The following is a 72,089-nucleotide window of genomic DNA, read 5'->3' on the forward strand; positions in this document are numbered from 1 at the left end:
TTCACACACACTTATCTCTCAGAACTGAGCATGTGGAGAGACGTTCGTTCATCTAGCACAAAGGGAACGGTTTCAGGAGAAACTTTTACTCTTGTTTCTCAGTCTGTTTCCTAGTGCCGGTTTGAATTTCCAGCAGTTGTCACTGTAAAACCGAGTTGGAGCTAGTACCTCCCCAAATATATGTATGGAGTGGAGTTTGCAAGTGAAAAGAAACTTTGTGTTCCCAATAAGCTAGGTGAAGGACGGCTTCACACACACATATCTCTCAGAACTGAGCATGTGGAGAGACGTTTGTTCATCTAGCACAAAAGTAACGGGTGGCAGGAAAAATTTTACTCTGGTTTCTCAGTCTGTTTCCTAGTGACGGTTTGAAATTCCTGCAGTTTTCACTGTAAAATCGAGTTGTAGCTAGTACCTCCCCATATATATGTATGGAGTGGAGTTTGCAACTGAAAAATAACTTTGTGTTCCCAACAAGCTAGGTGAGGTACGGCTTTCACACCCACTTATCTCTCAGAACTGAGCATGTGGTGAGACGTTCATTCATCTAGCACAAAGGGAACGGGTTGCAGGAGAATCTTTATTCTGGTTTCTCAGTCTGTTTCGTAGTGCCGGTTTGCTGTTCCTGCAGTTTTCAATGTAAAACCGAGTTGGAGCTAGTACCTCCCCATATATATGTATGGAGTGGAGTTTGCAAGTGCAAAGAAACTTTGTGTTCCCTCTAAGCTAGGTGCGGTACGGCTCTCACACCCACTTATCTCTCAGAACTTAGCATGTGGTGAGACGTTCGTTCATCTAGCACAATTGGAACGGGTTGCAGGAGAAACTTTTACTCTGGTTTCTCAGTCTGTTTCCTCTTGCCGGTTTGAAGTTCCTGCAGTTTTCACTGTAAAACCGAGTTGGAGCTAGTACCTCCCCATATATATGTAAGGAGTGGAGTTTGCAAGTGAAAAGAAACTTTGTGTTCCCAACAAGCTATTTGAAGGACGGATTTCACACACACTTATCTCTCAGAACTGAGCATGTGGAGAGACGTTCGTTCATCTAGCACAAAGGGAACGGGTTGCAGGAGAAACTTTTACTCTGGTTTCTCAGTCTGTTTCCTAGTGCCGGTTTGCAATTCCTGCAGTTTTCACTGTAAAACCGATTTGGAGCTAGTGCCTCCCCATAAATATGTATGGAGAGGAGTTTGCAAGTGAAAAGAAACTTTGTGTTCCCAACAAGCTAGGTGAAAGACAGCTTTCACACACACTTACCTCTCAGAACTGAGCATGTGGAGAGACGTTCGTTCATCTAGCACAAAGGAACAGGTTGCAGGAGAAACTTTTACTCTGGTTTCTCAGTCTGTTTCCTAGCGCCGGTTTGAATTTCCTGCAGTTTTCACTGTAAAACCGAGTTGGAGCTTGTACCTCGCCATATATATGTATGGAGTGGATTTTGTAAGTGAAAAGAAACTTTGTGATACCAATAAGCTAGGTGAAGAACGGCTTTCACACACAGTTATCTCTCAGAACTGAGCATGTGGAGAGAAGTTCGTTCATCTAGCACAAAGGGAACGGGTTGCAGGAGATACTTTTACTCTGGTTTCTCAGTCTGTTTCCTAGTGCCGGTTTGAATTTCCTGCAGTTTTCACTGTAAAACCGAGTTGGAGCTAGTACCTTCCCATATATATGTATGGAGTGGAGTTTGCAGCTGAAAAGAAAATTTGTGTTCCCAACAAGCTAGGTGAAGTAGGGCTTTCACAATCACTTATCTCTCAGAACTGAGCATGTGGAGAGACGTTCGTTCATCTAGCACAAAAGGAACGGGTGGCAGGGGATACTTTTACTCTGGTTTCTCAGTCAGTTTCCTAGTGCCGGTTTTAATTTCCTGCATTTTTCACTGTAACACCGAGTTGGAGCTAGTACATCCCCATATATATGTATGGAGTGGAGTTTGCAACTGAAAAGAAACTTTGTGTTCCCAACAAGCTATGGGAAGACGGTTTTCACACACACTTATCTCTCAGAACTGAGCATGTGGAGAGACGTTCGTTCATCTAGCACAAAGGGAACGGTTTCAGGAGAAACTTTTACTCTGATTTCTCAGTCTGTTTCCTAGTGCCGGTTTGAATTTCCAGCAGTAGTCACTGTAAAACCGAGTTGGAGCTACTACCTCCCCATATATATGTATGGAGTGGAGTTTGCAAGTGAATAGAAACTTTGTGTTCCCAATAAGCTAGGTGAAGGACGGCTTCACACACACATATCTCTCAGAACTGAGCATGTGGAGAGACGTTTGTTCATCTAGCACAAAAGTAACGGGTTGCAGGAAAAATTTTACTCTGGTTTCTCAGTCTGTTTCCTAGGGACGGTTTGAAATTCCTGCAGTTTTCACTGTAAAATCGAGTTGTAGCTAGTACCTCCCCATATATATGTATGGAGTGGAGTTTGCAACTGAAAAGGAACTTTGTGTTCCCAACAAGCTATGTGGAGGACGGCTTTCACACCCACTTATCTCTCAGAACTGAGCATGTGTTGAGACGTTCGTTCATCTAGCACAAATGGAACGGGTTGCAGGAGAAATTTTACTCTGGATTCTCAGTCTGTTTCATAGTGCCGGTTTGCAGTTCCTGAAGTATTCACTGTAAAACCGCGTTGGAGCTAGTACCTCCCCATATATTTGTATGGATTGGAGTTTGCAATTGAAAAGAAACTTTGTGTTCCCAAAAGCTAGGTGAGGTACGGCTTTCACACCCACTTATCTCTCAGAACTGAGCATGTGGTGAGACGTTCATTCATCTAGCACAAAGGGAACGGGTTGCAGGAGAATCTTTATTCTGGTTTCTCAGTCTGTTTCGTAGTGCCGGTTTGCTGTTCCTGCAGTTTTCAATGTAAAACCGAGTTGGAGCTAGTACCTCCCCATATATATGTATGGAGTGGAGTTTGCAAGTGCAAAGAAACTTTGTGTTCCCTCTAAGCTATGTGCGGTACGGCTCTCACACCCACTTATCTCTCAGAAGTTAGCATGTGGTGAGACGTTCGTTCATCTAGCACAAAGGGAACGGGTTGCAGGAGAAACTTTTACTCTGGTTTCTCAGTCTGTTTCCTCTTGCCGGTTTGAAGTTCCTGCAGTTTTCACTGTAAAACCGAGTTGGAGCTATTACCTCCCCATATTGTAATGAGTGGAGTTTGCAAGTGAAAAGAAACTTTGTGTTCCCAACAAGCTAGTTGAAGGACGGATTTCACACACACTTATCTCTCAGAACTGAGCATGTGGAGAGACGTTCGTTCATCTAGCACAAAGGGAACGGGTTGCAGGAGAAACTTTTACTCTGGTTTCTCAGTCTGTTTCCTAGTGCTGGTTTGCAGTTCCTGCAGTTTTCACTGTAAAACCGATTTGGAGCTAGTGCCTCCCCATATATATGTATGGAGCGGAGTTTGCAAGTGAAAAGAAACTTTGTGTTCCCAACAAGCTATGTGAAAGACAGCTTTCACACACACTTACCTCTCAGAACTGAGCATGTGGAGAGACGTTCGTTCATCTAGAACAAAGGAACAGGTTGCAGGAGAAACTTTTACTCTGGTTTCTCAGTCTGTTTCCTTGCGCCGGTTTGAATTTCCTGCAGTTTTCACTGTAAAACCGAGTTGGAGCTTGTACCTCGCCATATATATATATGGAGTGGATTTTGTAAGTGAAAAGAAACTTTGTGATACCAATAAGCTAGGTGAAGAACGGCTATCACACACAGTTATCTCTCAGAACTGAGCATTTGGAGAGAAGTTCGTTCATCTAGCACAAAGGGAACGGGTTGCAGGAGATACTTTTACTCTGGTTTCTCAGTCTGTTTCCTAGTGCCGGTTTGAATTTCCTGCAGTTTGCACTGTAAAACCGAGTTGGAGCTAGTACCTTCCCATATATATGTATGGAGTGGAGTTTGCAGCTGAAAAGAAAATTTGTGTTCCCAACAAGCTAGGTGAAGTAGGGCTTTCACAATCACTTATCTCTCAGAAATGAGCATGTGGAGAGACGTTCGTTCATCTAGCACAAAAGGAACGGGGGGCAGGGGATACTTTTACTCTGGTTTCTCAGTCAGTTTCCTAGTGCCGGTTTTAATTTCCTGCATTTTTCACTGTAAAACCGAGTTGGAGCTAGTACCTCCCCATATATATGTATGGAGTGGAGTTTGCAACTGAAAAGAAATTTTGTGTTCCCAACAAGCTATGTGAAGACGGTTTTCACACACACTTATCTCTCAGAACTGAGCATGTGGAGAGACGTTCGTTCATCTAGCACAAAGGGAACGGTTTCAGGAGAAACTTTTACTCTTGTTTCTCAGTCTGTTTCCTAGTGCCGGTTTGAATTTCCAGCAGTTGTCACTGTAAAACCGAGTTGGAGCTAGTACCTCCCCAAATATATGTATGGAGTGGAGTTTGCAAGTGAAAAGAAACTTTGTGTTCCCAATAAGCTAGGTGAAGGACGGCTTCACACACACATATCTCTCAGAACTGAGCATGTGGAGAGACGTTTGTTCATCTAGCACAAAAGTAACGGGTGGCAGGAAAAATTTTACTCTGGTTTCTCAGTCTGTTTCCTAGTGACGGTTTGAAATTCCTGCAGTTTTCACTGTAAAATCGAGTTGTAGCTAGTACCTCCCCATATATATGTATGGAGTGGAGTTTGCAACTGAAAAGTAACTTTGTGTTCCCAACAAGCTATGTGGAGGACGGCTTTCACACCCACTTATCTCTCAGAACTGAACATGTGTTGAGACGTTCGTTCATCTAGCACAAATGGAACGGGTTGCAGGAGAAATTTTACTCTGGATTCTCAGTCTGTTTCCTAGTGCCGGTTTGCAGTTCCTGAAGTTTTCACTGTAAAACCGAGTTGGAGCTAGTACCTTCCCATATATATGTATGGATTGGAGTTTGCAATTGAAAAGAAACTTTGTGTTCAAACCAAGCTAGGTGAGGTACGGCTTTCACACCCACTTATCTCTCAGAACTGAGCATGTGGTGAGACGTTCATTCATCTAGCACAAAGGGAACGGGTTACAGGTGAATCTTTATTCTGGTTTCTCAGTCTGTTTCGTAGTGCCGGTTTGCTGTTCCTGCAGTTTTCAATGTAAAACCGAGTAGGAGCTTGTACCTCCCCATATATATGTATGGAGTGGAGTTTGCAAGTGAAAAGAAACTTTTTGTTCCCAACAAGCTAGTTGAATGGCGGCTTTCACACCCACTTATCTCTCAGAACTGAGCATGTTGAGAGACGTTCGTTCATCTAGCACAAATGGAACGGGTTGCAGGAGAAACTTTTACTCTGGTTTCTCAGTCTGTTTCCTAGTGCCGGATTGAAGTTCCTGCAGTTTCCACTGTAAAACCGAGTTGGAACTAGTACCTCCCATATATATGTAAGGAGTGGAGTTTGCATGGGAAAAGAAACTTTGGGTTCCAAACAAGCTAAGTGAAGGACGGCTTTCACACACACTTTTCTCTCAGAACTTAGTATGTGGAGAGACGTTCGTTCATCTAGCACAAAGGGAACGGTTTGCAGGAGAAAGTTTTACTCTGATTTCTCAGTCTGTTTCCCAGCGCCTGTTTGAATTTCCTGCAGTTTTCACTGTAAAACCGAGTTGGAGCTAGTACCTCCCCATATATATGTATGGAGTGGAGTTTGCAAGTGAAAAGAAACTTTGTGTTCCCACTAAGCTAGATGCGGTACGGATCTCACACCCACTTATCTCTCAGAACTGAGCATGTGGTTAGACGTTCGTTCATGAAGCACTAATGGATCCGGTTGCAAGAGAAACTATTTCTCTGGTTTCTCATTCTGTTTCCTAGTGCAGGTTTGAAGTTCCTGCAGTTTTCACTGTAAAACCATGTTGGAGTTAGGACCTCCCCATATAAATGTATGGATTGGGGTTTGCAACTGAAAAGAAACTTGGTGTTCCAAACAAGCTAGCTGAAGGACGCCTTTCACACACACATATCTCTCAGAACTGAGCATGTGGAGAGACGTTCGTTCATCCAGCACAAATGGAACGCTTTGCAGGGGAAACTGTTACTCTGGTTTCTAAGTCTGTTTCGTAGTGCCGGTTTGAATTTCCTGCAGTTTTCACTGTAAAACCGAGTTGGAGCTATTACCTCCCCATATATATTTATGGATTGGAGATTGCAACTGAAAAGAAACTTTGTGTTCCCAACAAGCTAGGTGAAGGACGGCTTTCACACACATTTATCTCTCAGAACTGAGCATGTGGAGAGACGTTCGTTCATCTAGCACAAAGGGAACGGGTTGCAGGGGAAACTTTTACTCTGGTTTCTCAGTCTGCTTCCTAGTGCCGATATGAATTTAATGCAGTTTGCACTGTAAAACCGAGTTGGAGCTAGTACCTCTCCTTATATATGTATGGAGTGGAGTATGCACCTGAAAAGAAACTTTGTGTTCCCAACAAGCTAGGGGAAGGACGGCTTTCACACACACATATCTCTCAGAACTGGGCATGTGGAGAGACGTTCGTTCATCTAGCACAAAGGGAACGGTTTGAAGGGGAAACTTTTACTCTGGTTTCTAAGTCTGTTTCGTAGTGCCGGTTTGAATTTCCTGCAGTTTTCACTGTAAAACCGAGTTGGAGCTCGTACCTCCCCATATATATGTATGGAGTGGAGATTGCACCTGAAAAGAAACTTTGTGTTCCCAACAAGCTAGGTGAGGTACGGCTTTCACACCCACTTATCTCTCAGAACTGAGCATGTGTTGAGACGTTCGTTCATCTAGCACAAATGGAACGGGTTGCAGGAGAAATTTTACTCTGGATTCTCAGTCTGTTTCCTAGTGCCGGTTTGCAGTTCCTGAAGTTTTCACTGTAACACCGAGTTGGAGCTAGTACCTCCCCATATATATGTATGGATTGGAATTTGCAATTGAAAAGAAACTTTGTGTTCCCACCAAGCTAGGTGAGGTACGGCTTTCACACCCACTTATCTCTCAGAACTGAGCATGTGGTGAGACGTTCATTCATCTAGCACAAAGGGTACGGGTTGCAGGAGAATCTTTATTCTGGTTTCTCAGTCTGTTTCGTAGTGCTGGTTTGCAGTTCCTGCAATTTTCAATGTAAAACCGAGTTGGAGATAGTACCTCCCCATATATATGAATGGAGTGGAGTTTGCAAGTGCAAAGTAACTTTGTGTTCCCTCTAAGCTAGGTGCGGTACGGCTCTCACACCCACTTATCTCTCAGAACTTAGCATGTGTTGAGACGTTCGTTCATCTAGCACAAAGGGAACGGGTTGCAGGGGAAACTTTTACTCTGGTTTCTCAGTCTGTTTCCTCTTGCCGGTTTGAAGTTCCTGCAGTTTTCACTGTAAAACCGATTTGGAGCTAGTGCCTCCCCATATATATGTATGGAGTGGAGTTTGCAAGTTAAAAGAATCTTTGTGTTCCCAACAAGCTATGTGAAGGGCGGCTTTCACACCCACTAATCTCTCAGAACTGAGCATGTGGAGAGACGTTCGTTCATCTAGCACAAATGGAACGGTTTGCAGGAGAAACTTTTACTCTGGATTCTCAGTCTGTTTCCTAGTGCCGGTTTGACGTTCCTGCAGTTTTCACTGTAAAACCGAGTTGGAGCTAGAACCTCCCCATATATATGTATGGTTTGGTGTTTGCAAGTGAAAAGAAACTTTGTGTTCCAAACAAGCTAGGTGAAGGTCGGCTTTCACACACACTTATCTCTCAGAACTGAGCATGTGGAGAGACGTTCGTTCATCTAGCACAAAGGGAACGTGTTGCAGGGGAAACTTTTACTCTGGTTTCTCAGTCTGCTTCCTAGTGCCGGTATGAAGTTAATGCAGTTTGCACTGTAAAACCGAGTTGGAGCTAGTACCTCCACTTATATATGTATGGAGTGGAGTTTGCACCTGAAAAGAAACTTTGTATTCCCAACAAGCTAGGGGAAGGACGGCTTTCACACACACTTATCTCTCAGAACTGAGCATGTGGAGAGACGTTCGTTCATCTAGCACAAGGGAACGGGTTGCAGGAGAAACTATTACTCTGGTTTTTCAGTCTGTTTCCTAGCGCCGTTTTGAAGTTCCTGCAGTTTTCACTGTAAAACCGAGTTGGAGCTAGTACCAACCCATATATATGTATGGATTGGAGTTTGCAATTGAAAAGAAACTTTGTGTTCCCAACAAGCGAGGTGAGGTACGGCTTTCACACCCACTTATCTCTCAGAACTGAGCATGTGTTGAGACGTTCGTTCATCTAGCACAAATGGAACGGGTTGCAGGAGAAATTTTACTCTGGATTCTCAGTCTGTTTCCTAGTGCCGGTTTGCAGTTCCTGAATTTTTCACTGTAAAATCGAGTTGGAGCTAGTACCTCCCCATATATATGTATGGATTGGAGTTTGCAATTGAAAAGAAACTTTGTGTTCCCACCAAGCTAGGTGAGGTACGGCTTTCACACCCACTTATTTCTCAGAACTGAGCATGAGGTGAGACGTTCATTCATCTAGCACAAAGGGAACGGGTTGCAGGAGAATCTTTATTCTGGTTTCTCAGTCTGTTTCGTAGTGCCGGTTTGCAGTTCCTGCAGTTTTCAATGTAAAACCGAGTTGGAAATATTACCTCCCCATATATATGTATGGAGTGGAGTTTGTAAGTGTAAAGAAACTTTGTGTTCCCTCTAAGCTAGTTGCGGTACGGGTCTCACACCCACTTATCTCTCAGAAGTTAGCATGTGTTGAGACGTTCGTTCATCTAGCACAAATGGAACGGGTTGCAGGAGAAACATTTACTCTGGTTTCTCAGTCTGTTTCCTCTTGCCGGTTTGAAGTTCCTGCAGTTTTCACCGTAAAACCGAGTTGGAGCTAGTACCTCCCCATATATATGTAAGGAGTGGAGTTTGCAAGTGAAAAGAAACTTTGTGTTCCCAACAAGCTAGTTGAAGGACGGATTTCACACACACTTATCTCTCAGAACTGAGCATGTGGAGAGACGTTCGTTCATCTAGCACAAAGGGAAAGGGTTGCAGGAGAAATTTTTACTCTGGTTTCTCAGTCTGTTTCCTAGTGCCGGTTTGCAGTTCCTGCAGTTTTCAGTGTAAAACAGATTTGGAGCTAGTGCCTCCCCATATATATGTATGGTGTGGAGTTTGCAAGTTAAAAGAAACTTTGTGTTCCCAACAAGCTAGGTGAAGGACGGCTTTCACACCCACTAATCTCTCAGAACTGAGCATGTGGAGAGACGTTCGTTCATCTAGCACAAATGGAACGGTTTGCAGGAGAAACTTTTACTCTGGATTCTCAGTCTATTTCCTAGTGCCGGTTTGACGTTCCTGCAATTTTCACTGTAAAACCGAGGTGGAGCTAGAACCTCCCCATAAATATGTATGGATTGGAGTTTGCAAGTGAAAAAAAACTTTGTGTTCCAAACAAGCTATGTGAAGGACTCCTTTCACACACACTTATCTCTCAGAACTGAGCATGTGGAGAGACGTTCGTTCATCTAGCTCAAAGGGAACGTGTTGCGAGAGAAACTTTTTCTCTGGTTTCTCAGTCTGTTTCATAGTGCCGGTTTGAAGTTCCTGCAGTTTGCACTGTAAAACCGAATTGGAGCTAGTACCTCCATATATATATGTATGGAGTGGAGTTTGTAAGTGAAAAGGAACTTAGTGTTCCCAACAAGCTAGTTGAATGGCGGCTTTCACACCCACTTATCTCTCAGAACTGAGCATGTTGAGAGACGTTCGTTCATCTAGCACAAATGGAACGGGTTGCAGGAGAAACTTTTACTCTGGTTTCTCAGTCTGTTTCCTAGTGCCGGATTGAAGTTCCTGCAGTTTCCACTGTAAAACCGAGTTGGAACTAGTACCTCCCATATATATGTAAGGAGTGGAGTTTGCATGGGAAAAGAAACTTTGGGTTCCAAACAAGCTAAGTGAAGGACGGCTTTCACACACACTTTTCTCTCAGAACTTAGTATGTGGAGAGACGTTCGTTCATCTAGCACAAAGGGAACGGTTTGCAGGAGAAAGTTTTACTCTGATTTCTCAGTCTGTTTCCCAGCGCCTGTTTGAATTTCCTGCAGTTTTCACTGTAAAACCGAGTTGGAGCTAGTACCTCCCCATATATATGTATGGAGTGGAGTTTGCAAGTGAAAAGAAACTTTGTGTTCCCACTAAGCTAGATGCGGTACGGATCTCACACCCACTTATCTCTCAGAACTGAGCATGTGGTTAGACGTTCGTTCATGAAGCACTAATGGATCCGGTTGCAAGAGAAACTATTTCTCTGGTTTCTCATTCTGTTTCCTAGTGCAGGTTTGAAGTTCCTGCAGTTTTCACTGTAAAACCATGTTGGAGTTAGGACCTCCCCATATAAATGTATGGATTGGGGTTTGCAACTGAAAAGAAACTTGGTGTTCCAAACAAGCTAGCTGAAGGACGCCTTTCACACACACATATCTCTCAGAACTGAGCATGTGGAGAGACGTTCGTTCATCCAGCACAAATGGAACGCTTTGCAGGGGAAACTGTTACTCTGGTTTCTAAGTCTGTTTCGTAGTGCCGGTTTGAATTTCCTGCAGTTTTCACTGTAAAACCGAGTTGGAGCTATTACCTCCCCATATATATTTATGGATTGGAGATTGCAACTGAAAAGAAACTTTGTGTTCCCAACAAGCTAGGTGAAGGACGGCTTTCACACACATTTATCTCTCAGAACTGAGCATGTGGAGAGACGTTCGTTCATCTAGCACAAAGGGAACGGGTTGCAGGGGAAACTTTTACTCTGGTTTCTCAGTCTGCTTCCTAGTGCCGATATGAATTTAATGCAGTTTGCACTGTAAAACCGAGTTGGAGCTAGTACCTCTCCTTATATATGTATGGAGTGGAGTATGCACCTGAAAAGAAACTTTGTGTTCCCAACAAGCTAGGGGAAGGACGGCTTTCACACACACATATCTCTCAGAACTGGGCATGTGGAGAGACGTTCGTTCATCTAGCACAAAGGGAACGGTTTGAAGGGGAAACTTTTACTCTGGTTTCTAAGTCTGTTTCGTAGTGCCGGTTTGAATTTCCTGCAGTTTTCACTGTAAAACCGAGTTGGAGCTCGTACCTCCCCATATATATGTATGGAGTGGAGATTGCACCTGAAAAGAAACTTTGTGTTCCCAACAAGCTAGGTGAGGTACGGCTTTCACACCCACTTATCTCTCAGAACTGAGCATGTGTTGAGACGTTCGTTCATCTAGCACAAATGGAACGGGTTGCAGGAGAAATTTTACTCTGGATTCTCAGTCTGTTTCCTAGTGCCGGTTTGCAGTTCCTGAAGTTTTCACTGTAACACCGAGTTGGAGCTAGTACCTCCCCATATATATGTATGGATTGGAATTTGCAATTGAAAAGAAACTTTGTGTTCCCACCAAGCTAGGTGAGGTACGGCTTTCACACCCACTTATCTCTCAGAACTGAGCATGTGGTGAGACGTTCATTCATCTAGCACAAAGGGTACGGGTTGCAGGAGAATCTTTATTCTGGTTTCTCAGTCTGTTTCGTAGTGCTGGTTTGCAGTTCCTGCAATTTTCAATGTAAAACCGAGTTGGAGATAGTACCTCCCCATATATATGAATGGAGTGGAGTTTGCAAGTGCAAAGTAACTTTGTGTTCCCTCTAAGCTAGGTGCGGTACGGCTCTCACACCCACTTATCTCTCAGAACTTAGCATGTGTTGAGACGTTCGTTCATCTAGCACAAAGGGAACGGGTTGCAGGGGAAACTTTTACTCTGGTTTCTCAGTCTGTTTCCTCTTGCCGGTTTGAAGTTCCTGCAGTTTTCACTGTAAAACCGATTTGGAGCTAGTGCCTCCCCATATATATGTATGGAGTGGAGTTTGCAAGTTAAAAGAATCTTTGTGTTCCCAACAAGCTATGTGAAGGGCGGCTTTCACACCCACTAATCTCTCAGAACTGAGCATGTGGAGAGACGTTCGTTCATCTAGCACAAATGGAACGGTTTGCAGGAGAAACTTTTACTCTGGATTCTCAGTCTGTTTCCTAGTGCCGGTTTGACGTTCCTGCAGTTTTCACTGTAAAACCGAGTTGGAGCTAGAACCTCCCCATATATATGTATGGTTTGGTGTTTGCAAGTGAAAAGAAACTTTGTGTTCCAAACAAGCTAGGTGAAGGTCGGCTTTCACACACACTTATCTCTCAGAACTGAGCATGTGGAGAGACGTTCGTTCATCTAGCACAAAGGGAACGTGTTGCAGGGGAAACTTTTACTCTGGTTTCTCAGTCTGCTTCCTAGTGCCGGTATGAAGTTAATGCAGTTTGCACTGTAAAACCGAGTTGGAGCTAGTACCTCCACTTATATATGTATGGAGTGGAGTTTGCACCTGAAAAGAAACTTTGTGTTCCCAACAAGCTAGGGGAAGGACGGCTTTCACACACACATATCTCTCAGAACTGAGCATGTTGAGATACGTTCGTTCATCTAGCACAAATGGAACTGGTTGCAGGAGAAACTTTTACTCTGGTTTCTCAGTCTGTTTCCTAGTGCCGGATTGAAGTTCCTGCAGTTTCCACTGTAAAACCGAGTTGGAACTAGTACCTCCCATATATATGTAAGGAGTGGAGATTGCATGTGAAAAGAAACTTTGGGTTCCAAACAAGCTAAGTGAAGGACGGCTTTCACACACACTTTTCTCTCAGAACTGAGTATGTGGAGAGACGTTCGTTCATCTAGCACAAAGGGAACGGTTTGCAGGAGAAAGTTTTACTCTGGTTTCTCAGTCTGTTTCCCAGCGCCTGTTTGAAGTTCCTGCAGTTTTCACTGTAAAACCGAGTTGGAGCTAGTACCTCCCCATATATATGTATGGAGTGGAGTTTGCAAGTGAAAAGAAACTTTGAGTTCCCACTAAGCTAGGTGCGGTCCGGATCCCACACCCACTTATCTCTCAGAACTGAGCATGTGGTTAGACGTTCGTTCATCTAGCACAAAGGGAACGGGTTGCAGGAAAAACTTTTACTCTGGTTTCTCAGTCTGTTTCCTTTTGCCGGTTTGAAGTTCCTGCAGTTTTTACTGTAAAACCGAGTTGGAGCTAGTACCTCCCCATACATGTGTATGGAGTGGAGTTTGCAATTGAAAAGGAACTTTGTGTTCCCAACAAGCTAGGTGAAAGACGGCTTTCACACACACTTATCTCTCAGAATTGAGCATGTGGAGAGACGTTCGTTCATGAAGCACAAATGGATCTGGTTGCAAGAGAAACTATTTCACTGGTTTCTCATTCTGTTTCCTAGTGCAGGTTTGAAGTTCCTGCAGTTTTCACTGTAAAACCATGTTGGAGCTAGTACCTCCCCATATATATGTATGGATTGGGGTTTGCAACTGAAAAGAAACTTTGTGTTCCCAACAAGCTAGCTGAAGGACGCCTTTCACACACACATTTCTCTCAGAACTGAGCATGTGGAGAGACGTTCGTTCATCCAGCACAAATGGAACGGTTTGCAGGGGAAACTGTTACTCTCGTTTCTAAGTCTGTTTCGTAGTACCGGTTTGAATTTCCTGCAGTTTTCACTGTAAAACCGTGTTGGAGCTATTACCTCCCCATATATATGTATGGAGTGGAGATTGCAACTGAAAAGAAACTTTGTGTTCCCAACAAGCTAGGTGAAGGTCGACTTTCACACACACTTATCTCTCAGAACTGAGCATGTGGAGAGACGTTCGTTCATCTAGCACAAAGGGAACGTGTTGCAGGGGAAACTTTTACTCTGGTTTCTCAGTCTGCTTCCTAGTGTCGGTATGAAGTTAATGCAGTTTGCACTGTAAAACCGAGTTGGAGCTAGTACCTCCACTTATATATGTATGGAGTGGAGTTTGCACCTGAAAAGAAACTTTGTGTTCCCAACAAGCTAGGGGAAGGACGGCTTTCACACACACATATCTCTCAGAAATGAGCATGTGGAGAGACGTTCTTTCATCTAGCAAAAACGGAACGGTTTGCAGGGGAAACTTTTACTCTGGTTTCTAAGTCTGTTTCGTAGTGCCGGTTTGAAATTCCTGCAGTTTTCACTGTAAAACCGAGTTGGAGTTCGTACCTCCCCTTATATATGTATGGAGTGGAGTTTGCAAATTAAAAGAAACTTTGTGTTCCTAACAAGGTAGGTGAAGGACGGCTTTCATACACACTTATCTCTCAGAACTGAGCATGTGGAGAGACGTTCGTTCATCTAGCACAAACGGAACGGGTTGCAGGAGAAATTTTTACTCTGGATTCTCAGACTGTTTCCTAGTGCCGGTTGGAATTTCCTGCAATTTTCACTGTAAAACCGAGTTGGAGCTAGTCCCTCCCCATATATATGTATGGAGTGGAGATTGCAAGTGAAAAGAAACTTTGTGTTCCCAACAAGCTAAGTGAAGGACGGCTTTCACACACACTTATCTCTCAGAACTGAGCATGTGGAGAGACGTTCGTTCATCTAGCACAAAGGAACGGGTTGCAGGGGAAATTTTTCTCTGGTTTCTCAGTCTGTTTCTTAATGCCTGTTTCAAGTCCCTTCAGTTATAACTGTAAAACCGAGTTGGAGCTCGTAGCTCCCCATTTATATGTGCGGAGTGGAGTTTGCAACTGAAAAGAAACTTTGTTTTCCCAACAAGCTAGGTGAAGGACGGCTTTCACACACACATATCTCTCAGAACTGAGCATGTGGAGAGACGTTCGTTCATCTAGCACAAAGGGAACGGTTTGTAGGAGAAACTTTTACTCTGGTTTCTCAATCTGCTTCCTAGAGCCGGTTTAAAGTTAACGCAATTTGCACGGTAAAACCGAGATGGAGATAGTACCTACCCATATATATGTATGGAGTGGAGTTTTCATGTGAAAAGAAACCTTGTGTTCCCAACAAGCTGTGTGTAGGACGGCTTTCACACACACATATCTCTCAGAACTGAGCATGTGGAGAGAAGTTCATTCATCTAGCACAAAGGGAACGGGTTTCAGGAGAAACATTTACTCTGGTTTCTCAGTCTGTTTCCTAGTGCCGGTTTGAAGTTCCTGCAGTTTTCACTGTAAAACCGAGTTGGAGCTAGTACCTCCCCATATATATGTATGGAGTGGAGTTTGCAACTGAAAAGAAACTTTGTGTTCCCAACAAGCTAGGTGAAGGACGGCTTTCACACACACTTATCTCTCAGATCTGAGCATGTGGAAAGACGTTCGTTCATCTAGCACAAAGGGAACTGGTTGCAAGAGAAACTTTTACTCTGGTTTCTCAGTCTGTTTCCTAGTGCCGGTTTGAAGTCCCTGCAGTTTCCACTGAAAAACAGAGTTGAAGCTCATAGCTGCCCATTTATATGTATGGTGTGGAATTTGAAACTGAAAAGAAACTTTGTGTTCCCAACAAGCTAGCTGAAGGACGCCTTTCACACACACATATCTCTCAGAACTGAGCATGTGGAGAGACGTTCGTTCATCTAGCACAAAGGGAACGGTTTGCAGGGGAAACTTTTACTCTGGTTTCTCAGTCTGTTTCCTAGTGCCGGTTTGAAGTTCCTGCAGTTTTCACTGTAAAAACGAGTTGGAGCTAGTACCTCCCCATATATATGTATGGAGTGGAGTTTGCAAGTGAAAAGAAACTTTGTGTTCCCATCAAGCTAGGTGAAGGGCGGCTTTCACACACACTTATTTCTCAGAACTGAGCATGTGGAGAGACGTTCGTTCATCTAGCACAAAGGGAACGGTTTGCAGGAGAAACTTTTACTCTGGTTTCTCAGTCTGTTTCCTAGTGCCGGTTTGAAGTTCCTGCAGTTTTCTCTGTAAAATCGAGTTGGAGCTAGTACCTCCCCTTATATATGTATGGAGTGGATTTTGCAACGGAAAAGAATCTTTGTGTTCCCAACAAGCTAGGTGAAGGACGGCTTTCACACACACTTATCTCTCAGATCTGAGCATGTGGGAAAACGTTTTTTCATCTAGCACAAAGGGAACTGGTTGCAGGAGAAACTTTTACTCTGGTTTCTCAATCAGTTTCCAAGTGCCCGTTTGAAGTCCCTGCAGTTTTCACTGTAAAACAGAGTTGGAGCTCGTAGCTGCCCATTTATATGTATGGTGTGGAGTTTGCAACTGAAAAGAAACTTTGTGTTCCCAACAAGCTAGCTGAAGGACGCCTTTCACACACACATATCTCTCAGAACTGAGCATGTGGAGAGACGTTCGTTCATCCAGCACAAATGGAACGGTTTGCAGGGGAAACTTTTACTCTGGTATCTAAGTCTGTTTCGTAGTGCCGGTTTGAATTTCCTGCAGTTTTCACTGTAAAACCGAGTTGGAGCTATTACCTCCCCATATATATGTATGGATTGGAGATTGCAACTGAAAAGAAACTTTGTGTTCCCAACAAGCTAGGTGAAGGACGGCTTTCACACACACTTATCTCTCAGAACTGAGCATGTGGAGAGACGTTCGTTCATCTAGAGCAAAGGGAACGGTTTGTAGGAGAATCTTTTACTCTGGTTTCTCAGTCTGCTTCCTAGAGCGGGTTTGAAGTTAACGCAATTTGCACTGTAAAACCGAGTTGGAGCTAGTACCTCCCCATATATATGTATGGAGTGGAGTTTTCAAGTGAAAAGAAACTTTGTGTTCCAAACAAGCTAGGTGAATGACGGCTTTCACACATAATTATCTCTCAGAACTGAGCATGTGGAGAGAGGTTCTTTCATCTAGCACAAAGGGAAATGGTTGCAGGAGAAACATTTACTCTGGTTTCTCAGTCTGTGTCCTAGTGCCTGTTTCAATCCCTGCAGTTTTCTCTGTAAATCCGAGTTGGAGCTCGTAGCTCCCCATTTATATGTATGGAGTGGAGTTTGCAAATGAAAAGAAACTTTGTGTTCCCAACTAGCTAGTTGAAGGACGGCTTTCACACACATTTATCTCTCAGAACTGAGCATGTGGAGAGACGTTCGTTCAACTAGCAAAAAGGGAACGGGTTGCAGGAGACATTTTTACTCTGGTTTCTCAGTCTGCTTCCTAGTGCCGGTTTGAATTTCCTGCATTTTTCACTGTAAAACAGAGTTGGAGCTATTACCTCCCCATATATATGTATGGATTGGAGTTTGCAACTGAAAAGAAACTTTGTGTTCCCAACAATCTAGGTGAAGGACGGCTTTCACACACACTTATCTCTCAGAACTGAGCATGTGGAGAGACGTTCGTTCATCTAGCACAAAGGGAACTGGTTGCAGGAGAAACATTTACTCTGGTTTCTCAGTCAGTTTCCTAGTGCCGGTTTGAATTCCCTGCAGTTTTCACTGTAAAACCGATTTGGAGCTCGTAGCTCCCCATTTATATGTATGGTTTGGAGTTTGCAACTGAAAAGAAACTTTGTGTTCCCAACTAGCTTAGTGAAGGACGGCTTTCACACACACTTATCTCTCAGAACTGAGCATGTGGAGAGACGTTCGTTCATCTAACACAAAGGGAACTGGTTGCAGGAGAAATTTTACTCTGGTTTCTCAGTCTGTTTCCTAGTGCCGGTTTGAATTTCCTGCAATTTTCACTGTAAAACCGAGTTGGAGCTCGTACCTCCCCATTTATATGTATGGAGTGTGGTTTGCAACTGAAAAGTAACTTTGTGTTCCCAACAAGCTAGGTGAAAGAGGACTTTCACACACACTTATCTCTCAGAACTGAGCATGTGGAGAGACGTTCGTTCAACTAGCACAAAAATAACGGGTTGCAGGGAATCTTTTTCTCTGGTTTCTCAGTCTGTTTCCTAGTGCCTGTTTCAATTCCCTGCAGTTTTCCATGTAAAACCGAGTTGGAGCTCGTAGCTCCCCATTTATATGTATGGAGTGGAGTTTGCAAATGAAAAGAAACTTTGTGTTCCCAACTAGCTAGTTGAAGGACGGCTTTCACACACATTTATCTCTCAGAACTGAGCATGTGGAGAGACGTTCGTTCAACTAGCAAAAAGGGAACGGGTTGCAGGAGACATTTTTACTCTGGTTTTCAGTCTGCTTCCTAGTGCCGGTTTGAATTTCCTGCAGTTTTCACTGTAAAACCGAGTTGGAGCTAGTACCTCCTCTTATATATGTATGGAGTGGAGTTTGCAAGTGAAAAGAAACTTTGTGTTCCCAACAAGCTAGGTGAAGGACGGCTTTCACACACACATATCTCTCAGAACTGAGCATGTGGAGAGACGTTCATTCATCTAGCACAAAGGGAACGGTTTGCAGGAGAAACTTTTACTCTGGTTTCTAATTCTGTTTCCTAGTGCCGGTTTGAAGTTCCTGCAGTTTTCTCTGTAAAATCGAGTTGGAGCTAGTACCTCCCCTTATATATGTATGGAGTGGATTTTGCAACGGAAAAGAATCTTTGTGTTCCCAACAAGCAAGGTGAAGGACGGCTTTCACACACACTTATCTCTCAGATCTGAGCATGTGGAAAGACGTTTTTTCATCTAGCTCAAAGGGAACTGGTTGCAGGAGAAACTTTTACTCTGGTTTCTCAATCTGTTTCCAAGTGCCCGTTTGAAGTCCCTGCAGTTTTCACTGTAAAACAGAGTTGGAGCTCGTAGCTGCCCATTTATATGTATGGTGTGGAGTTTGCAACTGAAAAGAAACTGTGTGTTCCCAACCAGCTAGGTGAAGGACGGCTTTCACACACACTTATCTCTCAGAACTGAGCATGTGGAGAGACGTTCGTTCATCTAGCACAAAGGGAACGGTTTGTAGGAGAAACTTTTACTCTGGTTTCTCAGTCTGCTTCCTAGAGCCGATTTGAAGTTAACGCAATTTGCATTGTAAAACCGAGTTGGAGCTAGTACCTCCCAATATATATGTATGGAGTGGAGTTTTCAAGTGAAAAGAAACTTTGTGTTCCCAACAAGCTAGGTGAAGGACGGCTTTCACACACAATTATATCTCAGAACTGAGCATGTGGAGAGACGTTCGTTCATCTAACACAAATGGAACGGGTTGCAGGAGAAACTTTTACTCTGGTTTCTCAGTCTGTTTCCTAGTGCCGGTTTGAAGTTCCTGCAGTTTTCACTCTAAAAACGAGTAGGAGCTATTACCTCCCCATATATATTTATGGAGTGGAGTTTGAAACTGAAAAGAAACTTTGTGTTCTCAACAAGCTAGGTGAAGGACGGCTTTCACACCCACTTATCTCTAGAACTGAGCATGTGGAGAGACGTTCGTTCATCTAGCACAAAGGGAACGTTTTGTAGGAGAAACATTTACTCTGGTTTCTCAGTCCGCTTCCTAGAGCCGTTTTGAAGTTATCGCAATTTGCACTGTAAAACCGAGTTGGAGCTAGTACCTCCCCATATATATGTATGGAGTGGAGTTTTCAAGTGAACAGAAACTTTGTGTTCCCAACAAGCTAGGTGAAGGACGGCTTTCACACACAATTATATCTCAGAAGTGAGCATGTGGAGAGACGTTCGTTCATCTAACACAAATGGAACGGGTTGCAGGAGAAACTTTTACTCTGGTTTCTCAGTCTGTTTCCTAGTGCCGGTTTGAAGTTCCTGTAGTTTTCACTCTAAAAACGAGTAGGAGCTATTACCTCCCCATATATATTTATGGAGTGGAGTTTGAAACTGAAAAGAAACTTTGTGTTCTCAACAAGCTAGGTGAAGGACGGCTTTCACACCCACTTATCTCTCAGAACTGAGCATGTGGAGAGACGTTCGTTCATCTAGCACAAAGGGAACGTTTTGTAGGAGAAACTTTTACTCTGGTTTCTCAGTCCGCTTCCTAGAGCCGTTTTGAATTTAACGCAATTTGCACTGTAAAACCGTGTTGGAGCTAGTACCTCCCCATATATATGTATGGAGTGGAGTTTTCAAGTGAAAAGAAACTTTGTGTTCCCAACAAGCTAGGTGAAGGACGGCTTTCACACACACTTATCTCTCAGAACTGAGCATGTGGATAGACGTTCGTTCATCTAGCACAAAAAGAACGGGTTGCAGGGGAAACTTTACTCTGGTTTCTCAGTCTGTTTCCTAGTGCCGGTTTGATGTTCCTGCAGTTTTCACTGTAAAACCGAGTTGGAGCTAGTACCTCCCCATATATATGTATGCATTGGAGTTTGCAAGTGAAAAGAAACTTTGTGTTCCCAACAAGCTAGGTGAAGGACGGCTTTCACACACACTTATCTCTCAGAAGTGAGCATGTGGAGAGACGTTCGTTCATCTAGCACAAAGGGAACTGGTTGCAGGAGAAACATTTACTCTGGTTTCTCAGTCAGTTTCCTAGTGCCGGTTTGAATTCCCTGCAGTTTTCACTGTAAAACCGATTTGGAGCTCGTAGCTCCCCATTTATATGTATGGTTTGGAGTTTGCAACTGAAAAGAAACTTTGTGTTCCCAACTAGCTTAGTGAAGGACGGCTTTCACACACACTTATCTCTCAGAACTGAGCATGTGGAGAGACGTTCGTTCATCTAACACAAAGGGAACTGGTTGCAGGAGAAATTTTACTCTGGTTTCTCAGTCTGTTTCCTAGTGCCGGTTTGAATTTCCTGCAATTTTCACTGTAAAACCGAGTTGGAGCTCGTACCTCCCCATTTATATGTATGGAGTGTGGTTTGCAACTGAAAAGTAACTTTGTGTTCCCAACAAGCTAGGTGAAAGACGACTTTCACACACACTTATCTCTCAGAACTGAGCATGTGGAGAGACGTTCGTTCAACTAGCACAAAAATAACGGGTTGCAGGGAATCTTTTTCTCTGGTTTCTCAGTCTGTTTCCTAGTGCCTGTTTCAATTCCCTGCAGTTTTCTCTGTAAAACCGAGTTGGTGCTCGTAGCTCCCCATTTATATGTATGGAGTGGAATTTGCAAATGAAAAGAAACTTTGTGTTCCCAACTAGCTAGTTGAAGGACGGCTTTCACACACATTTATCTCTCAGAACTGAGCATGTGGAGAGACGTTCGTTCAACTAGCAAAAAGGGAACGGGTTGCAGGAGACATTTTTACTCTGGTTTTCAGTCTGCTTCCTAGTGCCGGTTTGAATTTCCTGCAGTTTTCACTGTAAAACAGAGTTGGAGCTAGTACCTCCCCATATATATGTATGGATTGGAGTTTGCAACTGAAAAATAACTTTGTGTTCCCAACAAGGTAGGTGAAGGACGGCTTTCACACACACTTATCTCTCAGAACTGAGCATGTGGAGAGACGTTCGTTCAACTAGCACAAAAGTAACGGGTTGCCGTGAATCTTTTTCTATGGTTTCTCAGTCTGTTTTCTAGTGCCTGTTTCAATTCCCTGCAGTTTTCACTGTAAAACCGAGTTGGAGCTCGTATCTCCCCATTAATATGTATGGAGTGGAGTTTGCAAATGAAAAGAAACTTTGTGTTCCCTCTAAGCTAGGTGCGGTACGGCTCTCACACCCACTTATCTCTCAGAACTTAGCATGTGTTGAGACGTTCGTTCATCTAGCACAAAGGGAACGGGTTGCAGGAGAGACTTTTACTCTGGTTTCTCAGTCTGTTTCCTCTTGCCGGTTTGAAGTTCCTGCAGTTTTCACTGTAAAACCGAGTTGGAGCTAGTACCTCCCCATATATATGTAAGGAGTGGAGTTTGCAAGTGAAAAGAAACTTTGTGTTCCCAACAAGCTTGGTGAAGGACGGCTTTCACACCCACTAATCTCGCAGAACTGAGCATGTGGAGAGAAGTTCCTTCATCTAGCACAAATGGAACTGTTTGCAGGAGAAACTTTTACTCTGGATTCTCAGTCTGTTTCCTAGTGCCGGTTTGACGTTCCTGCAGTTTTCACTGTAAAACCGAGTTGGAGCTAGAACCTCCCCATATATATGTATGGATTGGTGTTTGCAAGTGAAAAGAAACTTTGTGTTCCAAACAAGCTAGGTGAAGGTCGGCTTTCACACACACTTATCTCTCAGAACTGAGCATGTGGAGAGACGTTCGTTCATCTAGCACAAAGGGAACGGGTTGCGGGAGAAACTTTTACTATGGTTTCTCAGTCTGTTTCCTAGCGCCGGTTTGAATTTCCTGCAATTTTCACTGTAAAACCGAGTTGGAGCTTGTACCTCGCCATATATATGTATGGAGTGGAGTTTGTAAGTGAAAAGAAACTTTGTGATACCAATAAGCTAGGTGAAGGACGGCTTTCACACACAGTTATCTCTCAGAACTGAGCATGTGGAGAGAAGTTCGTTCATCTAGCACAAAGGGAACGGGTTGCAGGAGATACTTTTACTCTGGTTTCTCAGTCTGTTTCCTAGTGCCGGTTTGAATTTCCTGCAGTTTGCACTGTAAAACAGAGTTGGAGCTAGTACCTTCCCATATATATGTTTGGAGTGGAGTTTGCAGCTGAAAAGAAAATTTGTGTACAGAAACAAGCTAGGTGAAGTAGGGCTTTCACACTCACTTATCTCTCAGAACTGAGCATGTGGAGAGACATTCGTTCATCTAGCACAAAAGGAACGGGTTGCAGGGGATACTTTTACTCTGGTTTCTCAGTCAGTTTCCTAGTGCCGGTTTTAATTTCCTGCATTTTTCACTGTAAAACCGAGTTGGAGCTAGTACCTCCCCATATATATGTATGGAGTGGAGTTTGCTACTGAAAAGAAACTTTGTGTTCCCAACAAGCTAGTTGAACGACGGCTTTCACACACACTTATCTCTCAGAATTGAGCATGTGGAGAGACGTTCGTTCATCTAGCACAAAGGGAACGGTGTGCAGGGGAAACTTTTACTCTGGTTTCTCAGTCTGTTTCGTAGTGCCGGTTTGAAGTTCCTGCAGTTATCACTGTAAAACCGAGTTGGAGCTAGTACCTCCCCATATATATGTATGGAGTGGAGTTTGCAAGTGAAAAGAAACTTTGTGTTCCCAACAAGCTAGGTGAAGGACGGCTTTCACACACACTTATCTCTCAGATCTGAGCATGTGGAAAGACGTTTTTTCATCTAGCACAAAAGGAACTGGTTGCAGGAGAAACTTTTACTCTGGTTTCTCAATCTGTTTCCAAGTGCCCGTTTGAAGTCCCTGCAGTTTTCACTGTAAAACAGAGTTGGAGCTCGTAGCTGCCCATTTATATGTATGGTGTGGAGTTTGCAACTGAAAAGAAACTTTGTGTTCCCAACAAGCTAGCTGAAGGACGCCTTTCACACACACATATCTCTCAGAACTGAGCATGTGGAGAGACGTTCGTTCATCCAGCACAAATGGAACGGTTTGCAGGGGAAACTTTTACTCTGGTTTCTAAGTCTGTTTCGTAGTGCTGGTTTGAATTTCCTGCAGTTTTCACTGTAAAACCGAGTTGGAGCTATTACCTCCCCATATATATGTATGGATTGGAGATTGCAACTGAAAAGAAACTTTGTGTTCCCAACAAGCTAGGTGAAGGACGGCTTTCACACACACTTATCTCTCAGAACTGAGCATGTGGAGAGACGTTCGTTCATCTAGGACAAAGGGAACGGTTTGCAAGAGAAACTTTTACTCTGGTTTCTCAGTCTGTTTCCTAGTGCCGGGTTGAAGTTCCTGCAGTTTTCACTGTAAAAACGAGTTGGAGCTTGTTCCTCCCCATATATATGTACGGAGTGGAGTTTTCAAGTGAAAAGAAACTTTGTGTTCCCAACAAGCTAGGTGAAGTACGGCTTTCACACACAATTATATCTCAGAACTGAGCATGTGGAGAGACGTTCGTTCATCTAACACAAATGGAACGGGTTGCAGGAGAAACTTTTACTCTGGTTTCTCAGTCTGTTTCCTAGTGCCGGTTTGAAGTTCCTGCAGTTTTCACTCTAAAAACGAGTAGGAGCTATTACCTCCCCATATATATTTATGGAGTGGAGTTTGAAACTGAAAAGAAACTTTGTGTTCTCAACAAGCTAGGTGAAGGACGGCTTTCACACCCACTTATCTCTCAGAACTGAGCATGTGGAGAGACGTTCGTTCATCTAGCACAAAAGGAACGTTTTGTAGGAGAAACTTTTACTCTGTTTTCTCAGTCCGCTTCCTAGAGCCGTTTTGTATTTAACGCAATTTGCACAGTAAAACCGTTTTGGAGCTAGTACCTCCCCATATATATGTATGGAGTGGAGTTTTCTAGTGAAAAGAAACTTTGTGTTCCAAACAAGCTAGGTGAATGACGGCTTTCACACATACTTATCTCTCAGAACTGAGCATGTGGAGAGAGGTTCGTTCATCTAGCACAAAGGGAACGGTTTGCAGGAGAAACTTTTACTCTGGTTTCTCAGTCTGCTTCCTAGAACCGGGATGAAGTTAACGCAATTTGCACTGTAAAACCGAGTTGGAGCTAGTACCTCCCCATATATATGTATGGAGTGGAGTTTTCAAGTGAAAAGAAACTTTGTGTTCCCAACAAGCTAGGTGAAGGACGGCTTTCACACACACTTATCTCTCAGAACTGAGCATGTGGAGAGACGTTCGTTCATCTAGCACAAAAGGAACGGGTTGCAGGGGAAACTTTACTCTGGTTTCTCAGTCTGTTTCCTAGTGCCGGTTTTAATTTCCTGCATTTTTCACTGTAAAACCGAGTTGGAGCTAGTACCTCCCCATATATATGTATGGAGTGGAGTTTGCAACTGAAAAGAAACTTTGTGTTCCCAACAAGCTAGGTGAACGACGGCTTTCAAACACCCTTATCTTTTAGAACTGTGCATGTGGAGAGACGTTCGTTCATCTAGCACAAATGGAACGGGTTGAAGGAGAAACTTTTACTCTGGTTTCTCAGTCTGTTTCCTAGCGCCGGTAAGAAGTTCCCGCAGTTTTCACTGTAAAACAGTGTTGGAGCTAGTACATCACCATATATATGTATGGAGTGGAGTTTGCAAGTGAAAACAAATTCTGTGTTCCCAACAAGCTAGGTGAAGTACGGCTTTCACACACACTTATCTCTCAGAATTGAGCATGTGGAGAGACGTTCGTTCATCTAGCACAAATGGAACGGGTTGCAAGAGAAACTTTTTCTCTGGTTTCTCAGTCTTTTTCCTAGAGACGTTTTTAATTTCCTGCAGTTTTCATTGTAAAACCGTGATGGATTTAGTACCTCCCCATATATATGTACGGAGTGTAGTTTGCAAGTGAAAAGTTACTTTGTGTTCCCACCAAGCTATGTGAAGGACGGTTTTCACACACACTAATCTCTCAGAACTGAGCATGTTGAGAGACGTTTGTTCATCTAGCACAAAGGGAACTGGTTGCAAGAGAAACTTTTACTCTGGTTTCTCAGTCTGTTTCCTAGTGCCGGTTTTAATTTCCTGCATTTTTCACTGTAAAACCGAGTTGGAGCTAGTACCTCCCCATATATATGTATGGAGTGGAGTTTGCTACTGAAAAGAAACTTTGTGTTCCCAACAAGCTAGGTGAACGACGGCTTTCACACACACTTATCTCTCAGAATTGAGCATGTGGAGAGACGTTCGTTCATCTAGCACAAAGGGAACGGTGTGCAGGGGAAACTTTTACTCTGGTTTCTCAGTCTGTTTCGTAGTGCCGGTTTGAAGTTCCTGCAGTTATCACTGTAAAACCGAGTTGGAGCTAGTACCTCCCCATATATATGTATGGAGTGGAGTTTGCAAGTGAAAAGAAACTTTGTGTTCCCAACAAGCTAGGTGAAGGACGGCTTTCACACACACATATCTCTCAGAACTGAGCATGTGGAGAGACGTTCGTTCATTTAGCACAAAGGGAATGGTTTTCAGGAGAAACTTTTACTCTGGTTTCTCATTCTGTTTCCTAGTGCCGGTTTGAACTTCCTGCAGTTTTCTCTGTAAAATCGAGTTGGACCTAGTACCTCCCCTTATATATGTATGGAGTGGATTTTGCAACGGAAAAGAATCTTTGTGTTCCCAACAAGCTAGGTGAAGGACGGCTTTCACACACACTTATCTCTCAGATCTGAGCATGTGGAAAGACGTTTTTTCATCTAGCACAAAGGGAACTGGTTGCAGGAGAAACTTTTACTCTGGTTTCTCAATCTGTTTCCAAGTGCCCGTTTGAAGTCCCTGCAGTTTTCACTGTAAAACAGAGTTGGAGCTCGTAGCTGCCCATTTATATGTATGGTGTGGAGTTTGCAACTGAAAAGAAACTTTGTGTTCCCAACAAGCTAGCTGAAGGACGCCTTTCACACACACATATCTCTCAGAACTGAGCATGTGGAGAGACGTTCGTTCATCCAGCACAAATGGAACGGTTTGCAGGGGAAACTTTTACTCTGGTTTCTAAGTCTGTTTCGTAGTGCTGGTTTGAATTTCCTGCAGTTTTCACTGTAAAACCGAGTTGGAGCTATTACCTCCCCATATATATGTATGGATTGGAGATTGCAACTGAAAAGAAACTTTGTGTTCCCAACAAGCTAGGTGAAGGACGGCTTTCACACACACTTATCTCTCAGAACTGAGCATGTGGAGAGACGTTCGTTCATCTAGGACAAAGGGAACGGTTTGCAAGAGAAACTTTTACTCTGGTTTCTCAGTCTGTTTCCTAGTGCCGGGTTGAAGTTCCTGCAGTTTTCACTGTAAAAACGAGTTGGAGCTTGTTCCTCCCCATATATATGTACGGAGTGGAGTTTTCAAGTGAAAAGAAACTTTGTGTTCCCAACAAGCTAGGTGAAGTACGGCTTTCACACAGAATTATATCTCAGAACTGAGCATGTGGAGAGACGTTCGTTCATCTAACACAAATGGAACGGGTTGCAGGAGAAACTTTTACTCTGGTTTCTCAGTCTGTTTCCTAGTGCCGGTTTGAAGTTCCTGCAGTTTTCACTCTAAAAACGAGTAGGAGCTATTACCTCCCCATATATATTTATGGAGTGGAGTTTGAAACTGAAAAGAAACTTTGTGTTCTCAACAAGCTAGGTGAAGGACGGCTTTCACACCCACTTATCTCTCAGAACTGAGCATGTGGAGAGACGTTCGTTCATCTAGAACAAAAGGAACGTTTTGTAGGAGAAACTTTTACTCTGTTTTCTCAGTCCGCTTCCTAGAGCCGTTTTGTATTTAACGCAATTTGCACAGTAAAACCGTTTTGGAGCTAGTACCTCCCCATATATATGTATGGAGTGGAGTTTTCTAGTGAAAAGAAACTTTGTGTTCCAAACAAGCTAGGTGAATGACGGCTTTCACACATACTTATCTCTCAGAACTGAGCATGTGGAGAGAGGTTCGTTCATCTAGCACAAAGGGAACGGTTTGCAGGAGAAACTTTTACTCTGGTTTCTCAGTCTGCTTCCTAGAACCGGGATGAAGTTAACGCAATTTGCACTGTAAAACCGAGTTGGAGCTAGTACCTCCCCATATATATGTATGGAGTGGAGTTTTCAAGTGAAAAGAAACTTTGTGTTCCCAACAAGCTAGGTGAAGGACGGCTTTCACACACACTTATCTCTCAGAACTGAGCATGTGGAGAGACGTTCGTTCATCTAGCACAAAAGGAACGGGTTGCAGGGGAAACTTTACTCTGGTTTCTCAGTCTGTTTCCTAGTGCCGGTTTTAATTTCCTGCATTTTTCACTGTAAAACCGAGTTGGAGCTAGTACCTCCCCATATATATGTATGGAGTGGAGTTTGCAACTGAAAAGAAACTTTGTGTTCCCAACAAGCTAGGTGAACGACGGCTTTCAAACACCCTTATCTTTTAGAACTGTGCATGTGGAGAGACGTTCGTTCATCTAGCACAAATGGAACGGGTTGAAGGAGAAACTTTTACTCTGGTTTCTCAGTCTGTTTCCTAGCGCCGGTAAGAAGTTCCCGCAGTTTTCACTGTAAAACAGTGTTGGAGCTAGTACATCCCCATATATATGTATGGAGTGGAGTTTGCAAGTGAAAACAAATTCTGTGTTCCCAACAAGCTAGGTGAAGTACGGCTTTCACACACACTTATCTCTCAGAATTGAAAATGTGGAGAGACGTTCGTTCATCTAGCACAAATGGAACGGGTTGCAAGAGAAACTTTTTCTCTGGTTTCTCAGTCTTTTTCCTAGAGACGTTTTTAATTTCCTGCAGTTTTCATTGTAAAACCGTGATGGATTTAGTACCTCCCCATATATATGTACGGAGTGTAGTTTGCAAGTGAAAAGTTACTTTGTGTTCCCAACAAGCTATGTGAAGGACGGTTTTCACACACACTAATCTCTCAGAACTGAGCATGTTGAGAGACGTTTGTTCATCTAGCACAAAGGGAACTGGTTGCAAGAGAAACTTTTACTCTGGTTTCTCAGTCTGTTTCCTAGTGCCGGTTTGAAGTCCCTGCAGTTTCCACTAAAAAACAGAGTTGAAGCTCGTAGCTGCCCATTTATATGTATGGTGTGGAATTTGAAACTGAAAATAAACTTTGTGTTCCCAAAAAGCTAGCTGAAGGACGCCTTTCACACACACATATCTCTCAGAACTGAGCATGTGGAGAGACGTTCGTTCATCTAGCACAAAGGGAACGGTTTTCAGGAGAAACTTTTACTCTGGTTTCTCAGTCTGTTTCGTAGTGCCGGTTTGAAGTTCCTGCAGTTATCACTGTAAAACCGAGTTGGAGCTAGTACCTCCCCATATATATGTATGGAGTGGAGTTTGCAAGTGAAAAGAAACTTTGTGTTCCCAACAAGCTAGGTGAAGGACGGCTTTCACACACACATATCTCTCAGAACTGAGCATGTGGAGAGACGTTCGTTCATCTAGCACAAAGGGAACGGTTTTCAGGAGAAACTTTTACTCTGGTTTCTCAGTCTGTTTCCTAGTGCCGGTTTGAAGTTCCTGCAGTTTTCTCTGTAAAATCGAGTTGGAGCTAGTACCTCCCCTTATATATGTATGGAGTGGATTTTGCAACGGAAAAGAATCTTTGTGTTCCCAACAAGCTAGGTGAAGGACGGCTTTCACACACACTTATCTCTCAGATCTGAGCATGTGGAAAGACGTTTTTTCATCTAGCACAAAGGGAACTGTTTGCAGGAGAAACTTTTACTCTGGTTTCTCAATCTGTTTCCAAGTGCCCGTTTGAAGTCCCTGCAGTTTTCACTGTAAAACAGAGTTGGAGCTCGTAGCTGCCCATTTATATGTATGGTGTGGAGTTTGCAACTGAAAAGAAACTTTGTGTTCCCAACAAGCTAGCTGAAGGACGCCTTTCACACACACATATCTCTCAGAACTGAGCATGTGGAGAGACGTTCGTTCATCTAGCACAAAGGGAACGGTTTGCAGGAGAAACTTTTACTCTGGTTTCTCAGTGTGCTTCCTAGAACCGGGATGAAGTTAACGCAATTTGCACTGTAAAACCGAGTTGGAGCTAGTACCTCCCCATATATATGTATGGAGTGGAGTTTTCAAGTGAAAAGAAACTTTGTGTTCCCAACAAGCTAGGTGAAGGACGGCTTTCACACACACTTATCTCTCAGAACTGAGCATGTGGAGATACGTTCGTTCATCTAGCACAAAAGAAACGGGTTGCAGGGGAAACTTTACTCTGGTTTCTCAGTCTGTTTCCTAGTGCCGGTTTGAAGTTCCTGCAGTTTTCACTGTAAAACAGAGTTGGAGCTATTACCTCCCCATATATATGTATGGATTGGAGTTTGCAACTGAAAAGAAACTTTGTGTTCCCAACAAGCTAGGTGAAGGACGGCTTTCACACACACATATCTCTCAGAACTGAGCATGTGGAGAGACGTTCGTTCATCTAGCACAAAGGGAACTGGTTGCAGGAGAAACATTTACTCTGGTTTTTCTGTCAGTTTCCTAGTGCCGGTTTGAATTCCCTGCAGTTTTCACTGTAAAACCGATTTGGAGCTTGTAGCTCCCCATTTATATGTATGGTTTGGAGTTTGCAACTGAAAAGAAACTTTGTGTTCCCAACTAGCTTAGTGAAGGACGGCTTTCACACACACTTATCTCTCAGAACTGAGCATGTGGAGAGACGTTCGTTCATCAAACACAAAGGGAACTGATTGCAGGAGAAATTTTACTCTGGTTTCTCAGTGTGTTTCCTAGTGCCGGTTTGAATTTCCTGCAATTTTCACTGTAAAACCGAGTTGGAGCTCGTACCTCCCCATTTATATGTATGGAGTGTGGTTTGCAACTGAAAAGTAACTTTGTGTTCCCAACAAGCTAGGTGAAAGACGGCTTTCACACACACTTATCTCTCAGAACTGAGCATGTGGAGAGACGTTCGTTCAACTAGCACAAAAATAACGGGTTGCAGGGAATCTTTTTCTCTGGTTTCTCAGTCTGTTTCCTAGTGCCTGTTTCAATTCCCTGCAGTTTTCTCTGTAAAACCGAGTTGGAGCTCGTAGCTCCCCATTTATATGTATGGAGTTGAGTTTGCAAATGAAAAGAAACTTTGTGTTCCCAACTAGCTAGTTGAAGGACGGCATTCACACACATTTATCTCTCAGAACTGAGCATGTGGAGAGACGTTCGTTCAACTAGCAAAAAGGGAACGGGTTGCAGGAGACATTTTTACTCTGGTTTCTCAGTCTGCTTCCTAGTGCCGGTTTGAATTTCCTGCAGATTTCACTGTAAAACAGAGTTGGAGCTAGTACCCCCCCATATATATGTATGGAATGGAGTTTGCAACTGAAAAATAACTTTGTGTTCCCAACAAGGTAGGTGAAGAACGGCTTTCACACACACTTATCTCTCAGAACTGAGCATGTGGAGAGACGTTCGTTCAACTAGCACAAAAGTAACGGGTTGCAGTGAATCTTTTTCTATGGTTTCTCAGTCAGTTTCCTAGTGCCTGTTTCAATTCCCTGCAGTTTTCACTGTAAAACCGTGTTGGAGCTCGTAGCTCCCCATTAATATGTATGGAGTGGAGTTTGCAAATGAAAAGAAACTTTGTGTTCCCTCTAATCTAGGTGCGGTACGGCTCTCACACCCACTTATCTCTCAGAACTTAGCATGTGTTGAGACGTTCGTTCATCTAGCACAAAGGGAACGGGTTGCAGGAGAGACTTTTACTCTTGTTTCTCAGTCTGTTTCCTCTTGCCGGTTTGAAGTTCCTGCAGTTTTCACTGTAAAATCGAGTTGGAGCTAGTACCTCCCCATATATATGTAAGGAGTGGAGTTTGCAAGTGAAAAGAAACTTTGTGTTCCCAACAAGCTTGGTGAAGGACGGCTTTCACACCCACTAATCTCGCAGAACTGAGCATGTGGAGAGACGTTCGTTCATCTAGCACAAATGTAACTGTTTGCAGGAGAAACTTTTACTCTGGATTCTCAGTCTGTTTCCTAGTGACGGTTTGACGTTCCTGCAGCTTTCACTGTAAAACCGAGTTGGAGCTAGAACCTCCCCATATATATGTATGGATTGGTGTTTGCAAGTGAAAAGAAACTTTGTGTTCCAAACAAGCTAGGTGAAGGACGGCTTTCACACACACTTATCCCTCAGAACTGAGCATGTGGAGAGACGTTCGTTCATCTAGCACAAAGGGAACGGGTTGCGGGAGAAACTTTTACTCTGGTTTCTCAGTCTGTTTCCTAGCGCCGGTTTGAATTTCCTGCAGTTTTCACTGTAAAACCGAGTTGGAGCTTGTACCTCGCCATATATATGTATGGAGTGGAGTTTGTAAGTGAAAAGAAACTTTGTGATACCAATAAGCTAGGTGAAGGACGGCTTTCACAGACAGTTATCTCTCAGAACTGAGCATGTGGAGAGAAGTTCGTTCATCTAGCACAAAGGGAACGGGTTGCAGGAGATACTTTTACTCTGGTTTCTCAGTCTGTTTCCTAGTGCCGGTTTGAATTTCCTGCAGTTTGCACTGTAAAACCGAGTTGGAGCTAGTACCTTCCCATATATATGTTTGGAGTGGAGTTTGCAGCTGAAAAGAAAATTTGTGTTCCCAACAAGCTAGGTGAAGTAGGGCTTTCACACTCACTTATCTCTCAGAACTGAGCATGTGGAGAGACGTTCGTTCATCTAGCACAAAAGGAACGGGTTGCAGGGGATACTTTTACTCTGGTTTCTCAGTCAGTTTCCTAGTGCCGGTTTTAATTTCCTGCATTTTTCACTGTAAAACCGAGTTGGAGCTAGTACCTCCCCATATAGATGTATGGAGTGGAGTTTGCAACTGAAAAGAAACTTTGTGTTCCCAACAAGCTAGGTGAACAACGGCTTTCAAACACCCTTATCTTTTAGAACTGTGCATGTGGAGAGACGTTCGTTCATCTAGCACAAATGGAACGGGTTGAAGGAGAAACTTTAGTCTGGTTTCTCAGTCTGTTTCCTAGCGCCGGTAAGAAGTTCCCGCAGTTTTCACTGTAAAACAGAGTTGGAGCTAGTACATCCCCATATATATGTATGGAGTGGAGTTTTCAACTGAAAAGAATCTTTGGGTTCCCAACAAGCTAGGTGAAGGACGGCTTTCAGACACACTTATCTCTCAGAACTGAGCATGTGGAGAGACGTTCGTTCATCTAGCTCAAAGGGAACGTTTTGCAGGAGAAACTTTTACTCTGAATTCTCAGGCTGTTTTCTAGTGCCGGTTTGAAGTTCCTGCAGTTTTTACTGTAAAACCGAGTTGGAGCTAGTACCTCCTCATATATATGTATGGAGTGGAGTTTGCAACTGAAAAGAAACTTTGTGTTCCCAACAAGCTAGTTGAAGGACGGCTTTCACACACACTTATCTCTCAGAACTGAGCATGTGGAGAGACGTTCGTTCATCTAGCACAAAGGAACGGGTTGCAGGAGAACTTTTACTCAATTTTCTCAGTCTGTTTCCTAGTGCCGGTTTGAAGTTCCTGAAGTTTTCACTGTGAAACCGTGTTGGAGCTAGTACCTCACTATATATATGTATGGAGTGGAGTTTGCAACTGAAAAGAAACTTTGTGTTCCCAACAATCTATGTGAAGGACGGCTTTCACACACTTATCTCTCAGAAATGAGCATGTGGTGAGAAGTTCGTTCATCTAGCACAAAGGGAACGGGTTGCAGGGGAAACTTTTACTTTGGTTTCTCAGTCTGTTTCTTAGTGCCGGGTTGAAGTTCCTACAGTTTGCACTGTAAAACGGAGTTGGATCTAGTACATCCCCATATATATGTATGGAGTGGAGTTTGCAACTGAAAAGAAACTTTGTGTTCCCAACAAGCTAGTTGAAGGACGGCTTTCACACACACTTATCTCTCAGAACTGACCATGTGGAGAGACGTTCGTTCATATAGCACAAAGGGAACGGGTTGCAGGAGAAAATTTTTCTCTGGTTTCTCAGTCTGTTTCCTAGTGCCGGGTGGATGTTCCTGCAGTTTTCACTGTAAAACCGAGTTGGAGCTATTACCTCCCCATATATATGTAGGGAGCGGCGTTTGCAACTGAAAAGAAACTTTGTGTTCCCAACAAGCTAGGTGAAGAACGGCTTTCACACACACTTATCTCTCAGAACTAAGCATGTGGAGAGACGTTCGTTCATCTAGCACAAATGGAACGGGTTGAAGGAGAAACTTTTAGTCTGGTTTCTCAGTCTGTTTCCTAGCGCCGGTAAGAAGTTCCCGCAGTTTTCACTGTAAAACAGAGTTGGAGCTAGTACATCCCCATATATATGTATGGAGTGGAGTTTGCAAGTGAAAACAAATTCTGTGTTCCCAACAAGCTAGGTGAAGTACGGCTTTCACACACACTTATCTCTCAGAATTGAGCATGTGGAGAGACGTTCGTTCATCTAGCACAAATGGAACGGGTTGCAAGAGAAACTTTTACTCTGGTTTCTCAGTCTGTTTCCTAGTGCCGGTTTGAAGTTCCTGCAGTTTTCACTGTAAAACCGTGTTGGAGCTAGTACCTCCATATATATATATATGGAGTGGAGTTTGCAACTGAAAAGAATCTTTGGGTTCCCAACAAGCTAGGTGAAGGCAGGCTTTCACACAGACATGTCTCTCAGAACTGAGCATGTCGAGAGACGTTCGTTCATCTAGCTCAAAGTGAACGGGTTGCAGGAGAAACTTTTACTCTGTTTTGTCAGTCTGTTTCCTAGTGCAGGTTTGAAGTTCCTGCAGTTTTCACTGTAAAAGAGAGTTGGAGCTTGTACCTCCCCATATATATGTATGGAGTGGAGTTGGCAACTGAAAAGAAACTTTGTGTTCCCAACAAGCTAGGTGAAGTACGGCTTTCACACACACTTATCTCTCAGAACTGAGCATGTGGAGAGAATTTCGTTCATCTAACACAAAGGGAACGGTTTGCAGGAGAAACTTTTACTCTGGTTTCTCAGTCTGTTTCCTAGTGCCGGTTTGAAGTTCCTGAAGTTTTCACTCTAAAACCGATTTGGAGCTAGTACCTCCCCATATATATGTATGGAGTGGAGTTTGCTACTGAAAAGAAACTTTGTGTTCCCAACAAGCTAGGTGAAGGACGGTTTTCACACACACTTACCTCTCAGAACGGAGCATGTGGAGAGACGTTCGTTCATCTAGCACAAATGGAACGGGTTGCAGGAGAAACTTTTATCTGGTTTATCAGTCTGTTTCCTAGTGACGGTTTGAAGTTCCTGCAATTTTCACTATAAAACCGAGTTGGAGCTAGTACCTAGCCATATATATGTATGGAGTGGAGTTTGCAAGTGAAAAGAAACTTTGTGTTATCAACAAGCTAGATGAAGTACGGTTTTCACACACACTTATCTCTCAGAACTGAGCATGTGGAGAGACGTTCGTTCATCTAGCACAAAGGAACGGGTTTCAGGAGAACTTTTACTCAATTTTCTCAGACTGTTTCCTAGTGCCGGTTTGAATTTCCTGAAGTTTTCACTGTAAAACCGTGTTGGAGCTAGTACCTCACTATATATATGTATGGAGTGGAGTTTGCAACTGAAAAGAAACTTTGTGTTCCCAACAAGCTAGATGAAGGACGGCTTTCACACACTTATCTCAGAAATGAGCATGTGGTGAGAAGTTCGATCATCTAGCACAAAGGGAACGGGTTGCAGGGGAAACTTTTACTTTGGTTTCTCAGTCTGTTTCTTAGTGGCGGGTTGAAGTTCCTACAGTTTGCACTGTAAAACGGAGTTGGATCTAGTACATACCCATATATATGTATGGAGTGTAGTTTGCAACTGAAAAGAAACTTTGTGTTCCCAAAAAGCTAGTTGAAGGACGGCTTTCACACACACATATCTCTCAGAACTGAGCATGTGGAGAGACGTTCGTTCATATAGCACAAACGGAACGGGTTGCAGGAGAAAATTTTTCTCTGGTTTCTCAGTCTGTTTCCTAGTGCCGGGTGGAAGTTCCTGCAGTTTTCTCTGTAAAACCGAGTTGGAGCTATTACCTCCCCATATATACGTATGGAGCGGCGTTTGGAACTGAAAAGAAACTTTGTGTTCCCAACAAGATAGGTGAAGAACGGCTTTCACACACACTTATCTCTCAGAACTGAGCATGTGGAGAGACGTTCGTTCATCTAGCACAAAGGGAACGGGTAGCAGGAGAAACTTTTACTCTGGTTTTCAGTCTGTTTCCTAGTGCCGGGATGAAGTTCCTACAGTTTGCACTGTAAAACGGAGTTGGATCTAGTACATCCCCATATATATGTATGGAGTGGAGTTTGCAACTGAAAAGAAACTTTGGGTTCCCAACAAGCTAGGTGAAGGACGGCTTTCACACACACTTATCTCTCAGAACTGAGCATGTGGAGAGACTTTCTTTCATCTACCACAAAGGGAACGGGTTGAAGGAGAAACTTTTACTTTGGTTTCTCAGTCTGTTTCCTAGTGCCGAGTTGAAGTTCCTGCAGTTTTCACTGTAAAACCGAGTTGGAGCTAGTACCTCCCCATATATATGTATGGAGTGGAATTTGCAACTGAAAAGAAACTTTGTGTTCCCAACAAGCTAGGTGAAGTACGGCTTTAACACACACTTATCTCTCAGAACTGAGCATGTGGAGAGACGTTCGTTCATCTAGTACAAAGGGAACGGGTTGCAGGGGAAACTTTTACTCTGGTTTCTCAGTCTGTTTCTTAGTGCCGGGTTGAATTACCTACAGTTTGCACTGTAAAACGGAGTTGGATCTAGTACATCCCCATATATATGTATGGAGTGGAGTTTGCAACTGAAAAGATAATTTGTGTTCCCAACAAGCTAGGTGAAGGACGGCTTTCACACACACTTATCTCTCAGAACTGAGCATGTGGAGAGACGTTCGTTCATCTAGGACAAAGGTAACGGGTTGCAGGAGAAACTTTTTCTCTGGTTTCTCAGTCTGTTTCCTAGTGCCGGGTTGAAGTTCCTACAGTTTGCACTGTAAAGCGGTGTTGGATCTAGTACATCCACATATATATGTATGGAGTGGAGTTTTCAACTGAAAAGAATCTTTGGGTTCCCAACAAGCTAGGTGAAGGACGGCTTTCAGACACACTTATCTCTCAGAACTGAGCATGTGGAGAGACGTTCGTTCATCTAGCTCAAAGGGAACGTTTTGCAGGAGAAACTTTTACTCTGGATTCTCAGGCTGTTTTCTAGTGCCGGTTTGAAGTTCCTGCAGTTTTCACTGTAAAACCGAGTTGGAGCTAGTACCTCCTCATATATATGTATGGAGTGGAGTTTGCAACTGAAAAGAAACTTTGTGTTCCCAACAAGCTAGTTGAAGGACGGCTTTCACACACACTTATCTCTCAGAACTGAGCATGTGGAGAGACGTTCGTTCATCTAGCACAAAGGAACGGGTTGCAGGAGAACTTTTACTCAATTTTCTCAGTCTGTTTCCTAGTGCCGGTTTGAAGTTCCTGAAGTTTTCACTGTAAAACCGTGTTGGAGCTAGTACCTCACTATATATATGTATGGAGTGGAGTTTGCAACTGAAACGAAACTTTGTGTTCCCAACAATCTAGGTGATGGACGGCTTTCACACACTTATCTCTCAGAAATGAGCATGTGGTGAGAAGTTCGTTCATCTAGCACAAAGGGAACGGGTTGCAGGGGAAACTTTTACTTTGGTTTCTCAGTCTGTTTCTTAGTGCCGGGTTGAAGTTCCTACAGTTTGCACTGTAAAACGGAGTTGGATCTTGTACATCCCCATATATATGTATGGAGTGGAGTTTGCAACTGAAAAGAAACTTTGTGTTCCCAACAAGCTAGTTGAAGGACGGCTTTCACACACACTTATCTCTCAGAACTGAGCATGTGGAGAGACGTTCGTTCATATAGCACAAAGGGAACGGGTTGCAGGAGAAAATTTTTCTCTGGTTTCTCAGTCTGTTTCCTAGTGCCGGGTGGAAGTTCCTGCAGTTTTCACTGTAAAACCGAGTTGGAGCTATTACCTCCCCATATATATGTATGGAGCGGCGTTTGCAACTGAAAAGAAACTTTGTGTTCCCAACAAGCTAGGTGAAGAACGGCTTTCACACACACTTATCTCTCAGAACTAAGCATGTGGAGAGACGTTCGTTCATCTAGCACAAAGGGAACGGGTAGGAGGAGAAACTTTTACTCTGGTTTTCAGTCTGTTTCCTAGTGCCGGGATGAAGTTCCTACAGTTTGCACTGTAAAACGGAGTTGGATCTAGTACATCCCCATATATATGTATGGAGTGGAGTTTGCAACTGAAAAGAAATATTGGGTTCCCAACAAGCTAGGTGAAGGACGGCTTTCACACACACTTATCTCTCAGAACTGAGCATGTGGAAAGACTTTCTTTCATCTACCACAAATGGAACGGTTTGAAGGAGAAACTTTTACTCTGGTTTCTCAGTCTGTTTCCTAGTGCCGAGTTGAAGTTCCTGCAGTTTTCACTGTAAAACAGAGTTGGAGCTAGTACCTCCCCATATATATGTATGGAGTGGAATTTGCAACTGAAAAGAAACTTTGTGTTCCCAACAAGCTAGGTGAAGTACGGCTTTCACACACACTTATCTCTCAGAACTGAGCATGTGGAGAGACGTTCGTTCATCTAGCACAAAGGGAACGGGTTGCAGGAGAAACTTTTTCTCTGGTTTCTCAGTCTGTTTCCTAGAGCCGGTTTGAAGTTAACGCAATTTGCACTGTAAAACCGAGTTGGAGCTAGTACCTCCCCATATATATGTATGGAGTGGAGTTTTGAAGTGAAAAGAAACTTTGTGTTCCCAACAAGCTAGGTGAAGGACGGCTTTCACACACAATTATATCTCAGAACTGAGCATGTGGAGAGACGTTCGTTCATCTAACACAAATTGAACCGGTTGCAGGAGAAACTTTTACTCTGGTTTCTCAGTCTGTTTCCTAGTGCCGGTTTGAAGTTCCTGCAGTTTTCACTCTAAAAACGAGTAGGAGCTATTACCTCCCCATATATATTTATGGAGTGGAGTTTGAAACTGAAAAGAAACTTTGTGTTCTCAACAAGCTAGGTGAAGGACGGCTTTCACACCCACTTATCTCTCAGAACTGAGCATGTGGAGAGACGTTCGTTCATCTAGCACAAAGGGAACGTTTTGTAGGAGAAACTTTTACTCTGGTTTCTCAGTCCGCTTCCTAGAGCCGTTTTGAATTTAACGCAATTTGCACTGTAAAACCGTGTTGGAGCTAGTACCTCCCCATATATATGTATGGAGTGGAGTTTTTAAGTGAAAAGAAACTTTGTGTTCCAAACAAGCTAGGTGAATGACGGCTTTCACACATACTAATCTCTCAGAACTGAGCATGTGGAGAGAGGTTCGTTCATCTAGCATAAAGGGAACGGGTTGCAGGAGAAACTTTTACTCTGGTTTCTCAGTCTGCTTCCTAGAACCGGGATGAAGTTAACGCAATTTGCACTGTAAAACCGAGTTGGAGCTTGTACCTCCCCATATATATTTATGGAATGGAGTTTTCAAGTGAAAAGAAACTTTGTGTTCCCAACAAGCTAGGTGAAGGGCGGCTTTCACACACACTTATCTCTCAGAACTGAGCATGTGGAGAGACGTTCGTTCATCTAGCACAAAAAGAACGGGTTGCAGGGGAAACTTTACTCTGGTTTCTCAGTCTGTTTCCTAGTGCCGGTTTGAAGTTCCTGCAGTTTTCACTGTAAAACCGAGTTGGAGCTAGTACCACCCCATATATATGTATGGATTGGAGTTTGCAAGTGAAAAGAATCTTTGTGTTCCCAACAAGCTAGGTGAAGGACGGCTTTCACACACACTTATCTCTCAGAAGTGATCATGTGGAGAGACGTTCGTTCATCTAGCACAAAGGGAAAGGGTTGCAGGAGAAACATTTACTCTGGTTTCTCAGTCTGTTTCCTAGTGCCGGTTTGAAGTTCCTGCATTTTTCACTGTAAAACAGAGTTGGAGCTATTACCTCCCCATATATATGTATGGATTGGAGTTTGCAACTGAAAAGAAACTTTGTGTTCCCAACAAGCTAGGTGAAGGACGGCTTTCACACACACTTATCTCTCAGAACTTAGCATGTGGAGAGACGTTCGTTCATCTAGCACAAAGGGAACTGGTTGCAGGAGAAACATTTACTCTGGTTTCTCAGTCAGTTTCCTAGTGCCGGTTTGAATTCCCTGCAGTTTTCACTGTAAACCGATTTGGAGCTCGTAGCTCCCCATTTATATGTATGGTTTGGAGTTTGCAACTGAAAAGAAACTTTGTGTTCCCAACTAGCTTAGTGAAGGACGGCTTTCACACACACTTATCTCTCAGAACTGAGCATGTGGAGAGACGTTCGTTCATCTAACACAAAGGGAACTGGGTGCAGTAGAAATTTTACTCTGGTTTCTCAGTCTGTTTCCTAGTGCCGGTTTGAATTTCCTGCAATTTTCACTGTAAAACCGAGTTGGAGCTCGTACCTCCCCATTTATATGTATGGAGTGTGGTTTGCAACTGAAAAGTAACTTTGTGTTCCCAACAAGCTAGGTGAAAGACGGCTTTCACACACACTTATCTCTCAGAATTGAGCATGTGGAGAGACGTTCGTTCATCTAGCACAAAGGGAACGTTTTGTAGGAGAAACTTTTACTCTGGTTTCTCAGTCCGCTTCCTAGAGCCGTTTTGAATTTAACGCAATTTGCACTGTAAAACCGTGTTGGAGCTAGTACCTCCCCATATATATGTATGGAGTGGAGTTTTCAAGTGAAAAGAAACTTTGTGTTCCAAACAAGCTAGGTGAATGACGGCTTTCACACATACTTATCTCTCAGAACTGAGCATGTGGAGAGAGGTTCGTTCATCTAGCACAAAGGGAACGGTTTGCAGGAGAAACTTTTACTCTGGTTTCTCCGTCTGCTTCCTAGAACCGGGATGAAGTTAACGCAATTTGCACTGTAAAACCGAGTTGGAGCTAGTACCTCCCCATATATATGTATGGAGTGGAGTTTTCAAGTGAAAAGAAACTTTGTGTTCCCAACAAGCTAGCTGAAGGACGCCTTTCACACACACTTATCTCTCAGAACTGAGCATGTGGAGAGACGTTCGTTCATCTAGCACAAAAGGAACGGGTTGCAGGGGAAACTTTACTCTGGTTTCTCAGTCTGTTTCCTAGTGCCAGTTTTAATTTCCTGCATTATTCACTCTAAAACCGAGTTGGAGCTAGTACCTCCCCATATATATGTATGGAGTGGAGTTTGCAACTGAAAAGAAACTTTGTGTTCCCAACAAGCTAGTTGAACGACGGCTTTCAAACACCCTTATCTTTTAGAACTGTGCATGTGGAGAGACGTTCGTTCATCTAGCACAAATGGAACGGGTTGAAGGAGAAACTTTTACTCTGGTTTCTCAGTCTGTTTCCTAGCGCCGGTAAGAAGTTCCCGCAGTTTTCACTGTAAAACAGTGTTGGAGCTAGTACATCCCCATATATATGTATGGAGTGGAGTTTGCAAGTGAAAACAAATTCTGTGTTCCCAAGAAGCTAGGTGAAGTACGGCTTTCACAGACACTTATCTCTCAGAATTGAGCATGTGGAGAGACGTTCGTTCATCTAGCACAAAGGGAACTGGTTGCAAGAGAAACTTTTACTCTGGTTTCTTAGTCTGTTTCCTAGTGCCGGTTTGAAGTCCCTGCAGTTTCCACTAAAAAACAGAGTTGAAGCTCGTAGCTGCCCATTTATATGTATGGTGTGGAATTTGACACTGAAAATAATCTTTGTGTTCCCAAAAAGCTAGCTGAAGGACGCCTTTCACACACACATATCTCTCAGGACTGAGCATGTGGAGAGACGTTCGTTCATCTAGCACAAATGGAACGGTGTGCAGGGGAAACTTTTACTCTGGTTTCTCAGTCTGTTTCGTAGTGCCGGTTTGAAGTTCCTGCAGTTATCACTGTAAAACCGAGTTGGAGCTAGTACCTCCCCATATATATATATGGAGTGGAGTTTGCAAGTGAAAAGAAACTTTGTGTTCCCAACAAGCTAGGTGAAGGACGGCTTTCACACACACATATCTCTCAGAACTGAGCATGTGGAGAGACGTTCGTTCATCTAGCACAAAGGGAACGGTTTTCAGGAGAAACTTTTACTCTGGTTTCTCAGTCTGTTTCCTAGTGCCGGTTTGAAGTTCCTGCAGTTTTCTCTGTAAAATCGAGTTGGAGCTAGTACCTCCCCTTATATATGTATGGAGTGGATTTTGCAACGGAAAAGAATCTTTGTGTTCCCAACAAGCTAGGTGAAGGACGGCTTTCACACACACTTATCTCTCAGATCTGAGCATGTGGAAAGACGTTTTTTCATCTAGCACAAATGGAACGGTTTGCAGGGGAAACTTTTACTCTGGTTTCTTAGTCTGTTTCGTAGTGCTGGTTTGAATTTCCTGCAGTTTTCACTGTAAAACCGAGTTGGAGCTATTACCTCCCCATATATATGTATGGATTGGAGATTGCAACTGAAAAGAAACTTTGTGTTCCCAACAAGCTAGGTGAAGGACGGCTTTCACACACACTTATCTCTCAGAACTGAGCATGTGGAGAGACGTTCGTTCATCTAGGACAAAGGGAACGGTTTGCAAGAGAAACTTTTACTCTTGTTTCTCACTCTGTTTCCTAGTGCCGGTTTGAAGTTCCTGCAGTTTTCACTGTAAAAACGAGTTGGAGCTTGTTCCTCCCCATATATATGTATGGAGTGGAATTTTCAAGTGAAAAGAAACTGTGTGTTCCCAACAAGCTAGGTGAAGGACGGCTTTCACACACACTTATCTCTCAGAACTGAGCATGTGGAGAGACGTTCGTTCATCTAGCACAAAGGGAACGGTTTGTAGGAGAAACTTTTACTCTGGTTTCTCAGTCTGCTTCCTAGAGCCGGTTTGAAGTTAACGCAATTTGCACTGTAAAACCGAGTTGGAGCTAGTACCTCCCCATATATATGTATGGAGTGGAGTTTTCAAGTGAAAAGAAACTTTGTGTTCCCAACAAGCTAGGTGAAGGACGGCTTTCACACACACTTATCTCTCAGAACTGAGCATGTGGAGATACGTTCGTTCATCTAGCACAAAAGGAACGGGTTGCAGGGGATACTTTACTCTGGTTTCTCAGTCTGTTTCCTAGTGCCGGTTTGAAGTTCCTGAAGTTTTCACTGTAAAACCAATTTGGAGCTAGTACCTCCCCATATATATGTATGGATTGGAGTTTGCAAGTGAAAAGAAACTTTGTGTTCCCAACAAGCTAGGTGAAGGACGGCTTTCACACACACTTATCTCTCAGAAGTGAGCATGTGGAGAGACGTTCGTTCATCTAGCACAAAGGGAAAGGGTTGCAGGAGAAACATTTACTCTGGTTTCTCAGTCTGTTTCCTAGTGCCGGTTTGAAGTTCCTGCATTTTTCACTGTAAAACTGAGTTGGAGCTATTACCTCCCCATATATATGTATGGATTGGAGTTTGCAACTGAAAAGAAACTTTGTGTTCCCAACAAGCTAGGTGAAGGACGGCTTTCACACACATTTATCTCTCAGAACTGAGCATGTGGAGAGACGTTCGTTCAACTAGCAAAAAGGGAACGGGTTGCAGGAGACATTTTTACTCTGGTTTCTCAGTCTGCTTCCTAGTGCCGGTTTGAATTTCCTGCAGATTTCACTGTAAAACAGAGTTGGAGCTAGTACCTCCCCATATATATGTATGGAATGGAGTTTGCAACTGAAAAATAACTTTGTGTTCCCAACAAGGTAGGTGAAGAACGGCTTTCACACACACTTATCTCTCAGAACTGAGCATGTGGAGAGACGTTCGTTCAACTAGCACAAAAGTAACGGGTTGCAGTGAGACTTTTTCTATGGTTTCTCAGTCTGTTTCCTAGTGTCTGTTTCAATTCCCTGCAGTTTTCACTGTAAAACCGAGTTGGAGCTCGTAGCTCCCCATTAATATGTATGGAGTGGAGTTTGCAAATGAAAAGAAACTTTTTGTTCCCTCTAATCTAGGTGCGGTGCGGCACTCACACCCACTTATCTCTCAGAACTCAGCATGTGTTGAGACGTTCGTTCATCTAGCACAAAGGGAACGGGTTGCAGGAGAGACTTTTACTCTGGTTTCTCAGTCTTTTTCCTCTTGCCGGTTTGAAGTTCCTGCAGTTTTCACTGTAAAATCGAGTTGGAGCTAGTACCTCCCCATATATATGTAAGGAGTGGAGTTTGCAAGTGAAAAGAAACTTTGTGTTCCCAACAAGCTTGGTGAAGGTCGGCTTTCACACCCACTAATCTCGCAGAACTGAGCATGTGGAGAGACGTTCGTTCATCTAGCACAAATGGAACTGTTTGCAGGAGAAACTTTTACTCTGGATTCTCAGTCTGTTTCCTAGTGCCGGTTTGACGTTCCTGCAGGTTTCACTGTAAAACCGAGTTGGAGCTAGAACCTCCCCATATATATATATGGATTGGTGTTTGCAAGTGAAACGAAACTTTGTGTTCCAAACAAGCTAGGTGAAGGACGGCTTTCACACACACTTATCTCTCAGAACTGAGCATGTGGAGAGACGTTCGTTCATCTAGCACAAAGGGAACGAGTTGCGGGAGAAACTTTTACTCTGGTTTCTCAGTCTGTTTCCTAGCGCCGGTTTGAATTTCCTGCAGTTTTCACTGTAAAACCGAGTTGGAGCTTGTACCTCGCCATATATATGTATGGAGTGGAGTTTGTAAGTGAAAAGAAACTTTGTGATACCAATAAGCTAGGTGAAGGACGGCTTTCACACACAGTTATCTCTCAGAACTGAGCATGTGGAGAGAAGTTCGTTCATCTAGCACAAAGGGAACGGGTTGCAGGAGATACTTTTAATCTGGTTTCTCAGTCTGTTTCCTAGTGCCGGTTTGAATTTCCTGCAGTTTGCACTGTAAAACCGAGTTGGAGCTAGTACCTTCCCATATATATGTTTGGAGTGGAGTTTGCAGCTGAAAAGAAAATTTGTGTTCCCAACAAGCTAGGTGAAGTAGGGCTTTCACACTCACTTATCTCTCAGAACTGAGCATGTGGAGAGACGTTCGTTCATCTAGCACAAAAGGAACGGGTTGCAGGGGATACTTTTACTCTGGTTTCTCAGTCAGTTTCCTAGTGCCGGTTTTAATTTCCTGCATTTTTCACTGTAAAACCGAGTTGGAGCTAGTACCTCCCCATATATATGTATGGAGTGGAGTTTGCATCTGAAAAGAAACTTTGTGTTCCCAACAAGCTAGGTGAACGACGGCTTTCAAACACCCTTATCTTTTAGAACTGTGCATGTGGAGAGACGTTCGTTCATCTAGCACAAATGGAACGGGTTGAAGGAGAAACTTTTACTCTGGTTTCTCAGTCTCTTTCCTAGCGCCGGTAAGAAGTTCCCGCAGTTTTCACTGTAAAACAGAGTTGGATCTAGTACATCCCCATATATATGTATGGAGTGGAGTTTGCAAGTGAAAACAAATTCTGTGTTCCCAACAAGCTAGGTGAAGTACGGCTTTCACACACACTTATCTCTCAGAATTGAGCATGTGGAGAGACGTTCGTTCATCTAGCACAAATGGAACGGGTTGCAAGAGAAACTTTTTCTCTGGTTTCTCAGTCTTTTCCTAGAGACGGTTTGAATTTCCTGCAGTTTTCATTGTAAAACCGTGATGGATCTAGTACCTCCCCATATATATGTACGGAGTGGAGTTTGCAAGTGAAAAGTTACTTTGTGTTCCCAACAAGCTATGTGAAGGACGGTTTTCACACACACTAATCTCTCAGGACTGAGCATGTGGAGAGACGTTCGTTCATCTAGCACAAAGGGAACGGTTTGCAGGAGAAACTTTTACTCTGGTTTCTCAGTCTGTTTCTTGTGCCGGTTTGAATTTCCAGCAGTTGTCACTGTAAAACCGAGTTGGAGCTAGTACCTCCCCATATATATGTATGGAGTGGAGTTTGCAAGTGAAAAGAATCTTTGTGTTCCCAACAAGCTATGTGAAGGACGGCTTTCACACACACTTATCTCTCAGAACTGAGCATGTGGAGAGACGTTCGTTCATCTAGCACAAAGGGACGGGTTGCAGGAGAAACTATTACTCTGGTTTTTCAGTTTGTTTCCTAGCGCCGTTTTGAAGTTCCTGCAGTTTTCACTGCAAAACCGAGTTGGAGCTAGTACCAACCCATATATATGTATTGATTGGAATTTGCAATTGAAAAGAAACTTTGTGTTCCCAACAAGCTAGGTGAGGTACGGCTTTCACACCCACTTATCTCTCAGAACTGAGCATGTGTTGAGACTTTCGTTCATCTAGCACAATGGAACGGGTTGCAGGAGAAATTTTACTATGGATTCTCAGTCTGTTTCCTAGTGCCGGTTTGCAGTTCCTGAAGTTTTAACTGTAAAACCGAGTTGGAGCTAGTACCTCCCCATATATATGTATGGATTGGAGTTGCAATTGAAAAGAAACTTTGTGTTCCCACCAAGCTAGGTGAGGTACGGCTTTCACACCCACTTATCTCTCAGAACTGAGCATGTTGAGAGACGTTCGTTCATCTAGCACAAATGGAACGGGTTGCAGGAGAAACTTTTACTCTGGTTTCTCAGTCTGTTTCCTAGTGCCGGATTGAAGTTCCTCCAGTTTCCACTGTAAAACCGAGTTGGAACTAGTACCTCCCATATATATTTAAGGAGTGGAGTTTGCATGTGAAAAGAAACTTTGGGTTCCAAACAAGCTAAGTGAAGGACGGCTTTCACACACACTTTTCTCTCAGAACTGAGTATGTGGAGAGACGTTCGTTCATCTAGCACAATGGGAACGGATTGCAGGAGAAAGTTTTACTCTGGTTTCTCAGTCTGTTTCCCAGCGCCTGTTTGAAGTTCCTGCAGTTTTCACTGTAAAACCGAGTTGGAGCTAGTACCTCCCCATATATATGTATGGAGTGGAGTTTGCAAGTGAAAAGAAACTTTGTGTTCCCACTAAGCTAGGTGCGGTACGGATCACACACCCACTTATCTCTCAGAACTGAGCATGTGGTTAGACCTTCGTTCATCTAGCACAAAGGGAACGGGTTGCAGGAGAAACTTTTACTCTGGTTTCTCAGTCTGTTTCCTTTTGCCGGTTTGAAGTTCCTGCAGTTTTCACTGTAAAACCGAGTTGGAGCTAGTACCTCCCCATATATATGTATGGAGTGGAGTTTGCAATTGAAAAGGAACTTTGTGTTCCCAACAAGCTAGGTGAAAGACGGCTTTCACACACACTTATCTCTCAGAATTGAGCATGTGGAGAGACGTTCGTTCATGAAGCACAAATGGATCCGGTTGCAAGAGAAACTATTTCTCTGGTTTCTCATCCTGTTTCCTAGTGCAGGTTTGAAGTTCCTGCAGTTTTCACTGTAAAATCATGTTGGAGCTAGTACCTCCCCATATATATGTATGGATTGGGTTTGCAACTGAAAAGAAACTTTGTGTTCCCAACAAGCTAGCTGAAGGACGCCTTTCACACACACATATCTCTCAGAACTGAGCATGTGGAGAGACGTTCGTTCATCCAGCACAAATGGAACGGTTTGCAGGGGAAAATGTTACTCTGGTTTCTAAGTCTGTTTCGTAGTGCCGGTTTGAATTTCCTGCAGTTTTCACTGTAAAACCGAGTTGGAGCTATTACCACCCCATATATATGTATGGAGTGGAGATTGCAACTGAAAAGAAACTTTGTGTTCCCAACAAGCTAGGTGAAGGACGGCTTTCACACACACTTATCTCTCAGAACTGAGCATGTGGAGAGACGTTCGTTCATCTAGCACAAAGGGAACGGGTTGCAGGGGAAACTTTTACTCTGGTTTCTCAGTCTGCTTCCTAGTGCCGGTATGAAGTTAATGCAGTTTGCACTGTAAAACCGAGTTGGAGCTAGTACCTCCCCTTATATATGTATGGAGTGGAGTTTGCACCTGAAAAGAAACTTTGTGTTCCCAACAAGCTAGGGGAAGGACGGCTTTCACACACACATAACTCTCAGAACTGAGCATGTGGAGAGACGTTCGTTCATCTAGCACAAAGGGAACGGTTTGCAGGGGAAACTTTTACTCTGGTTTCTAAGTCTGTTTCGTAGTGCCGGTTTGAATTTCCTGCAGTTTTCACTGTAAAACCGAGTTGGAGCTCGTACCTCCCCATATATATGTATGGAGAGGAGATTGCAACTGAAAACAAAGTTTGTGTTCCCAACAAGCTAGGTGAGGTACGGCTTTCACACCCACTTATCTCTCAGAACTGAGCATGTGGAGAGACGTTCGTTCATCCAGCACAAATGGAACGGTTTGCAGGGGAAACTGTTACTCTGGTTTCTAAGTCTGTTTCGTAGTGCCGGTTTGAATTTCCTGCAGTTTTCACTGTAAAAACGACTTGGAGCTATTACCTCCCCATATATATGTATGGAGTGGAGATTGCAACTGAAAAGAAACTTTGTGTTCCCAACAAGCTAGGTGAAAGACGGCTTTCACACACACTTATCTCTCAGAATTGATCATGTGGAGAGACGTTCGTTCATGAAGCACAAATGGATCCGGTTGCAAAAGAAACTATTTCTCTGGTTTCTCATTCTGTTTCCTAGTGCAGGTTTGAAGTTCCTGCAGTTTTCACTGTAAAATCATGTTGGAGCTAGTACCTCCCCATATATATGTATGGATTGGGTTTGCAACTGAAAAGAAACTTTGTGTTCCCAACAAGCTAGCTGAAGGACGTCTTTCACACACACATATCTCTCAGAAATGAGCATGTGGAGAGACGTTCGTTCATCCAGCACAAATGGAACGGTTTGCAGGGGAAAATGTTACTCTGGTTTCTAAGTCTGTTTCGTAGTGCCGGTTTGAATTTCCTGCAGTTTTCACTGTAAAACCGAGTTGGAGCTATTACCACCCCATATATATGTATGGAGTGGAGATTGCAACTGAAAAGAAACTTTGTGTTCCCAACAAGCTAGGTGAAGGACGGCTTTCACACACACTTATCTCTCAGAACTGAGCATGTGGAGAGACGTTCGTTCATCTAGCACAAAGGGAACGGGTTGCAGGGGAAACTTTTACTCTGGTTTCTCAGTCTGCTTCCTAGTGCCTTTATGAAGTTAATGCAGTTTGCACTGTAAAACCGAGTTGGAGCTAGTACCTCCCCTTCTATATGTATGGAGTGGAGTTTGCACCTGAAAAGAAACTTTGTGTTCCCAACAAGCTAGGGGAATTACGGCTTTCACACACACATATCTCTCAGAACTGAGCATGTGGAGAGACGTTCGTTCATCTAGCACAAAGGGAACGGTTTTCAGGGGAAACTTTTACTCTGGTTTCTAAGTCTGTTTCGTAGTGCCGGTTTGAATTTCCTGCAGTTTTCACTGTAAAACCGAGTTGGAGCTCGTACCTCCCCATATATATGTATGGAGTGGAGATTGCAACTGAAAACAAACTTTGTGTTCCCAACAAGCTAGGTGAGGTACGGCTTTCACACCAACTTATCTCTCAGAACTGAGCATGTGGAGAGACGTTCGTTCATCCAGCACAAATGGAACGGTTTGCAGGGGAAACTGTTACTCTGGTTTCTAAGTCTGTTTCGTAGTGCCGGTTTGAATTTCCTGCAGTTTTCACTGTAAAAACGAGTTGGAGCTATTACCTCCACATATATATGTAGGGAGTGGAGATTGCAACTGAAAAGAAACTTTGTGTTCCCAACAAGCTAGGTGAAGGACGGCTTTCACACACACTTATCTCTCAGAACTGAGCATGTGGAGAGACGTTCGTTCATCTAGCACAAAGGGAACGGGTTGCAGGGGAAACTTTTACTCTGGTTTCTCAGTCTGCTTCCTAGTGCCGGTATGAAGTTAATGCAGTTTGCACTGTAAAACCGAGTTGGAGCTAGTACCTCCCCTTATATATGTATGGAGTGGAGTTTGCAATTGAAAAGAAACTTTGTGTTCCCACAAAGTTAGGTGAGGTACGGCTTTCACACCCACTTATCTCTCAGAACTGAGCATGTGGTGAGACGTTCATTCATCTAGCACAAAGGGAACGGATTGCAGGAGAATCTTTATTCTGGTTTCTCAGTCTGTTTCCTCTTGCCGGTTTGAAGTTCCTGCAGTTTTCACTGTAAAACCGAGTTGGAGCTTGTACCTCCCCTTATATATGTAAGGAGTGGAGTTTGCAAGTGAAAAGAAACTTTGTGTTCCCAACAAGCTAGTTGAAGGACGGATTTCACACACACTTATCTCTCAGAACTGAGCATGTGGAGAGACTTTCGTTCATCTAGCACAAAGGGAACGGGTTGCAGGAGAAAGTTTTACTCTGGTTTCTCAGTCTGTTTCCCAGCGCCTTTTTGAATTTCCTGCAGTTTTCACTGTAAACCCGAGTTGGAGCTAGTACCTCCCCATATATATGTATGGAGTGGAGTTTGCAAGTGAAAAGAAACTTTGAGTTCCCACTAAACTAGGTGCGGTACGGATCTCACACCCACTTATCTCTCAGAACTGAGCATGTGGTTAGACGTTCGTTCATCTAGCACAAAGGGAACGGGTTGCAGGAAAAAATTTTACTCTGGTTTCTCAGTCTGTTTCCTTTTGCCGGTTTGAAGTTCCTGCAGTTTTCACTGTAAAACCGAGTTGGAGCTAGTACCTCCCCATATATATATATGGAGTGGAGTTTGCAATTGAAAAGGAACTTTGTGTTCCCAACAAGCTAGGTGAAAGACGGCTTTCACACACACTTATCTCTCAGAATTGAGCATGTGGAGAGACGTTCGTTCATGAAGCACAAATGGATCCGGTTGCAAGAGAAACTATTCCTCTGGTTTCTCATTTTGTTTCCTAGTGCAGGTTTGAAGTTCCTGCAGTTTTCACTGTAAAACCATGTTGGAGCTAGTACCTCCCCATATATATGAATGGATTGGGGTTTGCAACTGAAAAGAAACTTTGTGTTCCCAACAAGCTAGGGGAAGGACGGCTTTCACACACACATATCTGTCAGAACTGAGCATGTGGAGAGACGTTCGTTCATCCAGCACAAATGGAACGGTTTGCAGGGGAAAATGTTACTCTGGTTTCTAAGTCTGTTTCGTAGTGCCGGTTTGAATTTCCTGCAGTTTTCACTGTAAAACCGAGTTGGAGCTATTACCTCCCCATATATATGTATGGAGTGGAGATTGCAACTGAAAAGAAACTTTGTGTTCCCAACAAGCTAGGTGAAGGACGGCTTTCACACACACTTATCTCTCAGAACTGAGCATGTGGAGAGACGTTCGTTCATCTAGCACAAAGGGAACGGGTTGCAGGGGAAACTTTTACTCTGGTTTCTCAGTCTGCTTCCTAGTGCCGGTATGAAGTTAATGCAGTTTGCACTGTAAAACCGAGTTGGAGCTAGTACCTCCCCTTATATATGTATGGAGTGGAGTTTGCAATTGAAAAGAAACTTTGTGTTCCCACCAAGCTAGGTGAGGTACGGCTTTCACACCCACTTATCTCTCACAACTGAGCATGTGGTGAGACGTTCATTCATCTAGCACAAAGGGAACGGATTGCAGGAGAATCTTTATTCTGGTTTCTCAGTCTGTTTCCTCTTGCCGGTTTGAAGTTCCTGCAGTTTTCACTGTAAAACCGAGTTGGAGCTTGTACCCTCCCATATATATGTAAGGAGTGGAGTTTGCAAGTGAAAAGAAACTTTGTGTTCCCAACAAGCTAGTTGAAGGACGGATTTCACACACACTTATCTCTCAGAACTGAGCATGTGGAGAGACTTTCGTTCATCTAGCACAAAGGGAACGGGTTGCAGGAGAAAGTTTTACTCTGGTTTCTCAGTCTGTTTCCCAGCGCCTGTTTGAATTTCCTGCAGTTTTCACTGTAAACCCGAGTTGGAGCTAGTACCTCCCCATATATATGTATGGAGTGGAGTTTGCAAGTGAAAAGAAACTTTGAGTTCCCACTAAGCTAGGTGCGGTACGGATCTCACACCCACTTATCTCTCAGAACTGAGCATGTGGTTAGACGTTCGTTCATCTAGCACAAAGGGAACGGGTTGCAGGAAAAACATTTACTCTGGTTTCTCAGTCTGTTTCCTTTTGCCGGTTTGAAGTTCCTGCAGTTTTCACTGTAAAACCGAGTTGGAGCTAGTACCTCCACATATATATATATGGAGTGGAGTTTGCAATTGAAAAGGAACTTTGTGTTCCCAACAAGCTAGGTGAAAGACGGCTTTCACACACACTTATCTCTCAGAATTGAGCATGTGGAGAGACGTTCGTTCATGAAGCACAAATGGATCCGGTTGCAAGAGAAACTATTCCTCTGGTTTCTCATTTTGTTTCCTAGTGCAGGTTTGAAGTTCCTGCAGTTTTCACTGTAAAACCATGTTGGAGCTAGTACCTCCCCATATATATGTATGGATTGGGGTTTGCAACTGAAAAAAAACTTTGTGTTCCCAACAAGCTAGGGGAAGGACGGCTTTCACACACACATATCTGTCAGAACTGAGCATGTGGAGAGACGTTCGTTCATCCAGCACAAATGGAACGGTTTGCAGGGGAAAATGTTACTCTGGTTTCTAAGTCTGTTTCGTAGTGCCGGTTTGAATTTCCTGCAGTTTTCACTGTAAAACCGAGTTGGAGCTATTACCTCCCCATATATATGTATGGAGTGGAGATTGCAACTGAAAAGAAACTTTGTGTTCCCAACAAGCTATGTGAAGGACGGCTTTCACACACACTTATCTCTCAGAACTGAGCATGTGGAGAGACGTTCGTTCATCTAGCACAAAGGGAACGGGTTGCAGGGGAAACTTTTACTCTGGTTTCTCAGTCTGCTTCCTAGTGCCGGTATGAAGTTAATGCAGTTTGCACTGTAAAACCGAGTTGGAGCTAGTACCTCCTCTTATATATGTATGGAGTGGAGTTTGCACCTGAAAAGAAACTTTGTGTTCCCAACAAGCTAGGGGAAGGACGGCTTTCACACACACATATCTCTCAGAACTGAGCATGTGGTTAGACATTCTTTCATCTAGCACAAAGGGAACGGTTTGCAGGGGAAACTTTTTCTCTGGTTTCTAAGTCTGTTTCGTAGTGCGGGTTTGAATTTCCTGCAGTTTTCACTGTAAAACCGAGTTGGAGCTCGTACCTCCCCATATATATGTATGGAGTGGAGATTGCAAATGAAAAGAAACTTTGTGTTCCCAACAAGGTAGTTGAAGGACGGCTTTCACACACACTTATCTCTCAGAACTGAGCATGTGGAGAGACGTTCGTTCATCTAGCACAAACGGAACGGGTTGCAGGAGAAATTTTTACTCTGGATTCTCAGACTGTTTCCTAGTGCCGGTTGGAATTTCCTCCAATTTTCACTGTAAAAACGAGTTGGAGCTAGTCCCTCCCCATATATTTGTATGGAGTGGAGATTGAAAGTGAAAAGAAACTTTGTGTTCCCAACAAGCTAAGTGAAGGACGGCTTTCACATACACTTATCTCTCAGAACTGAGCATGTGGAGAGACGTTCGTTCATCTAGCACAAAGGGAACGGGTTGCAGGGGAAACTTTTTCTCTGGTTTCTCAGTCTGTTTCTTAATGCCTGTTTCAAGTCCCTTCAGTTTTAACTGTAAAACCGAGTTGGAGCTCGTAGCTGCCCATTTATATGTATGGAGTGGATTTTGCAACTGAAAAGAAACTTTGTTTTCCCAACAAGCTAGGTGAAGGACGGCATTCACACACACATATCTCTCAGAACTGAGCATGTGGAGAGACGTTCGTTCATGTAGCACAAAGGGAACGGTTTGTAGGAGAAACTTTTACTCTGGTTTCTCAATCTGCTTCCTAGAGCCGGTTTAAAGTTAACGCAATTTGCACTGTAAAACCGAGTTGGAGCTAGTACCTCCCCATATATATGTATGGAGTGGAGTTTTCATGTGAAAAGAAACCTTGTGTTCCCAACAAGCTATGTGAAGGACGGCTTTCACACACACATATCTCTCAGAACTCAGCATGTGTAGAGACGTTCGTTCATCTAGCACAAAGGGAACGGGTTGCAGGAGAAATATTTACTCTGGTTTCTCAGTCTGTTTCCTAGTGCCGGTTTGAAGTTCCTGTAGTTTTCTCGGTAAAATCGAGTTGGAGCTAGAACCTCCCCTTATATATGTATGGAGTGGATTTTGCAACGGAAAAGAATCTTTGTGTTCCCAACAAGCTAGGTGAAAGACGGCTTTCACACACACTTATCTCTCAGATCTGAGCATGTGGAAAGACGTTTTTTCATCTAGCACAAAGGGAACTGGTTGCAGGAGAAACTTTTACTCTGGTTTCTCAGTCTGTTTCCAAGTGCCGGTTTGAAGTCCCTGCAGTTTCCACTGTAAAACAGAGTTGGAGCTCGTAGCTGCCCATTTATATGTATGGTGTGGAGTTTGCAACAGAAAAGAAACTTTGTGTTCGCAACAAGCTAGCTGAAGGACGCCTTTCACACACACATATATCTCAGAACTGATCATGTGGAGAGACGTTCGTTCATCTAGCACAAAAGGAACGTTTTGTAGGAGAAACTTTTACTCTGGTTTCTCAGTCTGCTTCCTAGAGCCGGTTTGAAATTAACGCAATTTGCACTGTAAAACCGATTTGGAGCTAGTACCTCCCCATATATATGTATAGAGTGGAGTTTGCAACTGAAAAGTAACTTTGTGTTCCCAACTAGCTTAGTGAAGGACGGCATTCACACACACTTATCTCTCAGAACTGAGCATGTGGAGAGACGTTCGTTCATCTAACACAAAGGGAACTGTTTGCAGGAGAAATTTTACTCTGGTTTCTCAGTCTGTTTCCTAGTGCCGGTTTGAATTTCCTGAAATTTTCACTGTAAAACCGAGTTGGAGCTCGTACCTCCCCATTTATATGTATGGAGTGTGGTTTGCAACTGAAAAGTAACTTTGTGTTCCCAACAAGTTAGCTGAAGGACGGCTTCCACACACACTTATCTCTCAGAACTGAGCATGTGGAGTGACGTTCGTTCAACTAGCACAAAAGTAACGGGTTGCAGGGAATCTTTTTCTCTGGTTTCTCAGTCTGTTTCCTAGTGCCTGTTTCAATTCCCTGCAGTTTTCTCTGTAAAACCGAGTTGGAGCTCATAGCTCCCCATTTATATGTATGGAGTGGAGTTTGCAAATGAAAAGAAACTTTGTGTTCCCAACTAGCTAGTTGAAGGACGGCTTTCACACACATTTATCTCTCAGAACTGAGCATGTGGAGAGACGTTCGTTCAACTAGCAAAAAGGGAACGGGTTGCAGGAGACATTTTTACTCTGGTTTCTCTGTCTGTTTCCTAGTGCCGGTTTGAATTTCCTGCATTTTTCACTGTAAAACAGAGTTGGAGCTTGTACCTCCACATATATATGTATGGAATGGAGTTTGCAACTGAAAAGAAACTTTGTGTTCCCAACAAGCTTGGTGACGGACGGCTTTCACACACACTTATCTCTCAGAACTGAGCATGTGGAGAGACGTTCGTTCATCTAGCACAAAGGGAACGGGTTGCAGGAGAAACTTTTACTCTGGTTTCTCAGTCTGTTTCCTAGTGCCGGTTTGAAGTTCCTGCAGTTTTCACTGTAAAACCGAGTTGGAGCTACTACCTCCCCATATATATGTATGGAGTGGAGTTTGCAACTGAAAAGAAAATGTGTGTTCCCAACAAGCTAGGTGAAGGACGGCTTTCACACACACTTATCTCTCAGAAATGAGCATGTGGAGAGACGTTCGTTCATCTAGCACAAAGGGATCGGGTTGCAGATGAAACTTTTACTCTGGTATCTCAGTCTGTTCCCTAGTGCAGGTTTGAAGTTCGTGCAATTTGCACTGTAAAACCGAGTTGGAGCTATTATCTCCCCTTATATATGTATGGAGTGGAGTTTGCAACTGAAAAGATACTTTGTGTTCCCAACAAGCTAGGTGAAGGACGGCTTTCACACACACTTTTCTCTGAGAATTGAGCATGTGGAGAGACGTTCGTTCATCTAGCACAAAGGTAACGGTTTGCAGGAGAAATTTTACTCTGGTTTCTCAGTCTGTTTCCTAGTGCCGGTTTGAAGTTCCTGCAGTTTTCACTGTAAAACCGAGTTGGAGTTAGTACCTCCCCATATATATGTATGGATTGGAGTGTGCAAGTGAAAAGAAACTTTGTGTTCCCAACAAGCTGTGAGAAGGACGGCTTTCACACACACTTATCTCTCAGAACTGAGCATGTGGAGGGACGTACGTTCATCTAGCACAAAGGGAACGGGTTGCAGGAGAAATTTTACTCTTGTTTCTCATTCTGTTTCCTAGTGCCGGTTTGATGTTCCTGCAGTTTTCACTGTAAAACCGAGTTGGAGGTAGTACCTCCCCATAAATATTTATGGAGTGGAGTTTGCAAGTGAAAAGAAACTTTGTGTTCCCAACAAGCTAGTGAAGGACGGCTTTCACACACACTTATCTCTCAGAAATGAGCATGTGGAGAGACGTTCGTTCATCTAGCACAAAGGGAACGCGTTGCAGGAGAAACATTTACTCTGGATTCTCAGTCTGTTTCCTAGTGCCGGTTTGAAGTTCCTGCAGTTTTCACTGTAAAATCGAGTTGGAGCTAGTACCTCCCCATATATATGTATGGAGTGGAGTTTGCAACTGAAAAGAAACTTTGTGTTCCCAACAAGCTAGGTGAAGGACGGCTTTCACACACAATTATCTCTCAGAACTGAGCATGTGGAGAGACGTTCGTTCATCTAGCACAAAGGGAACTGGTTGCAGGAGAAACTTTTACTCTGGTTTCTCAGTCTGTTTCCTAGTGACGGATTGAAGTCCCTGCAGTTTTCACTGTAAAACCGAGTTGGACCTCGTACCTCCCCATTTATATGTATGGAGTGGAGTTTGCAACTGAAAAGAAACTTTGTGTTCCCAACAAGTTAGGTGAAGGACGGCTTTCACACACACTTAACTCTCAGAACTGAGCATGTGGAGAGACGTTCGTTCAACTAGCACAAAAGTAACGGGTTGCAGGGAATCTTTTTCTCTGGTTTCTCAGTCTGTTTCCTAGTGCCTGTTTCAATTCCCTGCAGTTTTCTCTGTAAAACCGAGTTGGAGCTCGTAGCTCCCCATTTATATGTTTGGAGTGGAGTTTGCAAATGAAAAGAAACTTTGTGTTCCCAACTAGCTAGTTGAAGGACGGCTTTCACTCACATTTATCTCTCAGAACTGAGCATGTGGAGAGACGTTCGTTCAACTAACCAAAGGGAACGGGTTGCAGGAGACATTTTTACTCTGGTTTCTCAGTCTGCTTCCTCTTGCCGGTTTGAATTTCCTGCAGTTTTCACTGTAAAACAGAGTTGGAGCTAGTACCTCCCCATATATATGTATGGAATGGAGTTTGCAACTGAAAAGTAACTTTGTGTTCCCAACAAGGTAGGTGAAGGTCGGCTTTCACAAACACTTATCTCTCAGAACTGAGCATGTGGAGAGACGTTCGTTCAACTAGCACAAAAGTAACGGGTTGCAGGGAATGTTTTTCTCTGGTTTCTCAGTCTGTTTCCTAGTGCCTGTTTCAATTCCCTGCAGTTTTCACTGTAAAACCGACTGGATCTAGTACCTCCCCATATATATGTACGGAGTGGAGATTGCCACTGAACAGAAATTTTGTGTTCCCTACAAGATAGTTGAAGGAGGGCTTTCACACACACTTATCTCTCAGAAATGAGCATGTGGAGAGACGTTCGTTCATCTAGCACAAAGGGAACTGGTTGCAGGAGAAACTTTTACTCTGGTTTCTCAGTCTGTTTCCTAGTGCCGGATTGAAGTCCCTGCAGTTTTCACTGTAAAACCGAGTTGGACCTCGTACCTCCCCATTTATATGTATGGAGTGGAGTTTGCAACTGAAAAGAAACTTTGTGTTCCCAACAAGCTAGGTGAAGGACTGCTTTCACACATAATTATCTCTCAGAAATGAGCATGTGGAGAGACGTTCGTTCAACTAGCACAATGGGAAAGGGTTGCAGGAGAAATTTTTACTCTGGTTTCTCAGTCTGTTTCCTAGTGCCGTTTTGAATTTCCTGCAGTTTTCATTGTAAAACCGAGTTGGAGCTAGTACCTTCCCATATATATATATTGAGTGGAATTTGCAACTGAAAAGAAACTTTGTGTTCCCAACAAGCTAGATGAAGGACGGCTTTCACACACACTTATCACTCAGAACTGAGCATGTCGAGAGACGTTCGTTCATCTAGCACAAAGGGAACGGGTTGCAGAAGAAACTTTTTCTCTGGATTCTCAGTCTGTTTCCTAGTGCCGGTTTGAATTTCCTGAAGTTTTCACTGTAAAACCAATTTGGAGCTAGTACCTACCCATATATATGTATGGAGGGGTGTTTACAACTGAAAAGAAACTTTGTGTTCCCAACAAGCTAGGTGAAAGACGGCTTTCAGACACACTAATCTCCCAGAACTGAGCATGTGGAGGGACGTTCGTTCATCTAGCACAAAGGGAACGGTTTGCAGGAGAATATTTACTCTGGTTTCTCAGTCTGTTCCCTAGTGCCGCTTTGAAGTTCCTGCAGTTTTCACTGTAAATCCCTGTTGGAGCTAGTACCTCCCCATATATATGTATGGAGTGGAGATTGCCACTGAACAGAAACTTTGTGTTCCCAACAAGCTAGGTGAAGGACGGCTTTCACACACACTTACCTCTCAGAACTGAGCATGTGGAGAGACTTTCGTTCATCTAGCACAAAGGGAACGGTTTGCAGGAGAAACTATTACTCTGGTTTCTAAGTCTGTTTCCTAGTGCCGGTTTGAAGATCCTGCTGTTTTCACTGTAAAAAGGAGTTGGAGCTAGTACCTCCCCATATATATGTATGGAGTGTAGTTTGCAACTGAAAAGAAACTTTGTGTTCCCAAGAAGCTAAGTGAAGTACGGCTTTCACACACACTTATCTCTCAGAACTGAGCATGTGGAGAGAGGTTCGTTCATCTAGCACAAATGGAACGGTTTGCAGGAGAAAGTTTTACTCTGGTTTCTCAGTCTGTTTCCTAGTGCCAGTTTGAAGTTCCTGCAGTTTTCACTGTAAAACAGTGTTGGAGCTAGTACCACCCCATATATATGTATGGATTGTATTTTGCAACTGAAAAGAAACTTTGTGTTCCCAACAAGCTAGGTGAAGGACGGCTTTCACACACACTTATCTCTCAGAACTGAGCATGTGGAGAAACGTTCGTTCATCTAGCACAAGTGGAACTGGTTGCAGGAGAAAAATTTCCTCTGGTTTCTCAGTCTGTTTCCTAGTGCCGGTTTGAAGTCCCTGCATTTTTCAGTGTAAAACACAGTTGGTGCTCGTACCTCCCCATTTATATGTATGGATTGGAGTTTGCAACTGAAAAGAAACTTTGTGTTCCCAACAAGCTAGGTGAAGGACGGCTTTCACACACACTTATCTCTCAGAACTGTGCATGTGGAGAGACGTGAGTTCATCTAGCACAAATGGAACGGGTTGCAGGAGAAATTTTTACTCTGGTTTCTCAGTCTGTTTCATAGTGCCGGTTTTAATTTCCTGCAGTTTTCACTGTAAACCCGAGTTGGTGCTAGTACTTCCCCTTATATATGTAAGGATTGAGTTTGTAACTGAAAAGAAACTTTGTGTTCCCAACAAGCAATGTGAAGGACGGCTTTCACACACACTTATCTCTCAGAAATTAACATGTCTAGAAGACTTCGTTCATCTAGCACATAGGGAACGGGTTGCAGGAGAATATATTTCTCTGGATTCTCAGTCTGCTTCCTAGTGCCGGTTTGAAGTTAATGCAGTTTGCACTGTAAACCGAGTTGGATCTAGTACCTCCCCATATATATGTATGGAGTGGAGTTTGCAACTGAAAAGAAACTTTGTGTTTCCAACAAGCTAGGTGAAGTACGGCTTTCACACACACTTATCTCTCAGAACTGAACATGTGGAGAGAAGTTCGTTCATCTAGCACAAAAGGAACGGGTTCAAAGACAAATTTTTACTCTGGTTCCTCAGTCTGTTTCCTAGTGCCTGTTTGAATTTCCTGCAATTTTCACTGTAAAACAGAGTTGGAGCTAGTACCTCCCCTTATACATTTATGGAGTGGAGTTTGCAACTGAAAACAAACTTTGTGTTCCCAACAAGCTAGTTGAAGGAAGGCTTTCAAACACAATTATCTCTCAGAACTGAGCATGTGGATAGACGTTCGTTCATCTAGCACAAAGGGATCGGGTTGCAGGAGAAACTTTTACTCTGGTTTCTCAGTCTGTTTCCTAGTGTCGTTTTGAAATTCCTGCAGTTTTCAATGTAAAACAGAATTGGAGCTAGTTCCTACCCATATATATGTATGGAGTGGATTTTGCAAGTGAAAAGAAACTTTGTGTTCCCAACAAGCTAGGTGAAGTACGGCTTTCACACACACTTACCTCTCAGAATTGAGCAAGTGGAGAGACGTTCGTTCAACTAGCACAAATGGAACGGGTTGCAGGGGAAATTTTTACTCTGGTTTCTCAGACTGTTTCCTAGTGCCGGTTTGAGTTTCCTGCAGTTTTCACAGTAAAACCGAGTTGGAGCTAGTACCACCCCATATATATGTATGGAGTGGAGATCGCAACTGAAAAAAAACTTTGTGTTCCCAACAAGCTAGTTGAAGGACGGCTTTCACACACACTTATCTCTGAGAACTGAGCATGTGGAGAGACGTTCGTTCATCTAGCACAATGGGAACGGTTTGCAGGAGAAACATTTACTCTGGTTTCTCAGACTGTTTCCTAGTGCCTGTTTGAAGTTCCTGCAGTTTTCATTGTAAAACCGTGATGGATTTAGTACCTCCCCATATATATGTACGGAGTGTAGTTTGCAAGTGAAAAGAAACTTTGTGTTCCCATCAAGCTAGGTGAAGGACGGCTTTCACACACACTTATCTCTCAGAACTGAGCATGTTGAGAGACGTTTGTTCATCTAGCACAAAGGGAACTGGTTGCAAGAGAAACATTTACTCTGGTTTCTCATTCTGTTTCCTAGTGCCGGTTTGAAGTCCCTGCAGTTTTCAGTGTAAAACCGAGTTGGTGCTCGTACCTCCCCATTTTTATATATGGATTGGAGTTTGCAACTGAAAAGAAACTTTGTGTTCCCAACAAGCTAGGTGAAGTACGGCCTTCACAAACACATATCTCTCAGAACTGAGCATGTGGAGAGACGTTCGTTCATTTAGCACAAAGGGAATGGTTTTCAGGAGAAACTTTTACTCTGGTTTCTCATTCTGTTTCCTAGTGCCGGTTTGAACTTCCTGCAGTTTTCTCTGTAAAATCGAGTTGGACCTAGTACCTCCCCTTATATATGTATGGAGTGGATTTTGCAACGGAAAAGAATCTTTGTGTTCCCAACAAGCTAGGTGAAGGACGGCTTTCACACACACTTATCTCTCAGATCTGAGCATGTGGAAAGACGTTTTTTCATCTAGCACAAAGGGAACTGGTTGCAGGAGAAACTTTTACTCTGGTTTCTCAATCTGTTTCCAAGTGCCCGTTTGAAGTCCCTGCAGTTTTCACTGTAAAACAGAGTTGGAGCTCGTAGCTGCCCATTTATATGTATGGTGTGGAGTTTGCAACTGAAAAGAAACTTTGTGTTCCCAACAAGCTAGCTGAAGGACGCCTTTCACACACACATATCTCTCAGAACTGAGCATGTGGAGAGACGTTCGTTCATCCAGCACAAATGGAACGGTTTGCAGGGGAAACTTTTACTCTGGTTTCTAAGTCTGTTTCGTAGTGCTGGTTTGAATTTCCTGCAGTTTTCACTGTAAAACCGAGTTGGAGCTATTACCTTCCCATATATATGTATGGATTGGAGATTGCAACTGAAAAGAAACTTTGTGTTCCCAACAAGCTAGGTGAAGGACGGCTTTCACACACACTTATCTCTCAGAACTGAGCATGTGGAGAGACGTTCGTTCATCTAGGACAAAGGGAACGGTTTGCAAGAGAAACTTTTACTCTGGTTTCTCAGTCTGTTTCCTAGTGCCGGGTTGAAGTTCCTGCAGTTTTCACTGTAAAAACGAGTTGGAGCTTGTTCCTCCCCATATATATGTATGGAGTGGAGTTTTCAAGTGAAAAGAAACTTTGTGTTCCCAACAAGCTAGGTGAAGTACGGCTTTCACACACAATTATATCTCAGAACTGAGCATGTGGAGAGACGTTCGTTCATCTAACACAAATGGAACGGGTTGCAGGAGAAACTTTTACTCTGGTTTCTCAGTCTGTTTCCTAGTGCCGGTTTGAAGTTCCTGCAGTTTTCACTCTAAAAACGAGTAGGAGCTATTACCTCCCCATATATATTTATGGAGTGGAGTTTGAAACTGAAAAGAAACTTTGTGTTCTCAACAAGCTAGGTGAAGGACGGCTTTCACACCCACTTATCTCTCAGAACTGAGCATGTGGAGAGACGTTCGTTCATCTAGCACAAAAGGAACGTTTTGTAGGAGAAACTTTTACTCTGTTTTCTCAGTCCGCTTCCTAGAGCCGTTTTGTATTTAACGCAATTTGCACAGTAAAACCGTTTTGGAGCTAGTACCTCCCCATATATATGTATGGAGTGGAGTTTTCTAGTGAAAAGAAACTTTGTGTTCCAAACAAGCTAGGTGAATGACGGCTTTCACACATACTTATCTCTCAGAACTGAGCATGTGGAGAGAGGTTCGTTCATCTAGCACAAAGGGAACGGTTTGCAGGAGAAACTTTTACTCTGGTTTCTCAGTCTGCTTCCTAGAACCGGGATGAAGTTAACGCAATTTGCACTGTAAAACCGAGTTGGAGCTAGTACCTCCCCATATATATGTATGGAGTGGAGTTTTCAAGTGAAAAGAAACTTTGTGTTCCCAACAAGCTAGGTGAAGGACGGCTTTCACACACACTTATCTCTCAGAACTGAGCATGTGGAGAGACGTTCGTTCATCTAGCACAAAAGGAACGGGTTGCAGGGGAAACTTTACTCTGGTTTCTCAGTCTGTTTCCTAGTACCGGTTTTAATTTCCTGCATTTTTCACTGTAAAACCGAGTTGGAGCTAGTACCTCCCCATATATATGTATGGAGTGGAGTTTGCAACTGAAAAGAAACTTTGTGTTCCCAACAAGCTAGGTGAACGACGGCTTTCAAACACCCTTATCTTTTAGAACTGTGCATGTGGAGAGACGTTCGTTCATCTAGCACAAATGGAACGGGTTGAAGGAGAAACTTTTACTCTGGTTTCTCAGTCTGTTTCCTAGCGCCGGTAAGAAGTTCCCGCAGTTTTCACTGTAAAACAGTGTTGGAGCTAGTACATCCCCATATATATGTATGGAGTGGAGTTTGCAAGTGAAAACAAATTCTGTGTTCCCAACAAGCTAGGTGAAGTACGGCTTTCACACACACTTATCTCTCAGAATTGAGCATGTGGAGAGACGTTCGTTCATCTAGCACAAATGGAACGGGTTGCAAGAGAAACTTTTTCTCTGGTTTCTCAGTCTTTTTCCTAGAGACGTTTTTAATTTCCTGCAGTTTTCATTGTAAAACCGTGATGGATTTAGTACCTCCCCATATATATGTACGGAGTGTAGTTTGCAAGTGAAAAGTTACTTTGTGTTCCCAACAAGCTATGTGAAGGACGGTTTTCACACACACTAATCTCTCAGAACTGAGCATGTTGAGAGACGTTTGTTCATCTAGCACAAAGGGAACTGGTTGCAAGAGAAACTTTTACTCTGGTTTCTCAGTCTGTTTCCTAGTGCCGGTTTGAAGTCCCTGCAGTTTCCACTAAAAAACAGAGTTGAAGCTCGTAGCTGCCCATTTATATGTATGGTGTGGAATTTGAAACTGAAAATAAACTTTGTGTTCCCAAAAAGCTAGCTGAAGGACGCCTTTCACACACACATATCTCTCAGAACTGAGCATGTGGAGAGACGTTCGTTCATCTAGCACAAAGGGAACGGTTTTCAGGAGAAACTTTTACTCTGGTTTCTCAGTCTGTTTCGTAGTGCCGGTTTGAAGTTCCTGCAGTTATCACTGTAAAACCGAGTTGGAGCTAGTACCTCCCCATATATATGTATGGAGTGGAGTTTGCAAGTGAAAAGAAACTTTGTGTTCCCAACAAGCTAGGTGAAGGACGGCTTTCACACACACATATCTCTCAGAACTGAGCATGTGGAGAGACGTTCGTTCATCTAGCACAAACGGAACGGTTTTCAGGAGAAACTTTTACTCTGGTTTCTCAGTCTGTTTCCTAGTGCCGGTTTGAAGTTCCTGCAGTTTTCTCTGTAAAATCGAGTTGGAGCTAGTACCTCCCCTTATATATGTATGGAGTGGATTTTGCAACGGAAAAGAATCTTTGTGTTCCCAACAAGCTAGGTGAAGGACGGCTTTCACACACACTTATCTCTCAGATCTGAGCATGTGGAAAGACGTTTTTTCATCTAGCACAAAGGGAACTGGTTGCAGGAGAAACTTTTACTCTGGTTTCTCAATCTGTTTCCAAGTGCCCGTTTGAAGTCCCTGCAGTTTTCACTGTAAAACAGAGTTGGAGCTCGTAGCTGCCCATTTATATGTATGGTGTGGAGTTTGCAACTGAAAAGAAACTTTGTGTTCCCAACAAGCTAGCTGAAGGACGCCTTTCACACACACATATCTCTCAGAACTGAGCATGTGGAGAGACGTTCGTTCATCTAGCACAAAGGGAACGGTTTGCAGGAGAAACTTTTACTCTGGTTTCTCAGTGTGCTTCCTAGAACCGGGATGAAGTTAACGCAATTTGCACTGTAAAACCGAGTTGGAGCTAGTACCTCCCCATATATATGTATGGAGTGGAGTTTTCAAGTGAAAAGAAACTTTGTGTTCCCAACAAGCTAGGTGAAGGACGGCTTTCACACACACTTATCTCTCAGAACTGAGCATGTGGAGATACGTTCGTTCATCTAGCACAAAAGAAACGGGTTGCAGGGGAAACTTTACTCTGGTTTCTCAGTCTGTTTCCTAGTGCCGGTTTGTAGTTCCTGCAGTTTTCACTGTAAAACAGAGTTGGAGCTATTACCTCCCCATATATATGTATGGATTGGAGTTTGCAACTGAAAAGAAACTTTGTGTTCCCAACAAGCTAGGTGAAGGACGGCTTTCACACACACATATCTCTCAGAACTGAGCATGTGGAGAGACGTTCGTTCATCTAGCACAAAGGGAACTGGTTGCAGGAGAAACATTTACTCTGGTTTTTCTGTCAGTTTCCTAGTGCCGGTTTGAATTCCCTGCAGTTTTCACTGTAAAACCGATTTGGAGCTTGTAGCTCCCCATTTATATGTATGGTTTGGAGTTTGCAACTGAAAAGAAACTTTGTGTTCCCAACTAGCTTAGTGAAGGACGGCTTTCACACACACTTATCTCTCAGAACTGAGCATGTGGAGAGACGTTCGTTCATCAAACACAAAGGGAACTGATTGCAGGAGAAATTTTACTCTGGTTTCTCAGTGTGTTTCCTAGTGCCGGTTTGAATTTCCTTCAATTTTCACTGTAAAACCGAGTTGGAGCTCGTACCTCCCCATTTATATGTATGGAGTGTGGTTTGCAACTGAAAAGTAACTTTGTGTTCCCAACAAGCTAGGTGAAAGACGGCTTTCACACACACTTATCTCTCAGAACTGAGCATGTGGAGAGACGTTCGTTCAACTAGCACAAAAATAACGGGTTGCAGGGAATCTTTTTCTCTGGTTTCTCAGTCTGTTTCCTAGTGCCTGTTTCAATTCCCTGCAGTTTTCTCTGTAAAACCGAGTTGGAGCTCGTAGCTCCCCATTTATATGTATGGAGTTGAGTTTGCAAATGAAAAGAAACTTTGTGTTCCCAACTAGCTAGTTGAAGGACGGCATTCACACACATTTATCTCTCAGAACTGAGCATGTGGAGAGACGTTCGTTCAACTAGCAAAAAGGGAACGGGTTGCAGGAGACATTTTTACTCTGGTTTCTCAGTCTGCTTCCTAGTGCCGGTTTGAATTTCCTGCAGATTTCACTGTAAAACAGAGTTGGAGCTAGTACCTCCCCATATATATGTATGGAATGGAGTTTGCAACTGAAAAATAACTTTGTGTTCCCAACAAGGTAGGTGAAGAACGGCTTTCACACACACTTATCTCTCAGAACTGAGCATGTGGAGAGACGTTCGTTCAACTAGCACAAAAGTAACGGGTTGCAGTGAATCTTTTTCTATGGTTTCTCAGTCAGTTTCCTAGTGCCTGTTTCAATTCCCTGCAGTTTTCACTGTAAAACCGTGTTGGAGCTCGTAGCTCCCCATTAATATGTATGGAGTGGAGTTTGCAAATGAAAAGAAACTTTGTGTTCCCTCTAATCTAGGTGCGGTACGGCTCTCACACCCACTTATCTCTCAGAACTTAGCATGTGTTGAGACGTTCGTTCATCTAGCACAAAGGGAACGGGTTGCAGGAGAGACTTTTACTCTTGTTTCTCAGTCTGTTTCCTCTTGCCGGTTTGAAGTTCCTGCAGTTTTCACTGTAAAATCGAGTTGGAGCTAGTACCTCCCCATATATATGTAAGGAGTGGAGTTTGCAAGTGAAAAGAAACTTTGTGTTCCCAACAAGCTTGGTGAAGGACGGCTTTCACACCCACTAATCTCGCAGAACTGAGCATGTGGAGAGACGTTCGTTCATCTAGCACAAATGTAACTGTTTGCAGGAGAAACTTTTACTCTGGATTCTCAGTCTGTTTCCTAGTGACGGTTTGACGTTCCTGCAGCTTTCACTGTAAAACCGAGTTGGAGCTAGAACCTCCCAATATATATGTATGGATTGGTGTTTGCAAGTGAAAAGAAACTTTGTGTTCCAAACAAGCTAGGTGAAGGACGGCTTTCACACACACTTATCCCTCAGAACTGAGCATGTGGAGAGACGTTCGTTCATCTAGCACAAAGGGAACGGGTTGCGGGAGAAACTTTTACTCTGGTTTCTCAGTCTGTTTCCTAGCGCCGGTTTGAATTTCCTGCAGTTTTCACTGTAAAACCGAGTTGGAGCTTGTACCTCGCCATATATATGTATGGAGTGGAGTTTGTAATTGAAAAGAAACTTTGTGATACCGATAAGCTAGGTGAAGGACGGCTTTCACAGACAGTTATCTCTCAGAACTGAGCATGTGGAGAGAAGTTCGTTCATCTAGCACAAAGGGAACGGGTTGCAGGAGATACTTTTACTCTGGTTTCTCAGTCTGTTTCCTAGTGCCGGTTTGAATTTCCTGCAGTTTGCACTGTAAAACCGAGTTGGAGCTAGTACCTTCCCATATATATGTTTGGAGTGGAGTTTGCAGCTGAAAAGAAAATTTGTGTTCCCAACAAGCTAGGTGAAGTAGGGCTTTCACACTCACTTATCTCTCAGAACTGAGCATGTGGAGAGACGTTCGTTCATCTAGCACAAAAGGAACGGGTTGCAGGGGATACTTTTACTCTGGTTTCTCAGTCAGTTTCCTAGTGCCGGTTTTAATTTCCTGCAGTTTTCATTGTAAAACCGTGATGGATTTAGTACCTCCCCATATATATGTACGGAGTGTAGTTTGCAAGTGAAAAGTTACTTTGTGTTCCCAACAAGCTATGTGAAGGACGGTTTTCACACACACTAATCTCTCAGAACTGAGCATGTTGAGAGACGTTTGTTCATCTAGCACAAAGGGAACTGGTTGCAAGAGAAACTTTTACTCTGGTTTCTCAGTCTGTTTCCTAGTGCCGGTTTGAAGTCCCTGCAGTTTCCACTAAAAAACAGAGTTGAAGCTCGTAGCTGCCCATTTATATGTATGGTGTGGAATTTGAAACTGAAAATAAACTTTGTGTTCCCAAAAAGCTAGCTGAAGGACGCCTTTCACACACACATATCTCTCAGAACTGAGCATGTGGAGAGACGTTCGTTCATCTAGCACAAAGGGAACGGTTTTCAGGAGAAACTTTTACTCTGGTTTCTCAGTCTGTTTCGTAGTGCCGGTTTGAAGTTCCTGCAGTTATCACTGTAAAACCGAGTTGGAGCTAGTACCTCCCCATATATATGTATGGAGTGGAGTTTGCAAGTGAAAAGAAACTTTGTGTTCCCAACAAGCTAGGTGAAGGACGGCTTTCACACACACATATCTCTCAGAACTGAGCATGTGGAGAGACGTTCGTTCATCTAGCACAAACGGAACGGTTTTCAGGAGAAACTTTTACTCTGGTTTCTCAGTCTGTTTCCTAGTGCCGGTTTGAAGTTCCTGCAGTTTTCTCTGTAAAATCGAGTTGGAGCTAGTACCTCCCCTTATATATGTATGGAGTGGATTTTGCAACGGAAAAGAATCTTTGTGTTCCCAACAAGCTAGGTGAAGGACGGCTTTCACACACACTTATCTCTCAGATCTGAGCATGTGGAAAGACGTTTTTTCATCTAGCACAAAGGGAACTGGTTGCAGGAGAAACTTTTACTCTGGTTTCTCAATCTGTTTCCAAGTGCCCGTTTGAAGTCCCTGCAGTTTTCACTGTAAAACAGAGTTGGAGCTCGTAGCTGCCCATTTATATGTATGGTGTGGAGTTTGCAACTGAAAAGAAACTTTGTGTTCCCAACAAGCTAGCTGAAGGACGCCTTTCACACACACATATCTCTCAGAACTGAGCATGTGGAGAGACGTTCGTTCATCTAGCACAAAGGGAACGGTTTGCAGGAGAAACTTTTACTCTGGTTTCTCAGTGTGCTTCCTAGAACCGGGATGAAGTTAACGCAATTTGCACTGTAAAACCGAGTTGGAGCTAGTACCTCCCCATATATATGTATGGAGTGGAGTTTTCAAGTGAAAAGAAACTTTGTGTTCCCAACAAGCTAGGTGAAGGACGGCTTTCACACACACTTATCTCTCAGAACTGAGCATGTGGAGATACGTTCGTTCATCTAGCACAAAAGAAACGGGTTGCAGGGGAAACTTTACTCTGGTTTCTCAGTCTGTTTCCTAGTGCCGGTTTGTAGTTCCTGCAGTTTTCACTGTAAAACAGAGTTGGAGCTATTACCTCCCCATATATATGTATGGATTGGAGTTTGCAACTGAAAAGAAACTTTGTGTTCCCAACAAGCTAGGTGAAGGACGGCTTTCACACACACATATCTCTCAGAACTGAGCATGTGGAGAGACGTTCGTTCATCTAGCACAAAGGGAACTGGTTGCAGGAGAAACATTTACTCTGGTTTTTCTGTCAGTTTCCTAGTGCCGGTTTGAATTCCCTGCAGTTTTCACTGTAAAACCGATTTGGAGCTTGTAGCTCCCCATTTATATGTATGGTTTGGAGTTTGCAACTGAAAAGAAACTTTGTGTTCCCAACTAGCTTAGTGAAGGACGGCTTTCACACACACTTATCTCTCAGAACTGAGCATGTGGAGAGACGTTCGTTCATCAAACACAAAGGGAACTGATTGCAGGAGAAATTTTACTCTGGTTTCTCAGTGTGTTTCCTAGTGCCGGTTTGAATTTCCTTCAATTTTCACTGTAAAACCGAGTTGGAGCTCGTACCTCCCCATTTATATGTATGGAGTGTGGTTTGCAACTGAAAAGTAACTTTGTGTTCCCAACAAGCTAGGTGAAAGACGGCTTTCACACACACTTATCTCTCAGAACTGAGCATGTGGAGAGACGTTCGTTCAACTAGCACAAAAATAACGGGTTGCAGGGAATCTTTTTCTCTGGTTTCTCAGTCTGTTTCCTAGTGCCTGTTTCAATTCCCTGCAGTTTTCTCTGTAAAACCGAGTTGGAGCTCGTAGCTCCCCATTTATATGTATGGAGTTGAGTTTGCAAATGAAAAGAAACTTTGTGTTCCCAACTAGCTAGTTGAAGGACGGCATTCACACACATTTATCTCTCAGAACTGAGCATGTGGAGAGACGTTCGTTCAACTAGCAAAAAGGGAACGGGTTGCAGGAGACATTTTTACTCTGGTTTCTCAGTCTGCTTCCTAGTGCCGGTTTGAATTTCCTGCAGATTTCACTGTAAAACAGAGTTGGAGCTAGTACCTCCCCATATATATGTATGGAATGGAGTTTGCAACTGAAAAATAACTTTGTGTTCCCAACAAGGTAGGTGAAGAACGGCTTTCACACACACTTATCTCTCAGAACTGAGCATGTGGAGAGACGTTCGTTCAACTAGCACAAAAGTAACGGGTTGCAGTGAATCTTTTTCTATGGTTTCTCAGTCAGTTTCCTAGTGCCTGTTTCAATTCCCTGCAGTTTTCACTGTAAAACCGTGTTGGAGCTCGTAGCTCCCCATTAATATGTATGGAGTGGAGTTTGCAAATGAAAAGAAACTTTGTGTTCCCTCTAATCTAGGTGCGGTACGGCTCTCACACCCACTTATCTCTCAGAACTTAGCATGTGTTGAGACGTTCGTTCATCTAGCACAAAGGGAACGGGTTGCAGGAGAGACTTTTACTCTTGTTTCTCAGTCTGTTTCCTCTTGCCGGTTTGAAGTTCCTGCAGTTTTCACTGTAAAATCGAGTTGGAGCTAGTACCTCCCCATATATATGTAAGGAGTGGAGTTTGCAAGTGAAAAGAAACTTTGTGTTCCCAACAAGCTTGGTGAAGGACGGCTTTCACACCCACTAATCTCGCAGAACTGAGCATGTGGAGAGACGTTCGTTCATCTAGCACAAATGTAACTGTTTGCAGGAGAAACTTTTACTCTGGATTCTCAGTCTGTTTCCTAGTGACGGTTTGACGTTCCTGCAGCTTTCACTGTAAAACCGAGTTGGAGCTAGAACCTCCCAATATATATGTATGGATTGGTGTTTGCAAGTGAAAAGAAACTTTGTGTTCCAAACAAGCTAGGTGAAGGACGGCTTTCACACACACTTATCCCTCAGAACTGAGCATGTGGAGAGACGTTCGTTCATCTAGCACAAAGGGAACGGGTTGCGGGAGAAACTTTTACTCTGGTTTCTCAGTCTGTTTCCTAGCGCCGGTTTGAATTTCCTGCAGTTTTCACTGTAAAACCGAGTTGGAGCTTGTACCTCGCCATATATATGTATGGAGTGGAGTTTGTAATTGAAAAGAAACTTTGTGATACCGATAAGCTAGGTGAAGGACGGCTTTCACAGACAGTTATCTCTCAGAACTGAGCATGTGGAGAGAAGTTCGTTCATCTAGCACAAAGGGAACGGGTTGCAGGAGATACTTTTACTCTGGTTTCTCAGTCTGTTTCCTAGTGCCGGTTTGAATTTCCTGCAGTTTGCACTGTAAAACCGAGTTGGAGCTAGTACCTTCCCATATATATGTTTGGAGTGGAGTTTGCAGCTGAAAAGAAAATTTGTGTTCCCAACAAGCTAGGTGAAGTAGGGCTTTCACACTCACTTATCTCTCAGAACTGAGCATGTGGAGAGACGTTCGTTCATCTAGCACAAAAGGAACGGGTTGCAGGGGATACTTTTACTCTGGTTTCTCAGTCAGTTTCCTAGTGCCGGTTTTAATTTCCTGCATTTTTCACTGTAAAACCGAGTTGGAGCTAGTACCTCCCCATATATATGTATGGAGTGGAGTTTGCAACTGAAAAGAAACTTTGTGTTCCCAACAAGCTAGGTGAACAACGGCTTTCAAACACCCTTAACTTTTAGAACTGTGCATGTGGAGAGACGTTCGTTCATCTAGCACAAATGGAACGGGTTGAAGGAGAAACTTTAGTCTGGTTTCTCAGTCTGTTTCCTAGCGCCGGTAAGAAGTTCCCGCAGTTTTCACTGTAAAACAGAGTTGGAGCTAGTACATCCCCATATATATGTATGGAGTGGAGTTTTCAACTGAAAAGAATCTTTGGGTTCCCAACAAGCTAGGTGAAGGACGGCTTTCAGACACACTTATCTCTCAGAACTGAGCATGTGGAGAGACGTTCGTTCATCTAGCTCAAAGGGAACGTTTTGCAGGAGAAACTTTTACTCTGAATTCTCAGGCTGTTTTCTAGTGCCGGTTTGAAGTTCCTGCAGTTTTTACTGTAAAACCGAGTTGGAGCTAGTACCTCCTCATATATATGTATGGAGTGGAGTTTGCAACTGAAAAGAAACTTTGTGTTCCCAACAAGCTAGTTGAAGGACGGCTTTCACACACACTTATCTCTCAGAACTGAGCATGTGGAGAGACGTTCGTTCATCTAGCACAAAGGAACGGGTTGCAGGAGAACTTTTACTCAATTTTCTCAGTCTGTTTCCTAGTGCCGGTTTGAAGTTCCTGAAGTTTTCACTGTGAAACCGTGTTGGAGCTAGTACCTCACTATATATATGTATGGAGTGGAGTTTGCAACTGAAAAGAAACTTTGTGTTCCCAACAATCTATGTGAAGGACGGCTTTCACACACTTATCTCTCAGAAATGAGCATGTGGTGAGAAGTTCGTTCATCTAGCACAAAGGGAACGGGTTGCAGGGGAAACTTTTACTTTGGTTTCTCAGTCTGTTTCTTAGTGCCGGGTTGAAGTTCCTACAGTTTGCACTGTAAAACGGAGTTGGATCTAGTACATCCCCATATATATGTAAGGAGTGGAGTTTGCAACTGAAAAGAAACTTTGTGTTCCCAACAAGCTAGTTGAAGGACGGCTTTCACACACACTTATCTCTCAGAACTGACCATGTGGAGAGACGTTCGTTCATATAGCACAAAGGGAACGGGTTGCAGGAGAAAATTTTTCTCTGGTTTCTCAGTCTGTTTCCTAGTGCCGGGTGGATGTTCCTGCAGTTTTCACTGTAAAACCGAGTTGGAGCTATTACCTCCCCATATATATGTATGGAGCGGCGTTTGCAACTGAAAAGAAACTTTGTGTTCCCAACAAGCTAGGT

Source organism: Camelus dromedarius, chromosome 11 (assembly GCF_036321535.1).
Source record: "Camelus dromedarius isolate mCamDro1 chromosome 11, mCamDro1.pat, whole genome shotgun sequence".
Taxonomy (NCBI): Eukaryota; Metazoa; Chordata; class Mammalia; order Artiodactyla; family Camelidae; genus Camelus; species Camelus dromedarius.